This window comes from Phragmites australis, chromosome 10 (assembly GCF_958298935.1).
Source record: "Phragmites australis chromosome 10, lpPhrAust1.1, whole genome shotgun sequence".
NCBI lineage: Eukaryota > Viridiplantae > Streptophyta > Magnoliopsida > Poales > Poaceae > Phragmites > Phragmites australis.
Genome location: NC_084930.1, coordinates 26,549,041 through 26,621,129, shown reverse-complemented (window position 1 = coordinate 26,621,129; position 72,089 = coordinate 26,549,041). Strand labels below are relative to the sequence as shown.

The 72,089-nt window shown below is 41.5% G+C and overlaps 2 protein-coding genes across 4 annotated transcripts; one reads left to right on the top strand and one right to left on the bottom strand.

The window, feature by feature from the left end:
- Positions 1–26,884: 26,884 nt before the first annotated feature.
- Positions 26,885–39,519, top strand: LOC133930498 (uncharacterized). 2 transcript variants are annotated; one of them, XM_062377157.1, is made up of 42 exons: positions 26,885–27,090; positions 27,211–27,283; positions 27,478–27,555; positions 27,654–27,734; positions 28,060–28,142; positions 28,229–28,280; positions 28,397–28,445; positions 28,639–28,776; positions 28,871–28,952; positions 29,142–29,220; positions 29,392–29,435; positions 29,524–29,718; positions 30,250–30,325; positions 30,803–30,883; positions 30,999–31,079; positions 31,402–31,478; positions 31,559–31,613; positions 31,707–31,755; positions 31,887–32,024; positions 32,246–32,327; positions 32,413–32,491; positions 32,700–32,746; positions 32,885–33,099; positions 33,286–33,373; positions 33,456–33,575; positions 33,656–33,774; positions 33,858–33,930; positions 34,007–34,126; positions 34,446–34,514; positions 34,659–34,829; positions 34,910–34,957; positions 35,098–35,239; positions 36,431–36,528; positions 36,889–37,033; positions 37,124–37,209; positions 37,314–37,424; positions 37,722–37,796; positions 37,983–38,048; positions 38,184–38,372; positions 38,469–38,579; positions 38,802–38,882; positions 38,993–39,519. In XM_062377157.1, the coding sequence occupies exons 1-42, from the start codon at positions 26,980–26,982 to the stop codon at positions 39,170–39,172; spliced, it is 4,137 nt and encodes a 1,378-aa protein (XP_062233141.1). In that variant the 5' UTR covers positions 26,885–26,979; the 3' UTR covers positions 39,173–39,519. The 2 variants fall into 2 exon arrangements, with proteins under 2 accessions (XP_062233141.1, XP_062233140.1); XM_062377156.1 differs by having other exon boundaries at positions 27,654–27,746.
- A 436-nt stretch (positions 39,520–39,955) lies between these two features.
- Positions 39,956–47,711, bottom strand: LOC133930497 (1-phosphatidylinositol-3-phosphate 5-kinase FAB1B-like). Of its 2 annotated transcripts, none has more exons than XM_062377154.1 (11): positions 47,101–47,711; positions 46,266–47,027; positions 46,019–46,172; positions 45,588–45,926; positions 44,491–45,300; positions 44,074–44,405; positions 43,874–44,000; positions 43,606–43,764; positions 41,999–43,468; positions 41,639–41,905; positions 39,956–40,524 (listed from the first exon to the last, which is right to left on the bottom strand). In XM_062377154.1, exons 1-11 carry the CDS (start codon positions 47,358–47,360, stop codon positions 40,270–40,272), a joined length of 4,935 nt encoding a protein of 1,644 aa, XP_062233138.1. In that variant the 5' UTR covers positions 47,361–47,711; the 3' UTR covers positions 39,956–40,269. The 2 variants fall into 2 exon arrangements, with proteins under 2 accessions (XP_062233138.1, XP_062233139.1); XM_062377155.1 differs by having other exon boundaries at positions 46,266–47,018; positions 47,101–47,710.
- Positions 47,712–72,089: the final 24,378 nt, after the last annotated feature.

Sequence of the window (72,089 nt, the reverse complement as noted above, 5' to 3'; positions counted from 1 at the left end):
CAAAATTGGTCACGTTGGACTACATAATTTCTAAGTATTGTTATAATAATGGAATCCATATTAGAATGCTTCGACATGTAGGGCCCACATGTCGTTACACATACGCTATGGATTCGAGGTGTTAAAACAATATGCGAGAATTATACTGGATATCGCGTGCCAATATTCTTGGATGTCCTTTCACACCTTTTTCTAGCAAACCCCATATTTTCTTGTGCAACTGTCACGTCATCGCATGTATCCAGTCTTTTATTCCTTTTCCTGCCCATATCATGCCATCGCTATAGTTGGGGTTTTCCTTCGGCAAATAATGTCATAAATTCATTAAGGATATTCCCAGAGAATATTCTATCTCCTTTTTCCTTTTAACCCTAATTTAATCTTCTGAAAGCCTGTTCTCCTTCTTTTGAACTCTGAATTGAGCAGTTCTTGTGCCTAAATTCTTCTAAAATCATATCATATCCAACCATAGTGTTTTTATGATGTGTTGTCTCTTTTTGGTGTATTTTTTCTTAGTTGTTTTGTGCTTTCTCTTTTGTCAATAGATCTTGTGAGCAGAATACAACATGTCAAGAAGAATCGATGAGCTACAAGGTCGAGACTTCAAGATATGCCAGAACCGAGTTTATGAAGATAACTGAGCAGCAGCTAGGCAAGTATCCTTGTATATCTTGCACCTATTTTAGGAATTTATGTTAGTTGTTTATCCTTCATGCATGCTTGTCTAATTTAGAATCACATGATTAGTGTTCACTAGTATTTGTATTATTTTCCTTGTCGGCATTAATGAGTCTTGGGAATAAATGATAGATATGCTAGTCGCTGTCATGGTTGGGTTATGAGTTAAACTTGACTAATGTTATGCAACATGAATCGGGTACGGTAATCTTTTGTAGCAATATGATATAGGGATACTAACAGGATGGTTTGTTTGAGGATGGTGCAAGAAGGTGCATGTGTTGTGTTGCACGGTGGAAATGTGTATGTTCCTGTGTGGGATCCTAAGGACCGGTTCTTGAACATGTAAAAAGGCTAAACAACGCAACACGAGGCTTATATGGTATGGCCTAGCCAATTAATTAGCTACCCCTCCGGTTCTGTGGGCACTAGTGGATGGTTGCGTGGCACAAGAGTGGGCTTCTGCAGCGATGTAACCTCAGTGGGTGCTTACGGGCGGTGGGAGCTTTGTATCTGTCTTGTAGTGATCTCTTGGCGCACACCTTGGAAGTGTGTAAGCTACCGACGGGTACCGGCAAAAGAGTTGATCATGACTCATGGGTAAAGTGTGGAAACTCTGCAGAGCCTAAAACTGATCAATCAGCTGTGCTCACGGTCAAGAGCGGGCTTGGACTTCCTCTTGATTAGTTGGGATCATGGTTCTGGTATGGATGGTTGGGTAGCAAGGTAATGGGATTACCTGATGAGTTTTGGTAGCCGAATATGGGATATCTGGTGAGTTTGGTTGTCGGATGGAATACCTGGTGAGTTTTGGTAGCCGGATGTGGGATATCTGGTGACTCTAGCCCTCATGTCATACTTTCCTGCACTTACAGAGTACGATATATACTCACACTTGCTATTTATAATAATAAATAATGCTCAGTTGGAGAAGACTACAAGGAAATCAAGGAAGCCGAAGACCGTTGCTTGGAGATAGAGCGTCCTGAGTCGCGTTGCCCCTAGTCGATTGCCTGTGGTATGCCCAGAATATCCATAGGAGTCCTCTTGTGTTCTTCCGCTGCTGAGTAAACTCTGTTATTTATTTCAATAATATAGTTTTGTTCGATATAGAACTGTATATCACTTATATGTCACCGCATATATGATAAAACTGATCATGGTATACATGTGAATTGCACCTGATGATTCTTCTAAAAAATCGAGCGTGACAACTAGGTTGATTAATGAATAGAGGAAATGTACTAGATTATAATTTAAATTCAAGACTTTAAAAATATACGCAATCCACATACTAGAAAACTGGAACTACATTTTAAGGGCATTTGCAAATACCTCCTTGGTTTCTTATTTTTTGCAAGGAGTCACTCGAATGACAGTTCTAGTGATATTTTTGCAATTTTTTAATGATAATAACGGTTTAAATAGTGGCAAATTTTCAATTATCCCTAGATTTTAATGTACACACCCACATCTATTTATATGTGACTTTAATCTACTCCTTAAATCATCTACAATGACAAAATTGTGATATTTCTCTAAATTATATCGATATTGGAGTTCTTGCTCATTCCAAAATTCAGCACCAAGAAATAACCACCTAAATTCAAACCTAGAGCAATCTAGCAACTAAATTCAACTAAGAATAAAATGTAGATCATCTCTATACATCTAACAATGATAAAGTTGTAAATTTTTTTAAATTAGATCTCAATTGGATCTCAAAATCCATAACCAAAAAACAAGGATCAACCATCAATCCTAGAGCAATCTACCAAGTAAATCTATCTACACATGAAATATAGATCATCTCACTAACCTTAGAGCAGTTGACTCCTCTAAATCTTGAATCCTCCAGCCGCAAGATAGAAAAAAAATGACAGCCGATGTTATTTGCTTGGGCTCACGGCGGCTCTGTTTTGGTCGAGCTATGGGAGAAGTGGACTTTTATATTGTAGCAAGTATCAATGCCGGTTGTGAACTTTTATATTGTAGCAAGTATCAATACCGGTTGATACGTGAAACTGACACAGATAGTCACTATTAGTGTCGATTCGTGCCAGTTTCGACTCAGAACCGGTATTAATATTTACTATCAGTGTCGGTTCTTAGTTGAACCATGTGAGCACGTGAAAGGGAGTTTAAAAACTAATATTGATATGTCTTCAGAACAATTATTATTTAACTGACACTAATAAAATACTAAATATATATATAATATTACCATGATAGCTGCTAGCCATGTACACGCACTACATAAAAGGCAATCGTAAAGCCCAAGCATAAGGTGAGGGCCGGAAAGGCACGTCCTTGGATGCAGAATGTTCTGTTGTGCTGTCCCTCTCGTGACCTTGACCTGTGCTCGGTGGTCAGAATATTCTTGGCCAGAGGCTGACAAGCATGTGATGGATCGTGGATTGTAAGAGAAGTCCTGAGACCGTGTCAGTGTGACGAGTAGCTGTCCCAACTGATGGCAACGACGGTGTAGTGGAGGCAGCGCTGGTCCACCGGAGCGTGGATGTGAATGCTGGTGCTAGCGAGATGGACAGTCGCTTTTGCCGCCACGCGTAGACGTATCGCCTGCAACACCTGTTACGCTGTCCAGTTTGCAGTGCTCTGTTGAGGGCCAACAGCGCCGGCAAAACGAGTCGTATCACTGTTGAGCGCGTTTTGCCGCGGGCATGCAGCCGTATCTCGCTCCAATAAAATCGGCAAATATCAGCACAGTGATGTGGATGGATACCGATAGCAGCAAATTTACAGACAGATATGAGAGCCTCTATTACTACTATCACTATTCATAGCTATGTATATAGGTTTGAGAGGAGAAAAAGAGTAATAAAAGGGAGGAAATATAATAGCTATTGAAGATAGAAAAATAGAGAATATTATAATAGTATTAGAGAATTCTATAATAGTGCTGTAGGGAATAAAATTTTAAAGTATATATTAGAGATGATCTAAGGCTAGCCTGTTGGTCTATTTCAACGCAACATAGACGGTGAGGTGGATTTTTCTTATCCTGAGACGAAGGTCCAGTTCGCTCTCCGAGCATCTCTACTTGGATCATACTGCTAGTGACTCATTTTCCTGTTAAATTCTTGCACACTTGTCGTGAGAGTTTTTGTTCATTACAAAAATTGTGGCACGCCGCACTACCAAAATGTTTGGCAAACTGTGGGCATGATAAATGGACCCAGGAATGCAGCCCATGACCATAGCATAGAACAGAATGAACACAGCTGGCCCGAGTGGCCCGCCTAGTCACATACCAGGCGGAATGAATGGGCTAGCGGCATCAATTAAGCCCAACTATACTTGTCGCAGACCATCACTATAACTTAGCTGATGAACAATGTCGGATTTCCATTGTGCATCTATACCAATATATGGGTCAGTAGTTGATACATATATTTCTAACAGAATAGTATCACAGACATACTTTAATTATATTACGATACCATAACAAAGTATTACATAAGGATTATAACACTTAGTTTATTACAACAAAGGCCGGCAGGTCGAATAAAAGAACACAACAACAACAAAAAGATAGATAAGCCCAATGCAGGCAACTTGGGTGCGGATAAAGTCTTATTCTCCTACTCATCATTATCTCCATTAGCAAAGTCAAAATCTTGTTCTTCATCTGAATTCAGCAAGCAAGAGTGAGTGCATAAGGTTCTCCTACCTCAAGGGATATAAATCCTTAAGGGATGAGACAAGAATAATGTCGCATGGCTTAGTTTTAGCAAAAAGGTAGTTTTTATGCAAGGGTTGGTTTTGCAAAGGAGGTTTCAAAGCATTTCTTAAACCAAGTTTATTATCAGTATTTAGTGTTGTTGGCTCAGGAGGGGGAGGGGGATACATCCATCTCGCCAGTTCCTAACTTTTATAGCTGGCGGACACTAGGTCCTCTCCAACTCACGGCACATGCCAGAACTTACAAAATACGGGCACACTACCCACTAACGCATCAAGGAGGTACACAACATAAATCTAATCATTGTGTGGCTGAAGCTTCGCGTGTCCATGACCATGTACACGGCTATTCGGATAGGTTTATACTATGCAAATGATGTACACTTTACTCATAAGATATATTATAGCTCCTTCCACCATCATAGTTAGAGTAGACATAACGAGGTCCCATACCCATCAAACATCACCACGATATCCACCCACTGGGCCACATAGATTACCAAGGGATCATGACAAACATAGCTCAATGAATGTAGAGTCTCCAACTAGATAACGGGACTCCACATAGATTGCCCGTGTCTTCTCCTGGCTCCTATTGCCACTACCAACCTCTAGGTGGGTATCAAGCTAAGCTAACAGGGTGAGAGGCCAAGTCCTACACATATAGGTCATGTAGTTTCACAGGGGTTGCTTAGCATGACGACACAATGAACCAGTCCATATACAATCGATACAAGTGTCTCCTAGTAGGAATACCACAAAGGAAAACCCTACCCTAAGGCAATCCCACCTCCGTGGGTACCTTACTCATCCCTGCCAAATCAAGTCTCTAGGTTCATTATCATTTCCACTTTTTACTCACTCACACCACAAAGCACACACACCACACATTTTATACATTTCACGAAAGCATGATTATTAAGAGTGATTAACATGATTCAACAATTTAAATATTAATCCCTACGCATACTAGTAGTTCAAGTAATCATCTATAGTTGATATTGGAGACCTTCTTTATGGAATAAAGGCAATTCAATATCAAGGCATGGAATAATCAAGTTTATGTCATAACTAAGAAAGCATTTAAATTACTTAAAATTAAACATGCAATTATATATTTTTGAAACAAGCTCTAAGTGGGTTGTGGTTATAAAACATAGGGTAAGTATGATCAAAGGGCATAATACTTACCTTATTCAAGGTCTTCTTTTTGTCCTTCCTCATAATACGGGGCCTTGCCGTCTTTCTGGTATGATTCTTCTCCTAACATATGCAAATTAATGTCGACTAAGTAAACTATCGCAAAAACATCTCAAATTCCAATAAATTCAAACAAAAAATCAAATTAAATCCAATTTTTTTTAAATTTATATGGTTTCATAGATATTGAATTTAGATTATTTTTTGAAAGAATCATCAAAATCGGAGTTAAAACGGAGGAGGAATAGGCTTCGAAAGGTGAACATAAGGTTTAATTCCAAAAAAAAGATAAGGAGAGAATATTCCCCTGGAGTTTAGGAAATTGACTTTTGGATTTATTAATTAATTTGGAAATTTGGAAAAGGAAAGTTATGCTCATAGGTGGGCCTAGGTCTACGTCAATGTTGACTTAGTCAATGTTCAACTGGGTGGCTACTGTTATGTGGACTAGGTCCATAGGGTCTATGCACTGGGTCTACGAGAGTGATTTACGGGCTTATAGCCTTAGTCTATGGTCCATGGATCAGTGATGGACTAAAGAGGGGGTCTATGGTGGACCGGGCATTATGAACTCGATCGAGAAGAGCCCACTAGAGACGAAGAGGACAACGGCTCCCTCTTCCGTTTTAATCGACTTAATTGTCAATTTAGCCAGGTGTGATTTGGTTGGGTCTGACAGCGTAGTATCAGCGCCAAGGTTGATAGAGTTAACTATAGCTTAGTTGGTGGGTTAATTAAAATTTGATAACTTCACTAATCGGAGCTAAACTTGGAATTTATCATGGTTGTTCTATTTTATTCCTTCTCAATCCTAGATTTGTTCTCGCCTTATTGCTTCACCCTTAATATGGAAATGTCTTGATCTCTGACTCACCTTTTCTTTCATGGGCTAAGTATGGGTATATTCCTAAGGAGAACGGCTCCAGTATTAAGAAAATTAGGTCGATAAGGGGAACTAGTCGAATGTTTAAATCCTTTATATTATGCCCCTAAGTGTAACGTATTCGTAAACTTATTGATATGTAAGTGATGCGTAGTTTAGGGTCATGATCATCTTCATGTCTCATTGTGCATGCATGCATAACTGTCAAGTTGGAATGATTCTTCCACTTGCTGGTTGCTGGTTTTGTTTCTCCTTCTGTCTGGAATTCTTTATTTGTATTGACCCAGAGCATCCTTATCACCACTAACCTTGTATAAATGACAGGATGAGAACCCACAATAATTCTGGAAATGATGAACCAGAAGGCTCAGGTGAATGGAGCCCACCCCTACCGCCAACCATGGCGGAGGTGCTGATGAGAATTGAACAGAATCATCAAGATCAAACCCAGCTTCTCGAGGCTTTGGTTTGGAATACGGCTCCCCATGGCGGAGGAGGAGCCAATCTTCATGATGACTACTATGATTTTATTCACTCTCATCCGCCCACCTTCACTCGCGCCGAGGACCCCCTCAACACTAATGATTGGTTGCGGACCATCGAGCAAAAATTTGCTCTTATTCGGTGCGAGGACCATGAGAAGACCCTATATGCCACGCACCAACTTCAAGGAGCAGCCGGTGCATGGTGGACAAACTTCATTGCCATGCAACCAGCCGATCATCGTATATCTTGGGCAGAGTCCCGTGAAGCTTTCCATGCCTACCACATCCCCACCGGTCTGATGGATATCAAGAGGCGGGAATTCAGGGACCTCGAACAAGGGGGTAAGTCTGTGATGGACTACGGGCAGGATTTCAACTACTTGGCCCAATATGCCCCTGAGGAAGTCAACACAGATGCGAAGAAACAGAATCACTTCATAAATGGGCTATCCAGCAAGATGCAAGATAAACTTTCAACCCTTGAGTTCACCGACTTCAACTAGTTGGTAAACACGGTAATCACGGTGGAGTACAAAATGAAGAACCACCAAGAGGAGAAGAAGCGCAAGAGAGCTCTGCTTCCTCCAGCGGGCAGTAGCTCACAACGTCCACGCACGGGGTTTCCTCCTCCACCCAGTGCACCGTCTCAGGCTCCTCCGCAGCCTATGTGGATTGTTCGACACCCTCCTCCTCAACAAGGACAACTGCAAAGGCCCACCGAGAATTAAGTCAACACGGGCAATGACCCAAGGGACCTATGCTACAATTGTGGTCGTATCGGACACATTGCTCGAGAGTGTCCTTTCCCCAAGAAAGGCGGTATGGTGAATGCCCCAAGGTAGTCAACGCCACCTCCAGCACAGCCACCATGCCAAGCACCTGAGAACACTCAGGCCCCGAAGAGCGGTCGGGTTAATCACATCATCGCCGAAGAAGCTCAAGAGCATGGCAGCATTCTTGTGGGTACGTTGCTCGTGAACTCTCATCTCGCAACCGTACTTTTTGATTCGGATGCATGTCATTCTTTTACCAAGAAAGATTACGTCATGCATCGTAATCTTGCCACCTAAATACTACCCACACCTTTCCGCATAGAAGCACCAGGAGCCAAACTACATGCCTACCAATTTATTCCACTAGCAAAGATTTTGCTCGATGAGGTCACCGTTCTCGTGAGCTTAATCGTGATTGACACTAGAGGGATAGATATCATATTAGGGATGAATTGGATAACCAAAAATAGGGCCCTCATCGATTGTGCTCAAAGAGTTATCACGTTGAAGGATTTGTCCGGTGTTCGAATTTCCCTCAACCTTGATAAGGCGGTTCCCATATTTATGCCTTGGAGAACCCACAATTATAGAGATTGATGTAGTTCCCATGGTGTGTGAGTACCCAGATGTATTTTCAGAAGAATTACCAGGAATACCACCCGATTAGGAAGTTAAGTTCACTATTGATCTGGCGCCAGGGATGGCCTCGATATCTAAAAGATCCTATCAGATGCGTCCAAATGAATTGGTGGAACTGAAGAAGCAACTAAAGGAGTTACTTGAGAAAGGCTTTATTCATCTGAGCTCCTCACCCTGGGGATTTCCAGCTCTCTTCGTCAAGAAGAAGGACCAAAGTTTGCCGATGTGTGTCGATTATCATCCGTTGAATGAGGTTACTGTCAAGAACAAATACCCTCTTCCTTGAATTGATATCATGTTTGACAAACTCTCTAACACTCGTTTCTTTTCCAAGATGGATTTAAGCTTGGGCTATCATCAAATCAAAATCTGAACGGAGGATATTTCAAAGACAGCTTTCTCTACTCGTTATGGGCTTTACAAGTATACCGTCATATCCTTTGGCCTAACCAATGCACCGGCCTACTTCATGTGCCTATGAACATGGTGTTTATGGAGGATCTTGACACCTTTGTCATGATCTTTATTGATGATATCCTCATTTCCTCCAAGACCGAAGATGAACATGTCAGACATTTGTGGTTATTCTTAAGAGACTTCAGAAGCATTGTCTTTATGCCAAATTCAGCAAGTGTCAGTTGTGGATGAAGGAAGTTTGCTTTCTGGGTCATGCGCTTTCTGAAAATGGCGTCGCAGTTGACCCAAGTAAAGTGCAAGAGGTGCTGAATTGGGTGCAGCCTGAGGGTCTGTTTGTTTCCACTTAAGATTGTAATAAGCTAACTTATTTGTGCAAAGTGCAAACAAACAGCTAGATAATTTGTCCAGATTATTATAAGCTGTAGCCCAGATTATAACAATCCCATAAGCTGTGGAAGAGGAGCTTATTTTAGCTTATGGTTCCACCTTTTATTAGAGTACCCATCGAATGTTGTGTTTATTACCCGCAAATGCCACTCCCAACACCCCAAACCCTTAGCCTCCCTCCCATTCGCCTCCCTCGTTCTATCTGTTCGTCGTCCTCCCGTGCACTTCCCCACGACGGCGCCTCCCTCCTGTCTCTTGTCTGCCCCCCTCCCAAGTGCATCCCTCCCGTGCACCTCCCTCTCGTTCGTCTCCCTCTCTCTTTGTTCGCCTCCTTCCCGTTCGCCCCCCCCCCCCCCCTCCCGTTCGCCCCCAACCCTATTCTCCCCAATTCTGATGAGCTCAGTAGTGGTCCGGCCAAGATGGAGCCAATCGACATTGAAGATGTGGAGGAGTCCCTCGCCCTTGCTCTCACTTACCAGAATTCATTGGCCAATGACCGGATGGCAACCACGCTTGGCGGCGCCTCCTTACCCAACGCGCAAGGTCCCTCCAGTGTGGGCGGACTCCCTACGTGGGCCGTGCTTGCCGCGCCCGTGGTCTCATCGGAGGTCTCCTCGGTGGTGCTACGGCATGTGAGGCACGACGCGGTTGTACCTCTTGGCGCGGCTATGGGAGGTTCGCGCGGAATGATGGCCGCCCCGACTGGAACGGATGGCTCCCCAGTTGCGCGTCGAGGGAAACGTCCGTACAAGGTGCCGCGTCCATCCTCCATGACCGGTGGCCTTGATGCCAGCGTTACTGAGGGAGCGGCTGACGGTGAGGATGATGACGTGGCTACGCATGTGAGCACCGGCAACATGGTGAGCTTGCCCCGTCCATGTCCAGATCATGTCCATGCTCTTTGTTGCGTTTTGGTTGACCTCTCTCTTCACTTCAGCATCAAAATTTTCAGATGTGAGAAATTGTTCGAAGGTTAGTGATTATTATCCAAAGTAATTAAACCGATGATTCAGTTGTTTCAAGACAAAATGTTACTACCAGGATTGTGCAGATACGGTGATAGCGATGATGATTGTGATTTTACCTTTGTGTTTGCAGTATGCCAAACTGATTTTAGTAGCAGTATGTTTCTTGTGATAATTGATTGTGTCTGACAAGTTGCATCATTGACTCTTCCTTATGTGATTTTTAAGTTGCTTGTTTATGTTTCCCTTGTCTATTTGGTTAATTGGAGTACAATAGCTTACAAATTGAATCTATCACCTATGTATATAACATCAAGTTACCTCTATGTCTGTGTTGTACCGAACAGAAGGAGTTCGACAAAGCAGGTTGGTCTTCCTAGAACATTAGGACTTTTTGTGAAATATGTATTAAAGAAATACGTTCTGGGAATAGGCCTATTGGGGTTATGACTACCAGGGGCTATCAGAACATTGCTGTTAATTCATCTCTTCGTAATGTGATTGAATGCTCGTTTGGTCTTTTGAAGATGAAGTGGAGAATTTTGTTGGACTTACCAAGTTATCCTATGCGCAAGCAAACTAAAATAATACATGCATGCATGACTCTTCATAACTTCATTCGAGATATTGCTTTAGGTGATGAAGAGTTTGACCGATGTGATTGAGATGAACACTACATGCCGATGCCTTCATTTCAAGGGAGTGCAAGTCAATTGGGAGATGAAGAGGAGGCATGAATGCTTTTTGTGATAATATTACTAATGCTTTATTTGCTAGGAGAGAGTAATTTTTTGTGAGAGCATATTTATGTGGACAAAAATTCATGAATGCACGAATGATTTATCCTTCCTATAGAGGAAAACCAGGGCAAGGCAAGGCTCCACACTGCAAGTCGCAGCAGGCACATGCATTGATGCACACCCCTTCACCGGCTGATCGATGCAATCTACCATTGCACTTTTGCGATGAGACATCGATATCAAGGAATAGTTAACATCTACACTATGTATTCTTCATTCCTCACACTCTCCCTAGCGTATATCGGTCATATGCATATATATATCCTTTAGAGTATTATCATCACTAAATGAAACACGATTGTGACACGGTTCATTCGATATATCTGCAGATGGATGCATGAATGATTTATTTAATTTCATATTTTACAAATGTTCTGCAAGTTCGATTGAATGTTAAACGTGTCACAAAAGGATAAACAAGTCACCCAAACTACATGAGGGCATTGCAGACTTTAGCAATCTAAGAAACAACAATCTAGACTCCAATAATGTAGGTTGCCAAACAACTCACATCTTATTTCTCTCCAGCTAATCATAATCCAACTTATTATAATCCACCATCTATAAGCTGCTTATTATAATCCTGAGCTGAAACAAACAGGGCCTAAGAACATCATCGACATCCGGAGTTTGCTTGGACTTGCAGGTTATTACCGCTAGTTCATCGAAAACTTCTCCAAGATTGCAAAACCTATGACTGGATTATTGAAGAAGGGTGTGGTTTTCAAGTGGTTTGAGAATTGTGAGCAAGCTTTCCAAACCTTGAAGACTCTTCTCACCACCACACCTATATTTCAAATGGACATGCAGAAGAGTTTTGATGTCTATTGCGATGCTTCTGGAATTGGTCTTGGGTGTGTCATGATGCAAGAAGGTCTAGTTGTTGCCTATACCTCTGGCCAATTGAAACGTCATGAGGAACTACTCATAACTTAGAGCTTACGGTCATTGTGCACACCCTAAAGATTTGGTATCATTATCTTCTTGGGAATCATTGCAACATCTATACCGATCACAAAAGCCTCAAGGACATCTTCACTCAACCTGATCTCAACATGAGGCAACAAAGATGGCTTCAATTAATTAAGGAATATGAGTTGAAGGTTCACTATCATCCCAGCAAGGCTAATGTCGTTACCGATGTTTTGAGCCAAAAGTCCCGATGCAATTGCCTTATGGTCCAACCCGGAGTCGCCACCCTGTGCGACGAATTTCGAGGACTTGGTCTAGAAATAGTCAAAGAAGGATTCCTTGCCAACCTTGAGATAAAGTTCACCCTTCTAGATCAAATCAAAGAAGCCCAAAAGATTGGTAAGGGTATGAAATGGATTTGGGACAAAATGAAGGAGGACAATACTAGTTGCTTCTACGAAGATGATCACGGTGATCTATGGTTTGGAAAGCGGCTAGTGGTTCCTAAGGTCCATGAATCAAGAAAGAAGATCTTGGATGAAGCCCATAGTTCGTTGCTCTCCATTCACCCCGAAAGCACAAAAATGTATCAAGATCTCAAGAAAAGGTTTTGGTGGACTCGCATGAAGCGGGAGATTGCTCGGTATGTTGCTAAGTGTGACGTCTGCCAAAGAGTGAAATACAGTCATCTCAAACCAGCTGCTACCCTTAAACCATTGTCGATTCCCTCTTGGAAATGGAAAGAGATTGGCATAGACTTTATTGTCGGGTTACCAAAGACCTCTCATGGGTATGATTTTATTTGGGTCATCGTTGATTGATTCACCAAATCCATGCACTTTCTTCCCTGTCAAGACTCGCTATAGTGCAAAAGAATATGCGGATTTGATCTCACTCGGATTGTTTGCCTTCATGGTGTCCCTAAGAAGATCATCTTTGATCGAGGCTCACAGTTTACCTTTCAGATTTGGAGGAGTCTATATGAAGCCATGCGTACTGATCTTTTCCATAGCACCGCCTACCATCTCCAAACCGATGGCCAGACTGAGAGGGTAAATCAGATACTTGAAAATATGTTGTGAGGTTGTGCTCTCACATATGGAAACAAATGGGAGGTTTGCCTGCCCATTGTGGAGTTCTCGTACAATAATAGTTATCAAACAAGCATCAAGATGTCACCTTTTAAAGCACTTTATGGAAAGAGTTGTAGGACTCCCCTCAATTGGTATGAGTCTGGAGAAAGACCATTCCTTGGTCCGGACCTGGTCAGAGAAGTGGAAGAACAAGTCAAGACGATACACAAGCATTTTCTTATAGCGCAATCTTGTCAGAAGAGCTACGTCGATCGTCATCGATGTGAACTTTTTTCAATTTGGGAGACTATGTCTACCTCAAGGTTGCTCCTCGCAAAAGGACCCAACGTTTCCAAGTCAAGGGAAAATTGATACCTCAATATGTTGGTCCTTTCCAAGTCATTGCTAGGCATGGAGCAGTGGCCTATCAGTTGGAGTTACCTTCATCCCTCTTCGACGTTCACAATGTTTTCCACGTCTCTCAATTGAGGAAATGTCTTCAAGTTCCAACCAAAACCATGGAGCTGGATGGGCATGATCTTCAACCAGACCTTTCTTATCATGAGCATCCGGTTCGCATCCTTGACGAAGTTGAACGAAAAACAAGATGTCATTCGGTTAAGTTTCTCAAGATTCAATGGAACAATCATTCTGAAGATGAAGTCACGTGGGAACGTGAGGATCAGATTTGCACAAATTTTCCCAAGCTTTTCTCTGACATATGAGAAAAGCCCTAGTACTAGGAATGATATAAACTATTTGCATGTTGTCGGGATAGTTCGCCATTGAGCAATGGAATTTTTGTCCTTCCACCCCCACCACCCTTGTTTTAGTAGGAATCTTGTATTCCTACTTTTCTTATATATGTACATAATCACCATCAAGTAGTCAAGGAGACCACCCTCACCTTTTCTCTCATGAACTTGAGTAGAGTTTATTACTTTGACATGTTAGTGAATTGAGATGAGAAAGGATGATGACAGAATCATCGCTCACACAACCACCGCTTATTTCTCGTGGAATACTTGTTGAAGGATTATCTTGTCTAGGTGAATATGGCACTCAGAAACCTAGGAGTTTTCCAATGTCCGAGATATGTGCCCTTGCAACACTGTCGTTTCTCGCACTCTTCCCGGCCCTCACCAGAATCTCGGGACGAGATTCTTTTTAGGGGGGGGGGGAGTTTTGTGGTAGCGTAAAATTCTTAAACTATCATTAATCATAAATGAGCATAGCATCATAATTGAAGTTTCGAATAAGTATTTCAGTGCATTTAAATTTAAACATAAATTGTTAAATTTAATAATATGTGATGCATGGTGAAGGAACTCACAATTTTGCTATGCAACTTAAGGCTAGAAATAATTTTAGAAATTAGCCCATGTTATATGAAGAATATTCATCATTTTTTATTAATTTGTGGGAATTAAATTAAAGCCTTAAAAATTGAAGCATGTTTGAAAAGGTTGAAAATTTGGTGAATTTTCATTTAATTTTGGCTCATCCTTTTTGGGTCAAACAAATTAAAATGGGTTGCACATGATTTATAGTTTCACACAAAAATTGTTCCACAAAATTTTGACCTTAGGAAGGCCTGGTTTCGATCAGAACAGAGGAGGAAATTTTTTTCTTATACTGGTCACTATTCATCTGGCCCCACTCGTCATCCCCTCGCTCTCTCAGCATCTCTGCTCTCTGCCGCCACCGTTGTGGGCATTGGGGGCCATGCAATGCGCCACACCGTCGAGTCACACCATCGAGCAACTTCCAAGGACATCGGTTGCCACCATTATCCCCTCCCCCTCGGTCTCTATCTCACTCTCCCTCTCTCTCTCTCTCTCTCTCTCTCTCTCTCTCTTGACCGACCAGTGCATGTGCCACCGTTGACCAAATCCATCGTACCTCCGGAGAAACCGCTCGAGCTCGAGCCCCGTGGAGCAAGGAGGAAGGTCCAGCTGACCTCCCCAGCTAAATTGACGTGCTTCCCCATCGGTTTTGAGCTCACGCCGCCGTCCTCTTCATCTCTGGTGGCCACTTCTCTGCCCCTCACTGTTGAGCCACCTCATCGTCACCTCTCTGGCCCAACTGAGAGCTTGGTGAGTTTCCCTAGGACACCTTGAAGCTTTTGCACACGCCCGTTTTCTTTGAGCCTGACACTGGCACAGTCGTCAACTCACACCGGTCGCCACCACCACTCTGCAAACGTCGCCAGTCGGGCCACGGCTAGGCCTTCAGCCTGAGGACCCCCTGGCCAGTTTTCCCTTAGCACGCCTCATCTCACCACGCGCTCTTCCGGCCGAAGTCCGTGCTCCTCCGTCTTGTCCTCGTGCGAGCACTGCCGTCGTAGTACCACCACCGTTGTATGCCATTGTCGACCACTTTCCAGTCATCGCCATCACCCACATGTGCCTCAGGTAGGACCGTGTGCTTGTGCTGATGCCTCTGCTGCCCTTCTCGGCCTGTGCCATCATGCCGCTCGCCGTCGGTGAGTGCCAGCCAAGTTGGCCAGCCGCTGCAGAATAGTGCAACCATGGCTCAAGGTCCATAAGGACCAGGTCAATATGCTGGCCCCACAAATCCAAGTCTATGGCTAGATAGTCCCAGTGCAAAAAGATTGTGGGCATTTAGATATTTTGATTGTTTCAATTATTTTAGAAAAAAGCAAAATAGAGTTTTTGTTGCATTGTTGGTAAGGTGCATAGAAAAATAAATATTGCTCCAAAGATTATGAAACTAATTTTGTTAGCTTGGTATGATCATTGTCTTCATGTTAACAATGCTAGGAACCATGAAATATGTACTGAGATTCGTTAATTAATGAAATGTGTGTAAGCTTCATCAATTCATAATTAAATATTGGTACTCCAAAATCAATTTGTTACTCTTAGTGTATTATGCCCTATTCATTAAAAATACTCACACTCATATTAAGCATAGTTAACTTTCTAAATTGAATTGAGCTTGGTTTAATCTTAATTAATTCCATAACTTAATAAATATTTAACATAATCAAAATTAAGGAAATCCTTAATGATTTTAAACTCATATCATGAAGCATTGCATCTCCACTGTTGTCATACACTATGGAGCATCCTTCATTACATGTCATCATACTCATTGTGATGCACTGTCATCTTTATTTAGAAACTGATGCTTTGGAGTGTCACGTGGTTAAAACCACCAACGAACAAGCAGATTTCTATGAGTGTTGTGCAGAAGCATTAGGAAACCACCAGGCAAGCATCTATCATATATCTCCTATGTTTTGGTGAATAGTTGATCAACCTGTTAAATTTTGCTATATGTCATAGATGCATGTAATAAGGAGTCGATGTCAGGAATTGGGTAGAATCTATTTGTTGCATTGTACATGTCTTGATAAAATTGTTAATCATGATCCTTGTAGCCTGGGTATAACGTATCATAGTCCAACTTAAAAGTGATACGAAAATTGCTTAGCCTTTGCATAGGTCATCGGTAAAAGCCGAGAGATGGATTTCACCGTCGCTCATGAGCTACAGGAATTTCAACTACAGTTACAAAGAAATGATATGTTGGGATGATGAGTTGGAAAAATTGAGACAATATGTGAGAGGGTGCTAGGGGTAGTTCGGGAGAGAAGACCCATGTGTCACAGATCGCTTGCATCGTTTAAGCACTGTCCGTTAGTGCCGTTGGCTTAAGCACTTTCCGTACTTCCACATATCAATCTAATGGTAAGATAAGTCGATTATCATATGCCATACTGACGCTTGCCTTGCGTCCCTATGACGTGCAGAAAAATACAAGGAGATGCAAGGTGGTAGGGAGCCGGAGATGTCTAGGACACGCTCGTGGTACCTCCTCTGCTATAGGGGCAAGTGCAAGTTCTGGGTATGAGAAAGGTAGTCTCGAGGGCTAAGAGGATAGACCTGAGTCGTGTGGGTAAAGATGTACGCCTGCAAGGTGTAAGAACAATTCGAATTGTCACGCTCTCGGTCATGAGCATGCTTAAGTTTCATCCGCATCAATTGTAGAGTTTTCGATTCAGTTTGGGAAAAAGGAATATAAGGTATGTGGTATTCTGGAGAAGCACGTGTTGATACGTATTTGAGATAAGCAAATTTGCTTTATTAAAGAGGTTTATTGTCAGTCAATGCTAGTTGTCATGTCAGATTGCTGGTTAAAGTACTTTTCGTTGGTCAACTTAACTTTGTGGCTATTTTTTGCTATTCAACTCAATGCATTATCATTAGTATCAGGAATATATAAACTCATATTGTGTAAGTCTTACGAGTACCTTCATACTCAGGGTGCTGCCCTTAAGTTGATGCTGGTAATGAAAAACTGGTTTACGGTTACTTTTATCCCGCTGGTGCTGGAGATTGCCAGGAGTAGAGATCGAATCTCTGAGCTAGTCCCGGTGGCGCCTTCTGGACAATGACGTCACTGGTCTTTTGTTTTATTAGTATTATTCCGCTGCGTATGAAAACTCTGATTTAAGAAGAAACTGGAACATGAAGCAAGGTCTGTAATAAAAGTAAAACGTTTGTACTTTGTTCATATCTTGTGATAAAACTATATTGTAAATGGTACATGTTGTGCTCTTGAACTTTGTTGAGCATATATCGGGACTGCTGGAACTACTTCTATTTTAATTGACTTAATTGTTGATTAAGCCAGGTGTAATTTGGTCGAGTCTGACAAACTCCGGTCAATCTCACCCTCCTTTGGTTCTCAGACTGCGAGAAGGGATGATGGAGTGAGGGGAGAGCACCAGAAAACCAAAGAGGCGGAGAGACTCACCAGTAGCAATGAATCCCGATGACAGCCAGAGATGGGGAAAAATAGAGGAGCTTGGTGAAGGGGAAAATTGAGAGTGGAGGAGAGGAAAGGGAAGGCCATGGAGGTGTGGTGTGACAAGGAGAGGGGTTCGCGGCTATTTGTAGCCAGAGTAGGGCAATTGGGCTCGCCAAATAAGGATGGGACGGAGAAATATCTCACCAACATGATGCCTTCAATGGGGTGTGACGGCGGGTGTCAACGTGTGACAGATGGACCTCTGTGGCAGATCAACAACAGGCTACGCGCCGGAGGCGATGATGGCGGTCAATATGGCACACTCAATGTCAATAGCACAAAAAAGGAGATCGATGTGATGGGTCAAGGTAGTGCCATGGTGCGCGTGCCATGGTTGTGTGTGGGAGAGATGCCATGATGGTGTTGTAGCGAGACAGCTAGGCTTTAGAGGTGGGCTACCCAACGAGCATGCTGCTATGGCACTAGCACGGTTCAAAGAGGGAGAGAGGGATGGAGCTCAAGATGGAGAAGGGGACGGGTGTGTCACAACGCGAGGAAGACAATGCACCATCGTCATCACAGTCTGGCCGAGGTGGTAGGGCGGGAGCGCCCACGGAGAAAGAGAGGAGTGGTCATTGGGCTCTAGTTGGACTGAGGTGAGGTAGGGAAAACTCTTTTTCCCGAAAGAGCGAAAAAGAGGTGGGCTCTGCCAAGTTGGTGGAAATGGGCTTGGCCTGATAGGAAATAGAAAGAAAGGTAAAGGATGGAGGGAGGTATTGGTTTGGGCCAGACCGAAGGTTAAGAAGAGGAAATGGTCTTTGGCCCGATGATGGTTAGAGTTTAGAAATAGGTTTTATATTTTTTAAGGAAGAAGCAAAGTTCAAATTTGAAAGGAATTCAAATTTGAACTACCGAATAAAACTCCAAATAGAAATCCAAGAAAATCAAAAATGCATAATATGAACTTTGTGCGAGTTTTTGAATTCAAATTTTTAAATTTGGTGTGAACTCGAACTGCTTTGATTAGCTTCAATTGGAATTGTTGTAAAATTTTAAAAAGTTCAATATTTTATTGGTTTTTAAATGCGTCCAAAACACATGGTGTTACAAATAGCGAGCTCGACATTGCTTCCAATTAAGCAGATAAGCACAACGGTAGTAGCCAAAAATCCGTGTACAAGTAAAGACAGCATGCGAAAAGGTGAAATGAATGGTCCATCAGCAGGATGTGAATCTACATCACCTTCTGGAGTGTAAAGCAAATGGAGCAACCTACATACTCTGCCGCTTAGTCTATACGATGGATAGCTAGAGAGCATCTTATATTCCATCTCAGTCTGACAGGGGCGGTGACAAAGAGGGGCGGCCAGGAGCCAGCCCCATGCTTGATGCAATTTCACCTAATACATGTATGTAATGAGCATCAATGTTTTAAGTATTAATATTTTTTAACACATTTAAAGTATTAGATGTCGCCAAGTATATACTTTACTACATATGATTAAGTTTTTTCTTGCCAAACTTTACCAACTTTAAAACATTTATCTTTAATTATCATAATTCATATTTCATTGACCTAAGTTCTAGTTATTTTTAATTATTGAGATTTTTTAGCAACTTCTACGATAGACCCATATCGACATAGCAAAGGCAATATCAAAATGTTGAATGCATAAATCATCATATATTATATAAAATGTCATACATTTACTATTATGGGCAAAATTGGTATAAATAAGAAAAAGATGGTTTAAGTTAGATTGTGAAATATGAATTTATCGTAACACATGTATTTTGTTCTTCTAAAGAATTAAAAATAGATTAATCAATATTAAGAGAGCATTATGCTTTTTTATAGGTATAATTCAATAACTTCTAAAACCAATTCAAATTTGTCTCTTCTCGCCCCTATATCATCTAATCCTACCTGGGTCTCATATCTCGGTACAACGGGAGAGGGACACGACCCCACAACAAATATTGTTTTGGGTGCACTCGGCAAATAAGCATGTATCGGACGAGCCTTTTAGGTACACGGAACGTATAAATGTTCGATCCTGAGGATGTTACCGTGAATGTTGGCCATCTCTATAGCTTGTGCGGCCTCAGGACGAAGCTGGCTTTGTGGACGATTGATTGCTGCTGAATGCTGGTGTTCTGTAGCGCCTGTCTTTTTAACGGCGGATTACTGAACATTAGACAAAGCTAGTAGAAGTTGGGTTGATTAGATTCATGCTATTATAAATTTTCTAGTTTTAAAATATGCCATGCAAAGATTAAAATTAGAAACATGTTATTTATTCGGCGTCTAGGTAAAACATACTATTTTATAAAAATTTGGACGTCTTCTCCTCAACCCACCCATTTTCTTAGTCCCTTCCCCATCCGCCATGGACGCCACCGGCCGAGTCCACCTCCGATGACCAGTCACTTTCTCTAGAGGACCAGGATCGGGGAGGTCCAGATCTGAGCGGCATGACCGGCAGTCAAGGCAGAGGCGGACACAAGCGTCGCTGGCATCATTGGTGTTCTGGATGACCTCGTGCAGCATAGTGGTGCCCTCCTGGTAGTTGGTGACCACCTCGCGGATGCACCGAGTTAGGTCCACGTGTTGCCCGAAGTCCTCAAGGAGCATCCCTCCCCCCGCCGATGCTGCCTAAAGTTCTCATGGCATTGAGGTGCCGATCAAAGCTACAAGGTCATTTAAGAAGCTAGGCCCTGGCATCTCTCCCTCACTTTCTCTCTCGCAAGCCTTCTACTTCATCTCTCCTTCCCAGCAGAACAGCATAGCTATACGACCACTTTCTTCTTCAACTCCGGTAGCTTCACTTCAGCCATGTCGACGAACCGCTACTGCGAAGCTTTCCCTGGCCAACCCAGTGCATGGTGAGTTTCTCACGCCCTTCTCTTCCTTGTGCACGCGGCAGTTTGGCTCCAGCCCAACACCGACACGTCCATCCGTGTGAACCACCCATCGTTGTCGCCGCCTCTGTTCTTGCCACCAGCTATCTTTCGGTCGAGCCTATCGGCCACGAAGTACACCGTCGAGTTTGTATGCCCGCGTAGATGTTTTAGGTGCCCTTGGCCAGGCCTATTGAGCAGTCGTTCATCACTGATGTGCTGGACCGAGCCACCGCGGTACAACCTAGCGGATGTGGACGGCGGTGACTGCAAGTCTACCGGCGCGGCTAGCTTCGTGGTGCTGCAGCATGCTTTCTCGGCTTCCCGCAGCTTAGTGAAGGGAGTTGAGGTCGACGGAGAGCGTCGAAGACGAGGACAACGATGAGGTCGTCCGTGATGCGGACGACAGCGGCTAGGAGAGGGAAGATCGTGTCGAACGAGGAGAGGAGTAGCAGGGAGATGGGGATAGGGAGCCAGATGCGGACTTTGGCCAATGACAGATGGATGGATTGGTTCGGCTAGGAGGAAGAAAAGGTAAGAGAGATGGTAGGTTAAAGATAAAGGTATTTTATGTCTAATATGTGTAAAACACATATAAAATACATATATCAATGACATATTTCAAATTAAAGAGAAATTATAATGGTGCTGATCCAATTTTGACCTTTATAGTAGTATATTTCAAAACAGATAAATTTATAATCATACGGATGTCGGCCATCGTTCGGCTGTTCTTGTGTGTGATCACAGGGAGATTCGGTTGTCTCAGGAGCTTCCGCATGAGTTTGACTCAACTGCAGGGCGTCCTGTACATAGCTACGTGCAGGTCTAATCACCCCTGCCACGTGTGATGCCAATTAAAAGTTAGAGTAAATCGGAGCAATTGCCGCTAGAGTTAACTGATAGAAGAGAAGAAACACTAATCTTATACGGCTATCCGGAAATGTAACTTCCTATCTTAGATATCTATTTTTTAATCTGATCTTTATATATTTATTGATTTTCTTATATATCCTATAATTTTTTTACTTATTCCACCTATACTAGAGTTGAGATAGGCAATATAACTCTTCGTACTTTTGTGCATATACCGTCTTTCTCGACCATCTATTTATTTTATCTAATACTTATCTTTTTATTGATTCTCTCTTATATTTTATAATTTTTTTATTTTATATCCTCTGATACTAGAGCTGAGGTAGGAAGAGAGCTGAGAGGGAGAGTGAGAGCTTTTGGGAAGAATGGCTGCATTCCGTATCAATTAACGAATCACCATACAGCGACCTCAATCTTTGCCGTTTCATCATCTCTAACAAGATCCGTAAAGTACGAATGCATCACCATACATATCTCGTGCACTGACAAATCAAATATATATTAAATCACTAAACTTTATATACCGTAAGGCAGTGGTGAAGATAGGACCAAAATGAGGGTGCTGCGCTGCTTTATTGTAATCGGGATATATGTTTTGGTTACTACTAAAGTTTTGCGCCACCGTGGTGCCTATGCGCCGCCATACGACACCATACCATACCTTTAGTCCTTTAGCTTTGTGGGGCTATTTTTTGGAAAAATTTTGCTACAGGACATTCAATTTGTGTGGCTTTTGTCATAGACACTATTTTTTTCATCGCTGCCACAGATCATTGTGAAATAGTTACGCTCCTAAGCGCATGAATAATGTTATGTGATTATAACTAGGTGTTTTAAAAAAGAAAATACTAAACACTTACATAATAATTAGAGTAAATTTTATAAAACTACAATTTTTACACCTAACTATCATAAAACTATAATTTTTAGAACGAGTTTCATAAAACTACAAGCATTTGTGCCACTAGTAACATAAAACTACATTTTTTTATATAAAACTATAACTATTTTGCGTAAAATAATTGTAGTTTTATGATATGCAAAACATATAGTTTTATGTATAAAATATAGTTTTGTGTTATTAGGGGTATACTTGTAGTTTTATGAAAATCGTTTCAAAAGTTTTAGTTTTATGATAGTTATGTGTAAATAGTTATAATTTTATGAAATTTACTCTAACAATTATAGTTTTCAATACTAACAAAGACTACATATGCTTAAATATAGTTAACTGTTTTATTAGCACTAATATAAACAGTGATGTTTAAGTAAACACCTTATCCTCTGTCTAAGCACCTATGCTACTGCAATCGGAAAAAAATGGAACACCTCCTCTAAGTACCCCATTGTATAAACTTTGACACTGCCTTCATTAAAATATAGTATTTTGCTGATTAGGATAAACAAAGAATTTGAAATATCCTTAATACCCTTATGACTCACTGGGCCCACACGTCAGTCCCTCTATCTCTTGATTTCTTTTTGAAATAATATTATTTAATTAGAAAATTGCAAAAAATTATTCAAAATGGAAAATTTGTAGAATAGGTGTCAACTGGTACTCTAATTACCAACTAGCCACCTATCTACAATCAAAGCATCGACATCTCATTTAGCACTCCAATTATGCACAAAAAATTTCAATTATTGTGGCTCATTTGTCTTGTCGATGATTGTATGTGCATATTTCAATTTATTGCAATGCCTAGTGTAGGTTTTTATATGGTAGATTGCTTATGTTTATCTCTTTCTTATGAATAACATATATGATTTATTAGTTGTAGGTTCCTTTCATGACACTAGTTTTACTATTGGTATCTTTCATGTATTATGATCTAATCTATAGGATAAATCTTTATTGTTATCAAAAATAAGTATATATCTCTCATAAATATTCAACATTGTATGTATATATTTAGAGGGAGTATATCCTACAGATTGTGATTTTGAGACTAATATGTGTTGCAAATGATATTTTTTAGTCTTATAGAGTAATCTACAAGTCCCTGCAGGTATGTAATGCTTAAAGACTTTAATTGATATCATTGTCAATTCATTTCTATATTTAAGCTACATCTATACATGATATGACTTAAACTTTCTACCTCTACTTATTGTCTAGATGTGCATATATTGCTATATTTCTACAAGTGGGTCTCATTATATATGCACAAATATATGGAGAGTTAATATTTTATCATGTGCGTTTCATGAATTATGATCCTTGTTTGTCTTTTTCAATTAACATCAATGCATTCTATCCTTACAATTGGTATATCTTTTCAATTTGTATTATTTCATTGGATCATGATTTATGAAGCCCTCTCCCATGTGCTCTAACGCTCTTCCTCGAGCTCAACATGTGTTTGTAGCTTTTTTTGAGATTATTGACAAACAGAGAGAAGTTTAATAACCAAAGCAAGAGGTATGCCTAGTGGAGAACAAGCAAGATGCTAAGGTTGACAAAGGAGGACTCATCTATGTTTGGTATCAAAAACATGCAATGAAGACGTTCTTATATGGGTCGATCAAGAGAGATAGTGACAATGAAGAAAAATGGAGCCACAATAAAAAGGGACTAAGTGGTAAGAAAATACATCCAAGCAATGTGATAAGATTTTGTGCTCTTTACAATTAGTATTATTTATTATTTGCCACTTGCTTTGCTTGTATTATCATCAATCACCGAAAAGGGGGAGATTGTAGCAAAAATGACCCTATCAGGTCATTATTGTGATTTTAGTGATTAATGATAATATAATCATTGGGACTAACATGTTCGTCAAGTATATGAGTTATTAGGTCTCATGGATACAATATATGAAGAAGTCACCATAGCTAGAACAAAGTTTGGTTGAATTAGAGAAATCCCAAGAAAAATATACTCATTGGATGGTCCGGTACTCGGGAATGTAGATGTTGGAGCAATTCTGATAGAAAATGAGGAATGCCTTCACCGGATGATCCGGTGTTCAATGGGCAGTTTACACCGGAACATTTTGCTTCTAGGCAGAGGAAATTCAAGGCACTAGAAGGTCCGGCGATCAGTGAGGATGTATGACGGACTATTTTTTCCAGAGAAGAATCCAAGCACAGAAGAATAAATATCAACACACCAGAAGGTTCGACGCCTATGTTATGGCTCAAATATACTAACCGGATAGTCCGGTGATGAAGATGAAATATACACCAGAGTGTCCGATGTTCACAAAGACTTTGAGTGGGGGTTCCAGCGACTAGTTTTTTAAGGTATACTCACCGGATGATTCGATGAGAATAGAAGTACTAACACCAGTACTAGCAGCTTTTCTGAGCTATTGAGAATATAGTAGGCATATTTGATGCTATAAATACCCCTCCACTCAGTCATTTGAATGGCTGGAGTCTAGAGAAACACAAAGACACTTGAGAAGACATCCAAGCCACCAAAGTGATTAATGTGATCATCCAAGGCAATTAAGTACAAGATTAGTGAGTGATTAATGCTTATAGGTCTAGAGAGAGTGTTGCTAGATGATTGCTGGCTAGAGAGTGGATTAAAGAGTGATCCTAACTTGTACCAGATGGTACATAGGCGCCTTGGAGTCTTGGTGACTCACCGTCACCTTGAGCCAGAGTTGCTCAAGCTTGTTGACCCTCTGACTTGGTGTGGAGCGACGGTAAGACATATGTACGGGGGACATGGAGACCATTGCCTTGGTGGTTCAAGCTCCGAAGTGAAGACGTCGATAAGTGATTGGGAGAGAAGCTAGTGGTAAGACCTTACCTTTGTGGCTTGGTGGCTCATCTAGGTTGAGATCTTGTCTTTTTGACTTGGTGACTCAAGAGTCGTGTCCGAAAGAGTCTTGACGACCAGGAGCATATCATTGGTGGAGCTTCAACGTGGATTAGGAGTGACATTTATGCTATCGATACCACGGGATAAAAACCCTTCGTGTCAAGTTTGTTTTCTCTACCATCTTTACGCTTCTGCATTTACTTTCTTGTAATATATATTTGTGCAATTACTTTTCTAAGTAGTTTGTTAGGATTGACTATAGATTGTAAACCTTTTGAGCAGTAGAATAGACACATTAGATAAATCTATAGCACATTAAATAGAAATTGATATAGGTTTATCTTGTGAAGTTTTTGGGGCAAATTAAGTTAGTTTTTAAGTGTCTTAATTCATCCTCTTAGGATATCATTGATCTTTTTATAGTAACTTCATGTTGCATATTCTTCAAAGTGATATTGGGAGAACGGCCGCATATAACAAGGATGCATTACAAAATAGCAACACATCTTCTTGCTCCATTATCATGGAGTCAAGCGCCATCATACCGATTTGCATTGTTACCCTAGTATCTTATTTTCTGTAATTTTTTATGAACCATATAAAAAAACCAAAAACATCGTTTGATAGTTTAGATTTAGACTTAGATTTAGATTTACCTTTAATTAAGTTTGTTAAAAAAGAAAATATCCAAATTAGCTAAGATGAGAGACGCTAATCCTAAACTTACCTCTTTCGCTAGTCTACCAAATACCACACAAAAGTCGTTAACAACTCATCCGACGATCACCGCTTCACTCCTACCTAGATCTAACAGTCATCTTTTTTTTTTTTTACTGACATGGCTCATTCTCAAAGTGAGAAACCAAGGTGGTTTAGACTGTAAAGATACTCCTTTTGGTCGCAAGTCGGTGGGAAGGACAAAGAGACATTGGGCAGCATCGATTTCCTGTATAAATAGAGGCGCCTATCAAAGGGTTATTCCGAAGGATTCAGGATCAAGCTCCCTTTATACTGCTTTCTTTTTTGTTTTTATCCCGAGTGACCTACATGCAGGCCCTACCTTTCGGTGGTGGATATGGCAATATGAAACCCCCAAGCCACGTCCTCATATGCTGTAGATCAAACCAAGAGCTCTGTCCTAGCCATCTGATGCCTCCGTAGGCTTCAGAGCTTCCAGTGACATCGGATCTTGAGCGTTCATCAAAAGCTAACGGCTCAGATTTTATCAACTGCACAATCTCCAGTGGTGGAGCGTCAGAGAAATTGACATCACAGAATCAAATAGGCGGGACTCATTCGGTGGCCCACTTGCAGAGGCCGCCATGTGAGCTCTCCATCACCTCACGCTAAAAAAGGGCTTCCGTGATCCGCTCCAAAATCCAAGCAAGTTTGAGGACATCGCAAGAGCGCTGAGTTCGAGCGCTAATCTCGATTTCGTATCTCATTAGATTTTTCCTAGTAGTTAAGAGTACTTATGTGTATGTTTGGTGGGAACCGGACGTGTATGATGTAAGTGGATTATGGGCTTCCGATATTTACCCTTCCCAAAAAAGACCAAGCACGTTCCTGCCATCCAGAGGGGCCCCACTTGCCAGTGAGACGAAGCGCACGCGTACAAGTCTGCGACAGTGGCATCCTCGTGCCCAGCCCCCACTTCGCTTGCTCACTCGATCCGCTTCTCTGCTCTGCTTCGGGTCGTCGTTGGCGAGAGCAGAGCACCCGCGCGGCGCGATGTCTTCGGGAGCCGCCGCCGTGGCCTTCGTCGGCGCCGACGAGCTGAGCCTCGAGCTCGCCGCCTCCTTCCTCCGCTCCGGCGCCCGCGTCCGCTGCTTCGCCCCTGAGGTGCGTCTCACCTCAGTTCCCACCCCGATCGCCCTTCCGCTCTTCCTTCCCCACCATGTCGCTTCGTTTCGCACGGAAATTCTCCGAGATGATCGCGGGTGAGTCGTGACTCGTGCGCAGGCGGATGGATCGGCGGCGGCGCTAGCGGAGCAGGGCGGCGTCCGGTGCGCAAGCCCGGCGGAAGCCGCGCGAGGTGAGCCTGCACTCTCGAGCTCCAGTACTGCCCTGATTTGATTCGAGATATAGGCGAACGCGTGGTTTGCGTGACGGGTGCATACCTGGGCTGCCAGGCGTGGAGTCTGCTGTTATGCGTGCGTGGGAGGCGTTTGTTGGAATGCAGAGGAGACCGTGCTCAACTGATCGATTGCAATATATTGGTAACTGCAGACGCTGCGCTAATCATTGTGCTGAGCGACACGGATGGGGTTGACGAGTTGTTCTTTGGAGTAGAGGGTATAACGGAAGGTACGTACTTGTGTTGTGTTATTCTGTTGACTGTTGCCTGCCACCCTTGTGTTGCGGGCAAGTTATAGTTGATATGATAATTTGCTTGAGCATGTTAGGATTGTGCACGGGTGCCGTTGTATTGATTCGGTCAACGCTCCTGCCCAGTCAGCTGGAGAAGCTGGAGCAGAAGCTTGCAGGTAAAATACTTTGTATGTTAACTCGCCTAGCTATTCGCTTCCCTGTTAACTCGCCTAGCTATTCGCTTCCCAGGGTGCAAGAGTCACCGTGCTAAGAGCTATAGGTGCACTTTAAAGTTTTAGACATAGCAAAGCTGCACATTTAAACAGTCGATTGTTCATATTTAATTATTTCGAGTTTATATTTGGCTTGATTCTTCAAGAGAGTATATTTGATAGTTTGAATGCTGCGCCCACAGGACGCTTGTATACCAAATGAGATCCTCATAGAGGATCTTATCTTGGAGATGAATGACTGGTAATTTCTAACGTACTTACTGTGCAGGTGCAAATGAAAAGAAGGATGTCTTCCTTCTTGATGGATACATTTTCAATGGTTTATCTGATGAATTGAAGCAACAGATTGTTGTAAGCAGTGCACCAAATTAAGAATCTGAATTGTATGCATGCTTATTTTCAGTTTCTGTTATCAATATTTACTCTTTGAACGTCAGGTTGTTGCATCCGGGAGGAACATAGCCGAAAGAGCTAGACAGTTTTTCCACGGTAATTCCAAAGAAGAGTACCTTTGTTCGCTAATATTTCCATCTTCTTTTGTATCTAATGATGTGTTGAAGGTGAAATAATGCTGAAATTTTAACCTATCCCGTGACATTTTTCAGGTCTAGACAAAACTATTTACTTTGCTGAGGGTGAATTTGGCACTAGCAGGTTGCTCTCTCTTTCTGACACTAGCAGATACCTTTTTCTGTTTCAAGAATACGTAGCAAATATCATTTCATTAAAGAAGGACAAGCAGTCCAATACAACCCTATATTCGAACATCATCTGCAAAAGTTGTGTTCATACCAGTTATTGCAACTATTGTTCATTAATTATAACTGTATGTCATATATGTCTGCAGCAAAATTAGGCTGGTGAATGGTTTGCTGGAGAGCATTCATTTTGTTGCATCTATTGAAGCAATGTATCTTGGCGTTCGAGCCGGGATTCATCCATCAATTATATATGACATAATATCAAATGCTGCTGGAAGCTCAAGGTTACAGGAGTTTTGGGGTTCTTATTGTTCTATCTAAATCAGTAATACTTTTGACATTCTTTCCTAGAAAAATCTTACTGTACTATGTTTACAGGATATTTGTGGAGTTAGTTCCAAAACTTCTGAGTGGGGATCCTTTGCTTATTAACCTTCTAAACTCATCAAAGAAAAATGCAGTAAGTTCCTATTCTTTTTTCTGATGAGGGTTGTAGGGGATTCCATGCTTACTTTCACATTCCTGATCTCCTCAATTCTTTATATGTGTCATCCTGATATTGCTAACAGAAAAGAACTATCGCTACTGCATAGCTGAATGCTTCTGGTTCTGAATTTCTAACTACATGTTTCACCTTTACAAAACATAGACCCACGTGATGGATATGGCAAAAGCAGTAACATTTCCACTGCCACTCCTGACTGTTGCCTATCAACAATTAATACATGGTATGCTTAAATCTTCTTTACATGTCAGCCAAAAGTCATTAATGTTTGGAACCAAAGGCATGAGATAATCCATCCATGTTTACTATCCTTCTTTCTTTCATAGAGAACTACAAGTTCTGTATGCTTGCTTATGTTTTTTGGTTCATGCATGCTTCTCTGTACTCATTTCAGGTTCCTCAGCAGTAATTGGAGATGGATCTGCCTCACCACTGAAGGTGTGGAATAGCTGTTTGCGCTCAAGTTGCCTGTAGCTGCTTTAATTTTTTTAGAATCTGTCTTACAGTTTGGGACTTCATTTTTTAGGTTTGGGAAGAAACATTTGGAGTAAACATTATAGATGCTGCCAGTCAACAAATCTATGATGCAAGCAAATTAGGTGACCAGCTTGTTATGGAATCTAAAACAGCAAAGTGGATTGGCTTTATTGGTCTTGGAGCTATGGGCTTTGGAATGGCATCTCATTTGCTGAAATCAGGGTTCTCTGTTGTTGCTTATGATGTGAGAACTCTTCCGACTTTCTTATCTTCCCCAACTGCATAATTGTCCCTTTGTATTGTTGCAGTAGGGGGAAAGTATATGGACGATTTTTTTTCTTTCCAACTGCGTGTATTGCTTTAACATTTTTCGCATTCCAGAAATCTGAACAATCTCACAATGTTTGCTGGACTCAATCACTTGATTATATCACTATCAACTAATTTGTTCCGACCTAGGATAATAAGCTCATGAGCTTGGTCTGAACTTTTGCTTGCATTGTATTATTTGGTCTACGAGGTTTTTGGCTGTTACCAGTGTTACACGTAACAGTGAATGCATTAAAGCAATAAAAGGTCCACAGATATCCTGAACTCTAGCCAGTTTTTCTATAGACAGTTGATGGTAATCTGAACTTTACATAAATTTGTCTATGATCCTAGATCTGAGACATAGGACATTCTGCTCTTCTTTTCACTATTACATGCCCTTTTTTTTGGGTGGGAAGGGGGGGGGGTGCCATCAATGAATAGCTTTTCTACATTTCCCATTTAGGTCTACAAGCCAACAATGGACAGGTTTGCTGATTTAGGTGGATCGACAAAAGGTTCTCCTGAGGAAGTAGCAAAAGGTGACTTACAAGTTTTTGCTATATGTTCTACAATTCTGCATCCAATAAAGTTCTCTGGATCATAAGTTCATATTTTTTTGCATGTAAAATGATTTTGACTGGACCTAATTGGCTAAGGCCTGTTCTCATGTAAAAATGTAATACTATTTTCTTTAATCTTTCACGATAGATCTGTATCTAATTAGTTATTACTGCATCCATTGAACAATGTAAGTTCTCCTTTTTTAGGGGGAATAGTCAGTCCACAATGTAAGATTGTTGAAATAACTGAGGGTGTTGTTACTGTGCCTTTTCCATGTTTGCCTAGGGAGGAAGTCTGTTCATCGTTATTAATTTTTCTCTTGACTTTGCATATTATTGGCTTGTATGCTCCTAGAAGAGTGGGTTAACACCAATGCCTTGCACAAAGTATGAGCTAACTAGTTATTACATGTCAGCAACACCATTTATGATGTACTAATCACAAACTGTTGGCAGATGTGGATATACTTATTATCATGGTTGCAAATGAGTTTCAAGCTGATAGTGTTCTATATGGAAATGCTGGTGCTGTACCAGGTAATCTCTAGAAGCTTGCCCCTTTTGTTTTGACTTTGCAAAGTAAATGCATTTACCAGGTTGGTTTACTGTTTTGTGAGCTTTGATATAATGCTGTGAATGCCCTTGTTTTCAGTGCTGCCAGCTGGAACATCTGTCATTCTATCTTCTACAGTTTCTCCTGGATTTGTGACCCGCCTCAACAGAAGATTAGAAGGTAACATTCTTAGCAAGTTTCGATCACCCAAAATAAATTTATAGAGTATTTTCTATGTTTATTTATGTTGCTGATTCTATCTTCTAGGAGCACCAATGTTTATTTTGGTCGATGTAAAAGAAACAAATTAAACAATGTTTTAGAGAAAAGAATGCAATGATTTGGTATTGTTTTATTGAAATCAACTGTTATAGTCTTGGAAGGTATAGCTTTAAGAATTGTTGACGATGTTGCCAACTGTTTCTGTGATCCAAAACTTTATCATGTTATGTACTCCTTTCTGTGATCGAAAAGTTTAGTATCATTTATTACTTCCATACAGCTGAATGCCGAGAGATAAAGTTGGTTGATGCTCCGGTATCTGGTGGTGTCAAAAGGGCAGCAGAGGGGACACTAACTGTACGATTACTAATACATCAATTTGATGGAAACATGATGATGTAACCCTAATTGAAATAACGGTGTGCACATTTTAACAGATAATGACTTCAGGGACAGATGAAGCTCTGCATTGTGTTGGTGCTGTTCTATCAGGTAATAAAGAAGACTACCTGAACACCATCATATGTTAGTTTGTAGACAAACTTCTGAATATTGGCCAGTGGCTTATTCCTTTTACATAAACAGCACTAAGTGAGAAGCTTTATATCATCAAAGGAGGATGTGGAGCTGCAAGGTGATATATGCATCTTATAGTTATGTTCTTTGCTTGTTCTTGGCTTGCAGTTTTTTCATCAGCACTGAGTGGTTGCTTACATGATATACATTAGAAATAAATGGGTATTTCTTTTCTGCCATCCTTTCCAGTTCTGTTAAGATGGTCAACCAACTTCTTGCTGGGGTTCATATAGCCTCAGCAGCTGAAGCCATGGCATTTGCTGCTCGACTAAATTTGAGAACAAGAAGAGTTTTCGAAATTATGCAACATGCAAGAGGTTATTCGTGGTATGTTTCTTTGATTTTTCCCTTTCTCACTTTGATCACAGTCACTTCTCTATGTTGGTTGAGTAGCAAACTGATAAGCAATGAAATGGAAACGTTTAATTCCACTAGTTTTTGCTAACTAACAGCTGATGTGGATTCCATACCTTATATAATGCTTGTACGCTTTATAATGTGTTAAGGTGGCTATGTGATAATTGAAACAATCGTTGTTCATCCTGCAGGATGTTTGGAAATCGTGTGCCGCACATGCTCGATAATGATTATACACCTTATTCTGCAGTGGATATATTTGTCAAGGATCTTGTATAAATAACCGACCTTTTACTTACTTATTGACGTTGTTAGCTACTAACAATATATTATAATGCTTGTATCTCATCCTTTCCAGGGTATAGTATCTTGTGAAAGTACCAATTCGAGAATCCCACTGCATGTTTCTAGTATTGCTCATCAACTGTTTATTTCAGGTTGTTTTTTCTGTTTTGATTCTATGTGTTCATTCCAAATGGTGATTAATTCAATGTCATATTCTTGCCTTTACATGAAAAACATCCCGAGTAACAGATGTTGCATGGCATTCTAGAAATTTACCATCAAGCACTAGATGTTTTCTTTGGATAACTAAGTGATAAAGTATGATGCTACCATTTAATTTTTGTGATGCGTTTATAACAGGATCTGCTTCTGGGTGGGGTCGATACGACGATGCTGCTGTTGTAAAGGTGAGAATTATGTTTTTTAGGAAGTGGTAGAATATGACCATGCTGAAATATGATAACCCTAATTTGATTACCCATTCGGCCTTTCCTAATCTAATGTATAAATTTTAGATCGGTCTGACAAGAGGGTTGTGGCTGCAGGTCTATGAGACATTAACTGGAGTCAAAGTAGAAGGGAAGCCTCCCATGCTTAGTAAAGAAGATGTCCTTCATTCTCTTCCCGCTGAATGGCCAGAAGATCCAATGGATGATCTTGTTTCTATTGCATCTCGTAGTAGCAAAAAGATTCTTGTAGTTTTAGATGATGATCCAACTGGGACTCAAACAGTTCATGATATAGAAGTTTTAACTGAATGGTAAAACTAAGAATTATATATATATATATATATATATATATATATATATATATATATATATATATATATATATATATATATATATATATTCCACTAGCATAAATTTGATATACAAGCTTCATTTTCTTTGTTCACATTCTTTAAATACATGGTTTCTTAAGCCTAGCATGGAATTTTGAAATGCAGGCCTGTTGAAGCCCTTGTCGAACAGTTTCTGAAGCTACCAACTTGCTTTTTCATTTTGACAAACTCTCGTTCAATGACTGCTGATAAGGTAAGAGAATGCAGCTCTAAGCAGTTATTAGTTATATTTTTTAGCCCCTTAAATATCTGTTTAACTGTTTTCACTGTAATAGGCCATGTTGCTAGTACAAACTATCTGCAGAAATCTCGAAGCTGCAGCAAAGAATGTCCCTGGTGTTAGTTATACAGTGGTCTTGAGAGGTGATTCAACTCTACGCGGTCATTTCCCAGAGGTTAACGTCTAAAGTCATTCCTGTTTTGTTTTTTCTTTTCTCTTTCATTTTCCATAGTCATCTTGTGTTCTACTTTCTAGGAAGCTGATGCTGCTGTCTCAGTATTAGGCGAGATGGATGCATGGATAATCTGTCCATTCTTCTTTCAAGGTGGACGCTACACTATTAATGACATCCACTATGTTGCAGACTCTGACAGGTAATCTATGCATTCTTCTCTATGCAAGCTATTTAAATACAAAAAATATCACATACGGTTGATGGTCCAATATTATCAACCAGATTAATTCCTGCCGGTGAAACTGACTTCGCCAAGGATGCATCTTTTGGCTATAAATCTTCCAATCTCAGACAGGTATCATTCTGTAGGTATTGTTTTGGTAAATTGAAGAGCAATACCTGAAAACTTTGTTCTGTGGTTGAATGTGTAGTGGGTTGAAGAGAAGACTAGAGGACGGATTTCTGAGAACCAAGTTTCAACGATTTCCATAAATCTCCTGCGTAAAGAAGGACCAAATGCAGTCTGTCAGCATCTCTGTAGCTTGGAGAAGGTATTTCATACAAAAATATTTCATGTGGAAGTTAATTTCGTATTGCATTTTTTTCAGAAAGTAGTCATCTAAATTTAATGGGCCTTTTGTATAATCCATTGTGAATGCACCCGTACTGGCTAGTCAAACAAGAAGGAACGAAGTGGCTAATAAACTACTATGTTATTTTTTAGAAAAATTGCACTTCACGTTTTAAAAAACCCTTGAACTTTTCTATCACCTTCGACCAGAATATTACCAAAACCCCAATTTTCTTGTTCTGCCTTCTGTTCTTGGTTCACCTTGAAATTTTTCTGACAAGGAGTTTGTGTGTTTGTAGGGCTCTGTGTGTATCATCAATGCTGCTAGTGAGAGGGACATGGCCGTCTTTGCTTCTGGAATGATCCAGGCATGTTATGTCGCTCCATTTTTACAAGAAGCATTTGCTCATAGTATCAAATTCCTATCAAGTAATATGATAATGTCTTAATCTAGCATGAATGCTCTATTTTGATCTGCTATTGTTATTTTCTTACTATGTTAATTTTTACAGGCTGAATTGAAAGGAAAACGGTTTCTCTGCCGCACGGCTGCAAGTTTTGTGAGTGCAAGGATTGGCATGAAGCCAAAGCCACCTATCTGTCCAAATGACCTTGGCTTAAAAAGAGTTTTAACTGGAGGCCTCATAGTTGTTGGTTCCTATGTGCCAAAAACTACAAAGCAGGTCAGACTTGTAGCGATTTAAGTTTTTCTCAGTTTTTCTTTTTCAGACTGTATCTTCTCACGTATTTTTGCATTTATTAGGTCAACGAACTGCGGTCACAGTGCGGGCAATCCCTTCGAGTGATAGAGGTAAGTCATATTTTTGCCGTCATGCCTAAACATGAGATGTTGGCATCTCCCTGGATAAAATCTGAATATGCTGATTTTATATTTGGACTATGTTATTTTAGATCATCTGTATCCAATGTGCTCTTCTTTTCTCTTTGTAGGTATCTGTTGAGATGGTTTCAATGAAGTCAACTGAGGACAGAGACCAAGAAATCAGACAAGCCGTTGAACTAGGAAATGCTTATATACAATCCAGAAAAGACACTCTAGTTGTCACCAGCCGCCAGCTCATTACTGGAAAAAGTTAGCATCTTTCTGATTATTCTACAGCAATTTCTATTGTTCTTTTATTAGCATTACGGTGATGAAATTCCAAGTCAATCTTGATATAATAATATATAGCTTCTGAATGCCCAAAATTCCTCAGGCCACATCCCACTAGTCAAGTTAGTGAGCAAGTTGCGCAGTGTAGCAGATCAGTTATAGCATGATAAGCATCATGATGAAGAGTATGCATTAAGTGCTTTTATCTTCTGTTTAAAAAAGGTGCTTTTATCTGTTATAAAATAAAATATATCCAACGTGCACAATTATAGCATGATATCATGTTTTCTTAGCATTTTATTTGCACATTGGAGATACTTTACCCAAGTTTATGGCATGAATTGAGACACTATGAGAAGATGAACCAAAAATTTTCATGGATAAGTTGGAAGTGCCTCCAGAGTCACCTGTGCATAGCGGGATACTGAGGCGTGCTGATAATGTGAAGAGAGACAGGGGTCGACCAAATCTAACATAAGAGGAGTCTGTAAAGAGAGACTTGAAGGAATAGAATATCCCTAAAGAACTATCTACAGATAGAAGCACGTGAAAGTTAGCAATCCACGTGCAAAAACCATAACTTATACTTCAGTCTCCTTATACTGTTATTACTTTATTTTTTACTATTACTAGTATTTTTATTATCATTATTATTTTTTATCATCTTTTTAGTTGAATTTTGTGGGTTTCATCTCTAGCCTACCCCAACTTGCTTGGGACAAAGGCTTTGTTGTTGTTGTTGTTGTTATTGTATAAGTTGAAAGTGCCGATTATGTCCAAGTCAATCACTTAGATGCACCGGTCACTGCTAGAGCCATGGAACTCTGCATTTACAGACACCTCCAATGCAAATGGATTATTCCAATCATTTAAATAGAGAATCTCAAGTTTGCATCATAACCTTTTGTAACAATCGAAGATTAACTGAATCAACTGTATTTCACTGAAAATTCTATGCTCCAGTCTAAAAAATTAAGTTTTTGAAAATACAATATATAACGACTGAAGTTATGTCCTTGAGCTAGTAAGCATTAGGAGCACACGACTAATTACTGGGAACTGACATCTGTTTTGATGCCAAACAAAAGAAAATGTTCTCTTCCTTTGATGTTTGTCTTGAAGTAGTTTGATCTCCTAAGAGCTAAGAAGATTGTACCTGTTGTGTTGCAGCTCCTGAAGAAAGCTTAGAAATTAATTATAAAGTGAGTTCAGCACTGGTGGAGATTGTGAGAAGAATTGATAGTCGACCTCGTTACATCATTGCGAAGGTAACAATTGAACGGCTGATTTGTTCCTTCTAACCATATTGACTTGTTAGTTGTTACTCAGTTCATCATATATCGGACTTGATATGCATATAGACAGTTTGTTACAGCACTTGAAGAATTGTCCATTTCTGGAATGATTGATATTAAATCAAAGTGTTCGTTCTGTTTTCTTTTTACTTTTACCATTAAATACTTTATGAAATTTTGAGATAGAATTACACCTGCGTGTTTCCTTCAGAGGAAAAAAACAATGTATACAAGTTCTGCTGTGCCAGTTGGCAAACAAAATGATCGAACCCATACGTTGTGCATGAAATTGACTTGTGAAATCACTATTTATAATGTCATTCATTCACATAGGGAGGAATAACTTCATCTGATATTGCTACAAAAGCTTTGGAAGCTCGGCATGCCAAAGTAATGGGACAGGCTTTAGCTGGTGTACCATTGTGGCAGCTTGGTCCTGAGTGTAGACTTCCCGGTGTTCCTTACATCGTTTTTCCTGGTGATAAACATTTTCGATCATATTCCATACCTACAATTAAAGATAATTTACCCCTTTGACTCATGGTACTATATTGCCCCTCAAAAACAGGTAATGTTGGCGATAACAGTGCTCTTGCAAAAGTGGTAAAAAATTGGGCTTCCCCTTCTAGAAGTTCTACCAAAGAACTTCTCCTTGTAAGATTCTCTCCTTCATTTCAACATCTTATCGAGGCTAATTTCTGGATCATTGTTTCCACTTTCCGGATCTAAATTCTCTGTTGACTTTTCTTATTGTGAAGAGTGCGGAGAAGGGTGGTTATGCAGTTGGTGCTTTCAATGTGTATAACCTTGAGGGAATTGAAGCTGTCGTTGCAGCAGCAGAGGCTGAAAAAAGTCCTGCTATCCTGCAGGTTCGGAACGCTTTAATATGCTGATTTGTCTGAAATCGGATGATGCTGAAAACATAATTAAATATGTTAGGTGCCCATGCTTTTTTCCCCTGCAATATTCATGACGGAACTAGGTGTAGTTCATAATTACAAGATGGATAGAAGGAGTGCCACAGCTCCTGACAAGGATTTGTTACTGATGCTTCTTTCTTGTAAAGAACTATCTTGATTGTGGGCACAATTGCGGACTATGAAAATTTAGTAGAAGGTATATATTTTTCTCAATTTTTTATCATGGTTATTGTGGTTGTCATTTAGGTTCATCCCAGTGCCCTGAAGCAAGGTGGAGGCCCATTGGTAGCGTGCTGCCTGGCTGCTGCAGAACAGTCCAGTGTAAGAGAAACTTGAGAATCTACAATCTTTAAAGTATATCTGCATACATTCAACTGTTCATACTCCTGAATAAACCAGATGTTTGAAAAATGTTCAGATGACTTGGATAGTTCCATGCTAGGATATAATCATTCTTCTTGTTTTATGTTCTCTAGAGGTAAACATTATGCGATTCTCTTATTGCAGGCGCCTATCACTGTTCATTATGATCATGGAACTTCCAAGTCAGACTTGCTTGAATCTCTTGAGATGGTATGCGAAGAAGATGCATCATTTCCTCAAACATGCATTACCAAAATGACATGTACATGCGTTCCCTAACCATGAAGCCTTTATCTTAATCTTGAGTTTTGTCCTGGTCAATTTCTGTGACCATTAAATTTACAGGGATTTGATTCAGTCATGGTGGATGGTTCCCATCTACCTTTAGGGGAGAACATCTTATACACAAAGAGCATATCTTCCTTGGCTCATGCACAAGGCATACTTGTGGAAGCTGAATTGGGTAGACTCTCAGGCTCTGAAGATGGCTTGACAGTTGAAGAATATGAAGCAAGATTTACCGATGTTGCTCAGGTGCATTTCTTCTTCGGTAACAAATGTGAACTCAATGGCCTTCTATTGTTATACTTGTGGTTACTATTTAGAAATGTTTGTGGTATACATTTTCAGGCTGAGGGATTTATTGATGAGACAAGTATTGATGCTCTAGCAGTATGCATTGGAAATGTTCATGGAAAATATCCACCTAGTGGACCAAACCTCAGATTTGATTTGCTAAAGGTCAGACAAATGCAATAACACTTTGCAAAGGCTTAGTGTTGGTCTTTGTCTCAGCATGGAATATTTATTGATGAAACTGTTGTGCCTATAGTAAATACCCTCTTGGACTAGAATCCAGTACATCTCATGAAAATTCTTTTCAGAGAAAATTACATTGTTCTTATGCCTGCCTTTAGTTGAGTAATTCGTTACAGAATCAGTATGTTCTTTAAATGACGACAGGACCTTCGTGCATTAACCTTGAAGAAAGGAGTTAGCTTGGTTCTCCATGGAGCGTCTGGCCTAACTCATGAGCTCGTAAAGGTTCGGTAAATTGTTTCAGTTTTGATTTATTAGGTTAATGAAACGGTAGCTTCTAGCTATTGTTGTTAGAGTTTCCTGCACCAATATTTATGTATTGATTTTTGAAGCAGGAGTGCATAGATTTGGGTGTGAGGAAATTCAACGTGAACACAGAGGTTCGAAACAGCTACCTGGAATCCCTTAAAAAGCCAGAGAAGGACTTGATTCAGGTCATGGCTTCTGCTAAAGAAGCAATGAAAGCTGTTGTAGCAGAGAAAATGCGCCTCTTTGGATCTGCTGGGAAAGCCTGAGCGGCAGCCCCCACGCGAAGAACCGGCACCGGCAACACGCAACCCTAGGGGTATGACTCTTTCATCGGATTGGTAAAGTGTTGTTAAGCCGCAGTACCTTCCAGCGCATTGCAGTTTGGAGACAATAATCTGAAGGGCTCATTAGTCATGACGATTTCACGACCTAGACTGAAGTGCTTTAGAGCGAATAATGTCACTCTATAATTCGGCCATTGTCCGTAGCTCTTGAAAGTGTGCAACATGACGACAGATAATACAGTCAACGGCCATTGATAATAAAGTTTGCTACATTGCTGTATATACTCTATTGTTAATGAATTCTGGCGTGTTTATCGCCGTTCGTCATATTTTGCGGTGTCTTGTTTACTCTCTCTTTCACTGATTCCACTAAGATTTTGCTGAAATAGCTCCATAGAGTAGATCATTTCATCTAATTGCTACATCAAAATTAAAATATCTGAATGCTTTGAAAAGCCGCCTCGATGCCAAAGAACAAACGAATGACTTACAAATTTAACAAACTAAATATAGGATGTGTGCTTGAGAAACATAGCTATATCTGCTCCTAATTTGCACAAAAAAAAAGGGAACACATTTCCATATCCGAACCATCAAATGGAATACTTCTCCATTTCTAAACCTTGGAAGAGGTACATTTCACAAAGGACCAAAGGAATACGATAACTCATGGCAATTGAACTACGCAAACTGGTGTTGGAAAGCTATAGCAGCTTCAGATCTCAAAGAAACAATGCACACAGCATCAGTCTAGAAGCCCAAATCTAGCATTGGTAAGGAACTCGTGTTATCGCGTATTTCATTTCTTTTGCATTTCATGTTACAATGTAGTGTATGTACACGTATTGATCCCTAGACTCTGCCTGGATGGACATCCATCGCTACTGTCCTCTCCAGGGAGCTCGATCCTGCCTGTTGTGAACAATAATAACATACAAGAGGCACAAATGGATCAACTATTCTAACAAATGCAGAAACAAAAAAAAAAGAAGAGAAAACAACATGTTGCTTCCCATCATTCCATTTTGCAATCGAATCACCCGAATGCATCTGATGCCAGGGTGAATGGCATCAAGAGATCAAGGTGACCATTGGTCAGGGAGAGTGAAGAAGTACTTCGACATAGCCTTCCGAAACCTCTTCTTGTACTGATCCGGGGATATGATTGTCGGCAGAACATCTTTGGAGCCACCCAGGAATCTTGACGCCTTCACCCAAGTCTCTAGTTGTTTGTCCCATGTGTATTGCCGAAGGTAGTCGATGATCCCCATCACAAGCTCTTTACTTTCTTCATCAATGCCAACTAGAAGAGAGTAGTCCATCACATCCACCGACTGAAAAAGGGGGAATGCATAACGCCATGAGTTCGATCATGCTTAAGAGTGAGGAGAGCTATATCTTCATGTGGCTACATCTTCATGTCCCTTGGTATTCTCAATGAAGATACTGGTTAGTTGATCTGAACAGTTGGCAAAAATACACCAAAAGTATTGTAATATATAGCCCATTTTTATAGTTGCTAAACTATAATGCCATTGCTCGGTTGACCAGTGACTTTCTAACTTATCACCCAGATACAAGTTATCAGCTGCTAAACTCTAATGCCATTGCAAAGATAACAAGTGACTTTCCAGCTTATCGCCCAGATATTAGTTATCAGCTAAAATGACCATTACACAAGAAGTTAGCCATCAAATTAGTGTAGCTTAGCTGACTATTTTGGTTAATACCATGTTCAAGTGGCTGAAATGATTAATATCTTAACTGTCAGCAGCTGCTATGTAGACTAACCATTTAATCTAGCTATGGTGGCACCAACAATAAAACTTTCAAATGTCAGCATAATCCCAGCTACATTAACCCTTTATCTGTTTATCTTTATCTTGGTGCCACCCTAACTCTCTTTATTTTATTTGTTTCATGCTCTCAACTGAAACAAAGTAGTCAATGACCTACTCACACAAATTCATAGGCTATTTGGCTTCACTCAGCACATAGGACCCAGGAAACACACCTCAAAGGGAAAATTGCGATTTGCCAATACAAAGAATGCCACTTCAGGATTTGCTATTTTCTCAATCGCAATTTATATGAAACAACCAACATTTGACCCTCTTCATATATTATGTTCTTTTTCACTTTTTTGGGCCAAAATAGTGCACGTAGCCCCTCTTCTTCCTCACCCACTCCCTCTTCTTTCCTTACTTCTTCTCTTCTTTCTCCAGAGGTGCTATTTTCTTCTTTTATAGTACTCATTGTGAAAAGCAGAAACAGGTGCATGGTCTTTAATCTTTATTCTGCCTAAATTGACACCTTGAGTTGGTTGGGGGGCACAATGCAAAATCACTAGCCAACTGAAGTCAGTGGGCCTTGAAAATGCTAGGAGTATGATATATAACCTTCATAAATGAAATAATGATTTCACAATGGCAAAGGTAAGTTACTTACAGCCAGAAAAGAAGTGTCATTCCACACAGCTCGCTCCAGCCTTCTTTTTGCTTTGCTTCCAAGAAAAATGGGCTTTGTGTGAAGTGTCTCTAATAAATTCAGATCCAAGAGAACCTTGTTGTTCCCTGAGGTATCAGGGTTGTAGCGGGAACGCAACGAGCCTTTTAGGTCATATATTCTTGATACCTTCCTCTTGAAAAAAAGATTTTCCATGACCATTACATCCATCTTCAGCTCCTTTCCATCTCTCAAATTCTTGGCAACAACCTAGTGCATAAATGCGCAGTTAAGTTCACATTGCAACCTAATATTCACAAGACCTAACAACACAGGAAAGATAACAGGTATAGCAATACAAACCTGGTAAAGACCAAGGACTTTAGCGAGGCAGGTTGGGCTTCCAGAAGATACTGATTCTGTTAAATATTTGAAGTACTCTGCAGCATAGTCCTCAAATGAATCCAACTCTGTCCGGGTCACTTGCTTTATAACAAATCTGTCATCTAGTGTTTTGGCAAAGTAGACATTACTCTTACCACCTTGGGCACCCCATCTCTTGCAGCGACTCAGAGAACGGATATAGTCCAGCTCATCTGGACAACACTTTCTTCTGATTGCATCAAACTGCTTTGCAAAATAACACGTCACAGAAAATTTTGCTTTTTCCACAGAATATGAATCTTCATCCTCAAACAAAACTGTCAGATGGGTGTCCTTAGAATCATTTCCAATTACAGGTTGAGGCTGGTCAGAACCATAGCTCCGCATTGATCCATCTGAGTAGTTCCTAGAAGTAGAATCCTGATCCAGATAATTCAATACACTGGATCTTTCCAATTCATTATGCTCATCAATCAGTGGCAACAAGAAGTTATGATATTCTGGAACGGTCATGGCATGTGCTATCATGCTAGATGGCTCATCATCATAAACTGGAACAACCACATCTGAGGCATTTTGAGGTAGAAGCAATCGACCCTCACCATCCATCATACCAAAAAGTGACAGCCTATTCATGAATGTTGGAGACAGGCCCCCACCAGTTCTCTCAATAGCCTTTGGAGGCCTTTGAGAATAAGATCTTCTTATGCTTGCATTTGAATCGTCAACAGGCAATAACCTATTTCTGGAAGTGACAGCAGAATCGAATGATTTGATTCTAACTGGCACTATAACCTTCTGGGATGAGGGATCATCTTTCAGAGCAGCAGGTATGACTGGAAGTGCCTCCATGCTACATTTTGATGGATCATTAACAAACTCACTAGAGCCAGTCCAAGCTAGGTCAATTCTGTCAGAAAGATTGGAGGCAGAAGATTCTGACTTCTGCAAAGTCTTTTCAGTCTTAAGTTCATCAGCCAGCACTCCTTCACTCTGTATTTCACATGGGCCCAAGGCATAACCGCAACCAGCTGATCTAGCATAGCCTTCAATAGACTGCAGAGATACCTCACCTAAAATGTTGGTTGTAAACCCCAAATGTGATGCACTCATGTTCTGTTCCCTTGTGAGCAATGGTTTCCCTGATTCTGCGGCCACTGCCAATATACCTGACTGAGTATGTTCCAGTGAATTCTCGGTATTCCCATGTTTACTGGATATCACAGCATTTGAGTCTTCTAACAAATTGTCGGTAGGCTTCTCAGGAGATTGTGCATCAGATGGCACAGTACAGCAGTTTTCCTTTGTGAGGGAGTGCATCATGTACAGTCTTCGATCCCATATGTGAGCATCAATTACAAGCTCTCGTCTCAGGCGATTGAGCTCTAGAACATCCATTGTTGGTTTATATGTCTGCAAGTTATTTATGCTAGCAAACCCCAACAAAACCTGAAAAAGTAACAACCACCTATCATAAACCAATCGATATCATCCAATACAATTTACCAACTAAATACAGCATGGTATGTAGAAACCTATTGTACAGTTTGACAATAATTTATAAAACAAGTAGCAGTTGAACTTACGTCGTACTTCTTCCACTCGACTTTAATCAAATCCTTAAGATCGGTAACATGTTTATACAAGCCTGACTTCATTCTCACGTTTTGGGCATTTACTATCTCTTCGATGCAGCCAAGTTTGTCAACAATCTCCCTGTAAAACTGTTCTGTCCTCCTTGCTACCTGCAAGTAAAGTCAGAACAATTAACCAGAAATACCTCCCCCAATAATGATGTTGAAGGGGTACTTTTAGCATCAATCTCTAAGGAAATTAAAATTAGCATCAACATACACAAGCAGCCTCTTTGATGACCCAATCTTGAGCTATTGGATATGTAAAGTCCAATACTGAGGGCGGCAAGTTGACAGACAGAATGTGTACTGGAGAATAACGGAAGACAGCGACCATGCTGCCAAACCTGTTGATGGAGAATGTAAACAGTTACATTGGCCATGAAACTGCAGAGTTTACAATAAAAAGCAATTGCATACCCATAAAAACGAAGACAGTCCCTCTGGAGGGAGTGTCCACAGCGGGCAATTCGATTGGCTGTCGTGTGATTCGAAAAGCTAAGTTCCAAAAACTTCCCGAAAGATAGTCCACGTGCGGCATCTGACATGACAACCCTTTGTGTGGCTGGAGGGATTCCATCTTTTGGTTTGCACCTTAGGCACCTATGCCACATCCATATCTTCCCATCATGCTCCCCAGGTAACTTGACAGATGCAAGAGTTCGAACGCTGATTGTGAGACTGCCTTGTTGATGAGTGTAACATCGTACGTGAGATTCTGCAGGCTCCTTGCAAGATTCGCAGCATGATGTCTGAAAATATAGACAGGATATATTAATAAGGTACTGTAAAGCCTGTAATTGTAAACTAACAGGATATGGATGTCAGCGCAACTACCTGAACAAATAAATCTTCACGGAAGTATCTTCCAAGTGGTTTATCAAAGGTACCATAGAACTTTATGCGAAAGAGCTGAGATTGCTTGCATACAATTCCTCTCAGAGGGCATGCAATTGACAGGGAAACCAAAATGCTCTGTGGATTTTCAGATGTTGGGAAATATTCATTGTGATTCTCATTATGATCATGTATTGCTACTACACGGTCTTCATCTGACATTTGATGCCAACCATTGTCCAAGTCACTTTCGACCCTCAAAATTCCACCAACCATTTCATCTCTGTGAACATTATGAGAACAATATAAACCTGGTGGTGTCCCTTTTCTGACACTGGTGGATAAACTTTTGGATGCCTGAACAGCTACGCCTAGAGTTGGTAGGCAGCCATTATACATAGAAGCTTGTGTGGCAAAAGGGTACATGTCAATAGTTCCTTCAGTGTATTCTTCCTGACTTAAGTCAGTTCTTGAATGAGATTGTACATATCCCTCATGACTTAAATTAGCTCTTGTCTGAGATTGATTTGCAGAAAGAAATTTTAAAGAACCATCAATGCAAGGCATAATGCCACCATTTCTGAAAGTTCTATTGTCAATGGTTTGAAATTTCTTATAATTCTGCTGACAACAGCTTGAGGATAAATTCTGCTTCTCGAGTTGAAGGCTTGAAGGGATCTTTGGTAACGTTGCACCTTCATCGGCAAGATATGAGGTCTCGAGTGATAAGTGGTATGCCGCAAATAAAGCAAACTGTACAGCAAGTTTGACCTTCTTTAACTCTTCGTAGGATTTGCCCCTAAGAAGGACCTAGGAAAGAACATGCTAATTTCATCAGGTATGTCACATCAACAATATAAAGAACTGCATCCTAAAATTAAGTTCATAGTATGACAGATTAAGAGACCATCAACCCAAAGTAATTGCCATCCACCAAATAACATCCACTGCAGTGCAAAGAACATGATATGCAGGATAAAGGGTAAAATAATGAGCAAACAAGAAGATAGCAGTAGTTGTCATAATTCCGGGCCCTTAATTGATGGTAAAACAGAATCAATGGTGTTCGTAAGGCGATGGATAGTTTTGTGCCTTACCGTGCACCCCAAGCGTCTTGGACAACCATCAAAAAACATCAGTGTCTTGACAGATTTTTTGTTCGAGGTCTTTGGTGACGAACATTCTGTAACTCTCTCGATCCAGAATGTTTGGCATTGTCCGAGCCTTGCTGAAGTGATATTTTCAATGGATGATGCAATTTGAGCACCTGTGCAGTGTGATATCCTTTCCAGAAGTGATCTCTTGACATTCAACACTAAAGAGATATCTTTTGCAAGAATCTGTTGAGCATACAATGGCACACTTTTTTCAACCAGCAAGACATGAGGTCGTTGGGCCTCTATCTTTGCAACAGCATTCTTAAGATATTCCTTTTCCTGTACACATCACGTTTTAAAATCGATATTAAGAGCATATTGAGAGAAATTAGAATAAAAATGTTGTGACTGGAAAATGATAGAGGCATGACCTGTTCAAGAATGCTGTTTATTGACGCTAGTTTGTTCGTGACTTTTTGGAGTTCCAGTGCTCCACCCAAAAGAAGTAATCTAGGATTCTCATGTTTTGATACCATGCGTTTATGTTTTACATTCTTAGAACAAACAACACCTTTAATGAAAGTACTGCAAAGATATGAACAATCATTTAGCTCCAAAAATACCATGGCAAGAGATGTCTCATAATTCTTCGATACTGGTTATCATTAAAGGGCATACCTATCATTTGGATTTCCTGATGCTACACATTTGACTTTGACATAGTCGGTGGGATCCATGCTACCACCTGTGCTCGTGTCTGGCCTAACAAAGGTAGCTGCTTGCCATGCTAATGAGGACACTATGTCTGACCAGCCATCCACAGGATCAATTCCATGTCCTTGGAGTAATTGGGACACTAGAGCCCTGAAATGCCCATGTAAAGAATTCCTCAAGAACTCTTTATGAGCTATATTATGTTTTCCTTTGATCCCCAGTAAATCATCATCATCACCATAACCATGGTTAACATGTTCAAAGACCTTCTCATCACAAATATCATTGTAATCATCCTCGTCATATTCAAAAAAACCATTTTCAAGATCATCGCCCTCATCCTGAGGTGGTGGTGGATACCAAATGTGCTGATTACTCTCAAAATCAATTGGTTGTACAACATCTTTATTCTGTTCATCATCACGAGGTGGCGAATTCATAAAGCTAGAATCGACATCATCTGATCCCCGCCCAAAATTCCAAGGATAGCTAGGAGAATATTGGCCAGAATGGCCACTCCTCCTGGAGGGAGGACTTGTGTCTCCTACTCCTGATTGTTTCAGAGGACTATCTCCTGGGCTCGAAGTACCCAACCTGAAGGTGTACATCCTACTGATACTTGTGCTCATCGAATCCGTATCGGATGTGTCTTGAGAAAACTCACTCTGCGGGGAGAAATACCGCTCCGAGTCCTCACCATCTTCGTACCCTACGCTCCTACATCCACTAATATCATTCAGTGAAAACACTATTAACAAGTTATTCCCTTCAGGTGTACGCAAGAAAGTCAATTGCTCACCTCGGTGTTGTACATCGGAGAGGACCAGGTGACGAGAAGCGCCTCCACCCGGCCAGCCTCGATGCAGGCGGCGTACAAACACGCTCAGACGGGGACACTGGAGACCTATCTGTGCCAGACTCAGGCTGCTCTACGGCACCACCTCGGCCTCCGTTAATAGGCCGGCCACCGAGGCCGCCGCTCTCACCGCCGTCGCAGCAGTCCGTCATCGCAAGCTCCGCAATCCAAGAATCGGACTTCTGCGCGACGGGCACTCCCATAAAAGCACCAAAACCGCTAACAAGAACTACTGCAAACCAAAACAGGCAGTTCTTGATTTCTCGGTAGACTCTAAACCAGGACTCCCACAAATCACAGGACACAGCCACACCAAACCCAAACCTACGAATCGTTAAAGGGGAACTAAAAGGGACCCTGGGAGGCGCCTAATCCTAGCGTTTCTTGGCTCCTGTACTGACGAGGAATTCCGCCGAGCACGTGGCGCGCAAGAAGGCAGCATGGCTCAAACTCTCCAATCCAGCAGCAGCGGAGGCGGCGGCTGAGGAGGCGGTGGAGGAAGGCGAGTAGGTGTTGCAGTGGAGGGAGGGGGAGGGGGAGGGGGAGGGGGCGGTGTCCATGTGGGGAGGAGGAGCTTTTGCTGGTGCGGGAATGGAGGTACATATAGAGTAGGGGAAAAGGTGAGCGGGTAGAAGGAAAATAAAATAAAATAATACTCGGTAGGTGTTGAGGATTTTCTTATCTTTTTTTCATTCCTTTTATAATTTTTTTCTCTTTTCTCTTTTCTTTTCCCTTTTACTTCTTTTATTGGTCAAAGCCAATGGGCAATCAACTTGTGTTTCTTAAGAGGAAAAAATCTGAGAAAGTATTATCCCTCCTCCTTTTTTTTCCTTCCTGAATTATATTAGGTGGTGAATCAATCCGAATTATCTTGTGGATATTAGTATTTTTGCTTTGAAATTAATTTGGTCATTGGATATATTGTTTTTCATGTTTGCTACTCCTTTCGGTCATAAATATTTATCACTTTTAACTTTTTACGGTCTTCGATATACAACTTTGATTATGATTTTCTATTAGAATATAGTTATAATAGCTGATAAAAATATAATATTATAAAAGTAATTTTCAAGATAAATCTATATATGTGATTTTTATGGTTGCAAACTAAATAGTTTGGAAGTTATTGACGCCCAACGATTTCCCTTCGGGGACGAAATCCCGTCGTGAAGGGATTTTCGTTCCCTTCAACGCTCTAACAGTTTCCCTTCATAGTTCCTTTTACGATAGGATTCCCAGGGTCATTTCCTTTAGGACGGGATTCTCTCTCCTTTCCCTTTGCGATTCCCCTCGAAGGGAAGCTATTGGAGATGAGAGAAAATAAAGAGAATGGGAACGGGAAAAGGAATCGGGAAGGGAACAAAATGAAGGGAATATGGTTGAAGATAGTCTTATGACCGGAAGGAGTACTAAAATTTTCTCAAATGTGTTTGCTCCCCTGTTTCTGCTAAATTATATGTTCTTTTAGAGCAATTCTAATCCAATCCTTATTTCTAGTCCCTATTCCCCTAAACAGAGAATTCACTATCTAGTTTCCTTCCCTACTTTTCAACATGTTCCAACCGATTTTCTAAATTTGCCTCACTATAATTCACTCACCTCTATTTTATTAATATATTGTAAATAACAAATAACCGTTTCATATTTAAATGGTGTTATTTTCGACGGGTATATTTCCAACTGCTCTTATAACGGGTGTGCTTATGCGGTAATTGCTCTTATAACTCGTGTGCTTATGTATTAATTGCTCTTACAACGTGTGTGCTTGTGTGGTAACTACTTTTACAACACGTATGCTTGTGTGGCAACTGCTTTTATAAATTTTTACAATGTGTGTGCTTGTGTGGTAACTGTTCTTACAACGTGTGTATTTATGTGGTAACTGCTCTTATAACGTGTGTACTTATATGGTAATTAATCTTACAATTCTTACAACGCGTGTGTTTATGAGGTAACTGCTTTTACAACGTGTGTGCTTGTGTGATAACTACTCTTACAACGTGTGTTCACCTGTCAGTCCTCACATGCTCTCTCTCTCTCTCTCCCCCTCTCTCATCTCCTCACCTGCGCAAGAGCAGCAACATGTAGATAGGGAACCCCTCTTATTTGCTAGATGTGGGGAGCAAGAGAGGGTATATAGGGAGCCCAAAAATAAGGAGTTGGATAGGAAACCGGTTGGAGAGGGTTTTTTTTGTTGTTTTTGCTAAAATTTAGGATATGGATAGGAGTAGGAAGCTAATCGGAGTTGCCGAGTTGCTCTTATACTCTCAAAGCATGTATTTCCTTTCAATTAGCAAATCTTCTACTTCATAGTAGTATCTTTAGGATTTAGCTGATAGGATATCACGACATCAAACACGAAATGACCATGAATAACCACTATATGAAACATAGAACTTAAGACTCAAATCTAGGCTCAGAGCCTAGGGGTGGACGCATGCTAGTGACTGGACCTTTACAACTTAAAAAAAATACTAAATCCATTAAAGTCTACTAAGAAACAAGAATTCGAGTCGGGACATGTGCCCTCGTTGGGCCTATCTGGGTCCGCCCATGCCAGAGCACGTGGCATATAACTCATGCGTGCCACTTCCCTACCGATTTGAATAGCCACTGGTTGACTATAGTGATTTTGGTTTCTATTAATGGACCCCCAATTCCATCTTACCAATTTATTTTTCGGTTATAATGGGAAAATAATGAGTAAATTGTATAATGGGAAACTAGCGAGTAAATGGTATGGTATTATTTGTTTGCCATCATAATGAAACAATAGGTGATTCCAATCCATTCAATTCTCAATTAGCCAGCAGAACTTCCATTATCTAAAGGAGCTAACTAAAAGCTAAATTAAACAACCATACAGATTAAAAGTTGATTATCTCCATGCACTATGTGAAAAAAAAAATATTAGTGATGGATGATAACCGTCATTAGTGACGGATCACGTAACCATCATTATTATCACTAATGAAGTCATTAGTGATGGGTCACAGTTATGATTATCACTATTAACTGAACATTAGTGACGGTTTGTAATTTTGACACGTCATTAATGACCAATGAACATTTTTGGTATTTTTTTGACACAAAAAAGTTTAAAAAATATTTTTTCACATTTTTTTTCAAGTTTACGTTCCATGGAAATCAAACCCGCAACTTACTCCTTGCGCGTGTAGTCACCTTACTACCTCTGCTATCACGTAGTTGTGATAGAAACTAGATATTTTATACTTTTAACTTTATTTGCCAAAGGTCATTAGTGACGCTTCATAACCATGACCCGTCACTATTGACTAATTTTGTCAAATTTCATCGAGGGTTATAATTTGATAGGTGACCCGGAGTACATTCGGTAAAACGGACATAACTTTTGCATACAGACTCTGATTTCGATGTTTTTTAAGTCTATGGACATCTATAAAAAAAGTAACATCTGTTTCTCCCCTACTTTGTTGGATTTGAAGAATTTTTTTAGCCAAAAATGGCATGGAAGATTGAGTTCTCGTCCCCAGAAGTTTTTGCACCATTTTTGGAACATGCATTTGTGTTCATAGCTGCCACACCTTACATCAAACTTGAGCAGAAATGAACAATGATTCCTATTTTAGTGCTGCTTAGGTGAGAAAAAAATAAGAGAAAAATAAAAAATAAATAAAAATGTATAATGGTCATTAATGACTGGCATAGGATAATCTGTTACTGATGACGGGTCACAACTTGACCTATCACTAATGACTGGCCTAGGACGACCCGTCATTAATGACCTTATCATTAGTGATGAGTCACAACTTGACCTGTCACTAATGACTAGCCTAAAACGACCTGTCACTGATGACTAGTCATTAGTGACGGGTCACAACTTAACAGGTCACTAATGACTGGTTAAGATGACCCGTTATTGATGATCTTATCATTAGTGACGGATCACAACTTGACCCGTCACTAATGACTGGTCTAGGACGATTTGTCACTGATGACCTAGTCATTAATAACATGTCACAATTTGACACATCACTAATGACTGACCTAGGACGACCCATCACTGATGATCTAGTCATTAGTGACGGATCATAACTTAACCTGTCATTATTATCATCAGTGACGGGTCATATTATGACTTGTCACTAATGACCACTCATTAGTTACGGGTTTATATATGGTCCTGATTAGAAGTCATATTAGTGACGTGTCCTTATTGGACCCTTTCACTAATAGATCATTACTGACGGGTGTTGAGCAGCCATCACTAATGTGGTGTCTCCTTTGCTGATTTCTTACGTAGTGATGCTCCTTACAATGTCATGAGTTTTCACTAATTTTAGTCAAATTCAGTAGAGTTACCCGCAAAGAAAACCCAATTTAGATAAAATAGTACAGTACTTGGTAAAAAAAAATCAAATAGTAGTCAACAGTGTGACATACAGTTTTACGATGAGAAGTTTTTTTTAAAAAAAATAAGGAATAAATGTTATCCCAGCCTCTGCATCTGGAGATGCACACAACTGTTCATTATTACTTAATATGTTTCAAAACCTAACAGGCCGAGTAAATAAAGTAAAGTTCTCAAATGCATAATCATGTCTAACATAGCTGAAGCACAAATTCTATTACTAAACCGTCACCCATGACTTGCGAAGATCCATCACTGTGGTCTCCAAATGAGAAGGTAAACTCTCATTGTTAAGGGTTGATTCTTGACAATGATTTCAGGGTGCACCGGTCGATGGACGCATGAACAACGCTTGCAGTGTGCGTGTGTTTGTGATGAACTATAGAACACGGGGATTATCTAGGTTCAAGCTTCCCAAAGGATAACAGCCCTACATCCTGTGTATTTTGTTATCATTGTTTGTGAATTGGTTATTTATTCCCCTCCTTGCAAAACAAGTCCTCCTCTCTTTATATACTAGAGAGAAGGAGACCTTATAAGTGGGCCCTTTTCTGCTGACCCATACCTTAGCCAAACATCCCACCCCTAGGCTATTTAAAATGGGCGGCGCACGTGCCCCTTTTTGTTCTGATGAAGCAGCTGAGCCCATCCCATCCGTTGGACACCTCCACGCCTATGTCACCCCAGTCAGCCGGTGCGCCCCATCCCATCACCCACCTCGCACACGCGCCTGTGAAGCAGTATGACATGCCTGCTTGCCTGTCCCGTAACGTTTAATGCTACGAGACGATGCATGGCATCACTACGTCGGCCAGAACCTGTCCGCTAGGGAAGAGTATCTAGGGAAGAAAAACACTTGAGTAGAATCCTTTTGCCATCCCCCACCGCCTCCAAGCCCTTGCACTCAGAGCCCATCATCTCCATCTCCACTCGTGTTTCCGCAACCACCACTGTTGCTCTCAATGGTGCCGCGTATCGGTAAAGAGCCAGACCTTCCCAAGTCCAAGTGCACTACGGCGAAGCTAAAGCAAATGTACAATAACCGTCTGCTCCCTCGCCGCCTTTCTTCGAGGTACCGCCTGGGGGCAGACGTGCCTGCTCTTCACAAGGGGGAGATCGTGTTGTTTGCCTCTTTCTCTTTGGTCGGCCTTGTGCTGTCCTTTTCTGAATTCTTCACCACCGTCATCTCCTTCTATGATATCTACCACCTCCACCTTGATCCCAATTCCATCATCATGCTAAGTATCTTTGCTCATATGTGCGAGAACTTCATTAGGGTCAAGCCATGTCTCGATCTCTTCAGGTATTTTTACTCGGCCAGGTTGCAGATCGGGCTGGCAATAGAGAGCTACGGGTTCTGCTTTCACGATGGCATCGCGGGCTCCTATGAGATGGACCTTAAGTTATCGTGATCGGGCTAGAGGGAAGAATGGTTCTATCTTGAGACAGAGGATTTCTTGGACAACATCTGCATGCCAAACAGATCCGCACAGGTCTCCAAGAGCTAGGGGGACTCCCATGTGACCACTCCAGAGTTGTTGAGCCTCGCAGTCCGGGTCAAAAACCTCATAAACACTGGGCTGATGGGATCAGATGTTGCACGTGACTTCATCAAGTGTTGGTTGTTCCCTTTGCAGAAAAAAGCACATCCGGCATATATGTATCCCAGGAGTGATCACGTCACCAGGGAGAGCTCTCTAGGTAACATAGTAACCGCTTACATGACGCTCTTTTGTTTATTTGTGCGGTGTCTTAAGTGTTCCTCTTATGCATATCTCTCTGATGAGTTTGTTGAGTCACAGGTCAAATTCCTCATGGCGGTAGCCCCGATGAAGCATGGCCCGCCGCGAGGCGCTTCTCCATTGGACAACCTCTCTCTGTCGAACGGGGCTCGGCTTAGATTGGTATGTTTAGCCTTTTCTCGAAACTCCTATCTTCAAGTCTTATCCTGGGTTAGGGTTTCATAGTTTACGTCACTGCAAGGCTTTCACGAGGTCGATGTCTTGTGTCCGATAATCGATGAGATCATAGAGACTGCCCGGGAAGTTGATCTTGCTACTAGCATGCCTTCTCCGCCGCCTAGCATTGCTCTGGGCAGCCACCCATCTGGTCGTGATGTCAGCCCAGCTGGTCGAGAAGGCAACCAGACTTCTCAGAGTCGAGTAGCGGCTGCAGGCGGTGCTTCTGTGAGTGGTGTCAGTCTGTAGAGGGTCGACTAGCATCACCCTGACCAGACTCGCCCTGACCAGTCACACTCCGACCAGTCTCGCTCTGACCAGACCGGGAGCGGTCAAGTCATCGTTGGCCCAACGCCGATGCAAGGGTGGAAGAGATTGGTGGAGGGCCCATCTACCGCGGAGGCATCCAAATATGCTCGCGAGACGTTGAGCTCTGGTGGCTCGACTGCTAGACTGTCCTCCCCGACCAGGTGACCTAGCAGATTTACGAGATCCACGCTTGTGCTCAGCACTCCGCCACCATGGTAAGGTTTCTGGTTAGGCATAGATACCTTGAATTTTTCTTTTTTTTTCCCGATTTTGTAAATCTGTTGTCGCCACAGGTCCTCGACCCTGCCCACGACCCCGGTTGTAACTCCTTCACTAGTACCTTAGCAACATGTTTCGGCCCCTAGCCTGCAACAGCTCTAATCTCAGGAGCATTGATCGTGGCTCCCATGCCTGCTGAGCCGGTCGTGGAGCCCGTTTCGACCTCCGACCTGCTCTCCCTGGCCACCCATTTCCCGATCTCTATCCGCAAGTTGATCGATGATAAGGAAGTGGCGACCAGTAGGTGTGCTGAACTAGAGAGGTAGCTAGCTGAAGAAAAGGAGGCGACTCGTGCTCCAGCATAAGTGTAGTGAGCTCCAACGACAAAAAGTCACTCTCGCCGCTGAACACACCTAGCTTAGGGAGGACGAGAGCACCACTAGTAGCATTCTCTAAGATGCTTTTAAGGCATTCAAGGAGCCTCTTAGGAGCATCGAGTCAAAGGACCCGCACACAGCCCAGGCTTGGGCCTATACCATCAAGGTTTTCTCGAAAAAAAATTCCGATCTCCTGGGCATTCTGGCGGCGAGGGGTGCCAAAGATGTGGCACAGGCGGTGAGGGATGCAGCATGGTACATCCTCCGGTGCTATCGCAGCCATGATCCCAACTTTAACCTCAACCTCATTCGGAAGGAGGTTGCAGTAGCCAGGTCCATAGCCGAGGAGAGACTGCAGGAGGAGTACCAAAGGCCGGTGGACTATGTGGGATCGATCTTCCGGGTGGAGGCCATCGAGGAGTAAATATCAAACTATAATTTAGGTTCTGTATTATGTTTGGATGAAACTTTTTTATTTCTCTGATGAGTTTTGTTGTTGCTACCCTGGTCATAGAAGCCCTAAAATGACTGAAAATCCCTCCTGCTCCGAGCCCCCGATCGCACATACCGACAACGCCCACGACCAGTGCCGGCTGGAAGAGGCGCGTCCAGAACTAGCTGACCCACCTGCTTGCCCCGAACCCCTGAGAATGCTTATTCAAGATCCCGTTGATCGGCGTATCCAGAAAGCGGTGACCAAGTGTGAGCTAGGATTTACGGTTGAGCGAGAGAACCTACAAGGTGATCTTCGAGGTGCGTCGGTCCTACCACCATTTAGCCACACATTAGTCCTAGGCTAGCCGAGTGAGACCCAATCGGCTGGCTCCTCTGGATATGCGACCTGTTTCATTGATCAGCTTACCGGGAGGAGCTGCTGGCAATGTGGAGAGACCTAGAGTGGATGGCCAGAGAGAGCGACCGACGGAGAGAATATATCTATGATCGCCTCAAACGAGCTTTTACACCTTTTGACTCGTTGCTACGGTCTGCCGTGTTCAGGTTTGCCCAACGCCTGGAGCACCATGACTGGTCACGTCGACTGGCTTTTGGCGGCCTCCAAGGAGGTGAGTGGCCTCGAGGACAGGCTACGCGTGATGGTGGGCGACCATTTGCTGGATGTTGGAGCCACCGGTGCCTGTCTCACCATAGCCTGTGCCTACGAGCACCTTCCTGATACAGACCTCATCCTGGCAGTCTCCGAAGGCTTTGCACGCCACGAAGATCACCAAGGAGCTCCATGAACTCACAAACTCATATCTGCCTGCTGCTCACTCTCTTCTTTGGTATGTCCAGTTCAATCCACTGCCATATATTTTCGGCTCTCGTGTGTACTAAGTAGACTATTTAGATCCAGCCCCCGAGAATTGCCTGGGTGATCACTTTGTAATGAAAGGATCAGTCTTCATGTAAACTTTTCCTATGTTCGAGTGGCAAGTAGGTTCAAGGTGCTCACTAGTAAGATTCTTGGTGCTTAGGATGACCCTTAGCTCGACGAGCCCTTCGGAGGCGACCAACGCTCAACCCGATTTAGGACTCGTGGCCTTGTGGTCGTCATCTCCCGGACACCCATACCTTCGATACTACGAGCGTAGCAATTTTGAGTCCCACCCTAACAATATGATTAATCGGGTAGAACCAAACCTGTACATTGCACAAAAATAAATTACATATCCTAAAAGCTTTAGCCCCCGACCGTCTGGTTGGCCAAAAAACTGTCAACCAGACGATCAAGCCTATGAATCGAAAAAACTTACAAGTCATGTTCCACACTCATCGGGAAGATCCTACAAAATAGAAAAACAGGCTCGTCTTCAAGCAGCCTTACACATAGAAACTGTGTTCCATGAGTTTGTGTAATTTGTGACCAGCCTCTGGCCACGTCAACAATGCCAGGTTAGGAAAAGCAGACCACTTTGTAGGACCCCTCTCCCTTAGGGAAGAGCTTGTCACAACCTACCCTATTCCTGGACTCGTCTGAAGTCGAGGTCGCCTACGACCAGTGTCTGCTTCCGCACCCTGCAGTCTCGATAGATCCTGAGGCTCTGTTGGTAGCGGGCTGCCCGACTTTTGAGCATGTTCGCAGGACTCTTCGCTCAAGTTTGTATCATCCTCTCATCTCACCACCTGGTCATCGTCCGAGTAATTGGCCACTCTGGGCGATTGAAATGTGATGTCGAAGGGAAGCATTGCCTTTACGCCAAAAATAAGGAAGAAAGGGGTTTCGACCGTAGCCCTACTGGAGGTCATTCGAAGTGACCAGAGTACTGTGGGTAATTCGTCCACCCAACGTCTTGAATAGCTTTTAAGCTGATGAAAGACCAGGGTTTTGATCCCTTACAGTATCATCCCATTAGCCCTTTTGACCTATCCATTGTTCTATGGGAGTGCCACCGACGCATAGCAAACTTTGGTACCGATCTCTTTGTAGTAGTTCTGGAAAGCACTATTGGTGAACTGAGTACCGTTGTTTGTGATTATACAATTTGGACCGTCAAACCGCACTACCAGCCCCTGTATGAACTTAATCGTTGCGGCAGCGGTGAACTTCCTGATGGGTTCGGCCTCTATCCACTTGGTGAATTTGTTGATTGCCACGACCAAGAATTCAAAACCATCCAGAGCTTTTAGGGAATAGTCCCATGATAACGAGCCCTCAGACAGTGAAAGAACAAAAGAGTGGTACGGTTTACTGTGCTTAGGCTGGTAGTTTGGCATATCAGCCATGGTTCTGACATGACCTACACCGTTTCACCGGCTCGTAAACATCCCGAAGGGTCGTGGACCAATAGAATTCTTACTGGAATGCTTTTCCGACCAGAGTTTGAAGTGGGCCACCACATATGCCTCCGAGGATGTCAGGGAACATTGTGCTCTCACCTTCCTGAGTGATGTATTTTAGTAAAAAGTTATTGCTCCTTTGGCAGTAGAGGTGTCCCCCTACACAGGAGTATTTGTGGTCTTACCACGTGACCCTTTCTGTTAACTCATCATTGTCAGGGGTTGCTTGATTCTAAAGCTAGTCCAAGATCTGATCCATCTAAGCCATACCCGAATCGAGTAGGGCGACCACGTGATGGCCACCCTATGTCGACAGCATCGAAGGAGGCGTTACCTCCAAAGGTGTTACCTCTGGTGCTCCGTTTCCAAGTGGAGCATCCCTTCCACGTTGTCCTGAGATCGCGGTGGGTGGTCGTGTGAATCTTTTTTCAAAGACACCAACCGGGACAGGTGCGCAAGAAGAGGCTAGACGAACCAGCCCATCAATTAGGAAATTGTCCTTGCGAGGAACATGCTAGACTTCAAAACCGAAGGAGCATCGCTCTAGCTTTTTCACTTCGGAGAGGTATGTCGTCATTGTCTGGTTTGAGCATAGGAAACCCTCCGCACCCGGTTTACGGCTAGTAGCGAGTCCGTCATCACTAGTGGGCATCTTACCCCTCGTGCGGATGTTGCTCGTGTAATAGATAAGAGGCCCTCATACTCCACAACAATGTTTGGTGGCCTAAAAATTTAATTGAAATATGTACCTAAAGGTGTCGCAGATGTGTGAGGTCGAGATCACTCTAGCTTCCAGTCCAATCAACATGCATGACATATCGACATGTGTGGTCATATGCCTGTTCATCTCTGGTCGCAGAAAACCCTCACTGCTCAACGACCAGTACCGCTCCCGTGACCTATTGGGATCCTGGAAATAGGGCAATGACTCCTCGTCTGGTCGAGGAGTGGTCAATACAGGAGGAGAAAAAAGAGGTCACCTGTTGGGATCCTGGAATGCTGTCCTTATTCCTAATATCTGTCAGAAGTGGTCTTTCTTTCTATTAGAAACTTGGAGAGCGGAAGACTATTTTTCTATCCTCGAGATGACCCTGCCCAAAAGGCCACACACCCGATTAGTTTCAGGGTACTCTCTTACCTACTTGGGGATTTTATCTGGCCGATGGCTCCAGATCATGCTGTAGAGGTCATGTTGGCATAGGGATTCAGAGGGTTGGTTGTCCCGATACGGTGAGGGTCCCTGAATGCTCCCTGTTACCGAGGGAGGACGGGATCTTTCTTGTCGTGGAGCCTGCGATGGTTCTTGGCGATCGTGACCATCACTAGTCCTACCGACAGACATGGTGCTTGCTGCCACAGTTTGGTGTCATGTCATGAAGGGGAGCCTTTGGCATTCGTGCAGCGTAACTGCCCTAGCAATGACGCTGCCAAAGACTGCGTCCTCTATGACAGTTCCTCCGAGCGATGCTATGGTGGTTGGGGCTGTGTCAGAGCATCCTCATGTCCGGCGTCGGTCTAGTTCCCCTCTAGGCGCGTGGCTTGGGGATCATCACCAGCACCGAGAACATAGGAGACTCCGCTGCCCCCAGTTGTATGAACTATCATACAAACTTCCTGTTGACCCTTGGAGCCTTCGAACTTCGATTCGGTGTCCCATCCCTGGGGCATACGGGGCTTATTTGGGTCGTACCCCATGACGAACATCTCACGGTGACTGGGTCCTTAGAACAGGATTCAACGGTTGTCACGGATCCGGCCATAGGTAGCCCAATCTAATCTCCAATACTTACCGAAACACAGAAACACGATTCCTACCCGGCACACCAACTGCCGATGGTTGATTCCTGACAATAATTCTGGGGTGTACCGGTTGATGGGCGCGTGAACGACGCTTGCGGTGTGCGTGTGTTTGTAATGAACTAAAGAACAAGGGGTTATCCAAGTTCAGATCTCTCAAAGAATAACAACTCTACATCTTATGTATTGTGTTATCAGTGTTTGTGAACTAGTTATCAATTTCTCTCCTTACAAACCAAATCCTCCTCTCTTTATACTCCATAGATAAGTATACCTTACAAGTGGGCTCTTTTCTCCTGACCTATACTTAGCTAAACATCTCACCCTTAGGCTATTTAAAATGGGCGGTGCACATGTCCCATTTTGTTCTGATGAAATAGCTAAGCCAATCCTATCCGCTGGATACCTTCACGCCTATGTCACCCCGGTCAGCCGGTGCACCCCGTCCCATCAACGGTCTCGCACGCGCGCCTATGAAGCAGTCTGACACGCCTGTGAGCCCATCCCATAACGTTTAATGCTATGAGATGGGGCATGGTACCACTGCGTCGACCACGACGTGTCCGCTGGGGAGGAGTGCATAGGGAAGGAAAGCACTTGAGTGAAATGCATTTAATAAGAATAGCATGGTTTGATATGTAGTTGTCCCGTGACCAGCAAAAACTGGTCGCAAGAATCCCTTATGTGGTAAGGATCGTAGTTATGAAGATGCAGACTAGTCACACGGTGAGACTCCGGTCCGGAAAAGAATCTTCTAACAACTTATATGAGCCGGTGTGAACCCTCATAACAAATGATCCCTATTCTATATACCGACACTTATCAATTACTTGAGAGGTGTTTGAATGGGATTATTGCTCCCTGAATTTCAACTAGATCGTACAGATTTTGGGATTCAAGTCCTGCATTTAAATATGTCCCCTTTTTGCGAGGACAGTTTAAATAGGTCCTTAATGAGTAGGATTTTGAGATTTGCCGGAATCAGATCTTGTAGCCTCTTATATAGCTGTAAAATTTAATGATAATGTCGATAAGTAATTTCTTCTAGTGTTTTTTTTAGACCAAAATTTTACTGAAGATGGAAACCCTTTCCTGCTGTTAAATCAACCAGAAATCAGTTCTAAAGTGTGCCTCTCAATTTATTCTACCTCTGTATAACATTCCAAGTTCAGTTTCAATCCATATATGCTGAGTTGTATATTGCGGAAAACGTATACGTAAATCACATGTACCCTTACATCGTTGTTGCTCATGTACAACATTACAGTTTGTCATGAGAATTCCACAGAAATTTATGTAAATTAATTATATTTTTGTAGGAATAAAAACATTTTCAAATTCCAAACATGATGTTAATGTTTTTCTTTTCTCAAATCACATTCGGATTTCAGCAAAAACACAAGATTCTTCTTACTTGCAACTTCTCTTCACAACTGACAAAACACGTCGTACTACAAGGTACACGCGACGCCGTGATGTTCCCTTATCATCTAGTATTTCCGGGCATAGCAGCAGCAGCAAAAAGGAGTATAGGAATACGATAACTCTTAAACGTCGCCTTTGAGCCACATGACACACGACCGAAATTTATACCCATCCGAAAGCAACGTGTTTGATTGGCGTCGGATCATACTTAATTTTGGTTAAGGCCGTGCTCTCAAACCCAATGATTAATTTGGTAACCTTAGCACCGCAGCTGAGGTATGAATGGCTGCAGTGCACCTGCTGAGGTTTTGTTTAATACACAGGTCCCTTTCCGGATGTTGGAAGGCAGGAATTCAAAACACGAAAATCGGAATAGAATAAGTAGAGAAATGGTGCATGTACGTAGGACTATAGAACATAAGAAATTATTGAAATTACAAGTATTGATTGCACATCATGTTGATGAATATATGGACAAAATAGAACATAAGAAATTATTGAAATTACAAGTATTGATTGCACATCATGTTGATGAATATATGGACAAACTCAATCTCGTCAGCCAGTCCAGTATGGATGTCCCAAAGTCGAATGTGAGAGTTAATCGTCCCACTTCCATTTTACTAAATTAGATTAGGCTTAAGTTAGTCGAGGTACCATGGAGGAATTCCCAACCCCGACTTTGCCGCCCATATTGGATACATGACATCAAATTGGACAACAAAACAAGCATATTGCTTCAAAGCAAGGGCGTTCAGATCATTTCAGGAAAAAACCTGAAGTGCTAAACGATGAGTTGCAAATGATGGTGACTGGCGATGTGGAGTGGAAGATTTCGAATCCCCATTGTCATGCGGTGCAGAAACGCGAAACTATATCCATTATCTAAAAAAATCGATGGTATAAAGTTGATTTTCTCGGAGCACCACATCTCTACTCATATACAAGATTTTAAGAAAACTCAATCTCGTTTGTGAGATACAGAAAAGACAAGTGTGACGTGTGATAGTGCTCAAAGTTCTGAGTAGTAAATTGACGCTGTTACATGTCATATTTGTCTTTTAATTATCTCGCAAACAAGATTCTATTTGTCTTCAAATTTTACAAGGCTGTAGACACAGTCCCACCTGAACCTGACAATTTCTTCTAGTTTTTTTTCCGTAACTTGTAGACCTGATTTTAATCGAATTTGCACCATTGTCACGAAAATATCAATTTTAACCTGAAATGCCTTCAACCGAACACGTACTTACAGCTAAAGATAGAGACCCATATGGTAGTGGACAGACACAGTGTTTTAGTTTGGATGTTATTTAGATGAGGTGGCCTTAGACAGAAACGGGACAGCGACAAAAGGTGATTAATTGGTGGATGAGCACTGCACAAATCGAGAGAGATCAAGGAGCTGGAGATTACGGGTTGAGATGATTTGTCCAATTCGAGCTGATCACCTATTATCCTTTGACAGGCACAGATCAGTGGAACCTCGAAATGGTTGGTAGGCACGAGTATGCAGCATCAGCCACCTTTTTCTGCAAAAGAAGTAACATTTTTCTGCAAAATAAAAAGCGGAAGTTAGAGATTATTTTTGTTGCAATGCTGCGTATCTTTGCATTAACAGCCCCCTTTTTCTGCAAAAGAAGTAACCTTTTTTTGGTTAAATTTGAATCAAATAAAATATTTCTACGGAGTTTATCTGGATCAAAAAAAATTCTGTACGTAACTTTCTTGCACCACGCTACTCGTCCAACACACCGTTGTTGTTTGTCTGTCTCATATATCAGTCTGGATGTCGTGTATCCTTTCAAGACTCTTATTTTTTTTTATATCTAAATAAATCTCTGGGATATTTCCATCGCTTTTAGCTCCTATTTACATTTTTTGTTAATACTTCATTCGATTGCAAATGTAAGTCGTTTTAAAATTGTGCATAAAGATAAGAAAGTAGATCAAATGATCTTGTTGCCCTTTATTTATTCTGTATTGGAAAAGATAACTCATTTATTTGTGAGAGTGTTAGCATTTATTAAATAAGAGCAAGACGGAAATAAAAGAGAAAAAAATGCATAGAAGTTCGAGAATGACTTATATTTAGAGAATAGTTAGAGAAGCTAAAACGACCTATATTTACAACCAGAGTGAGTATATACGTTCAAGACTACTCCATCCACTCCCAAATAGTTGACGTTTATGACATTTCTGCAGTCTTCAAGATGCCTTTTCTCCGATTTGATGACAAATCTACAAGCATAATTTCTGTTTGAAAACTAAGTACTTTAGTTTATACAAATTTTTTAAAGTTAATTTAACAACATGCATTTTAAAGTGACATCTATTTAGCCAAAGTGGACCAGCAAAAAAGTGGCGTGTGCCGTTAAGAATGGTGATGGATGGCTAATGCTGACGCTCGGAATGAAGATGTCTGGGAACATAGTGTGTTATTTAAATCCTTTTTGACGGTACATTAACCTGAGATGTATTCTTTGGGTGGTATACATCAATTTCTTGAAAAGAAGATGTTTTGGAAAACTTAAGACATTGTAAATCTCCATCCGCAAATATAAACTCTACTAGACGACTATGCAAACCAATTTGTGCTCTCCAGAACCGTATACCAATGTGCAGTTATATGTATAAGCCTACGCTCTATGTACGTTCGGTGCATCAATATATTATTTTTGCGTCTCAATTGCTCCCAATATGCTCTAAACCTACAAACCTTTGTTGGCCGGACCATGTTTATCAATGGTTACAGTACACTGATTGCTCTAGAAAAAGTTAGCAAGCAACAGCTAGCTCAAGACCGGTCCATTTTCAATGCCAGTAGACTTGTTCTGTTACTTAATTAAAACGATACGGTTTATGTAGCAAAATATAACACTGTTTACATTTTAAACAACTTTTCTCTCCAAATAAAAATATACCACTGGTTTCCTCTTCTGTTCTTATTCCTTGCATCTGAGTTTTGACCATCTAATAGAAAATAGAAAATGGGTAAAGGAAATCAGATCATCTATGTGCGCTTAAAGGAAAAATCTATGTGCTTGTACAAACTATTGTTGGTATAGCCATTATACAATGCCTTGACAATTATTAGTATAGCGGGAAAAGGCCACAATAATGTATACCTAATTGTACATTTATTTGATTAGGCTGTCCAATAGCAAATTGAATTTCTCGTTGAAAAGAGCAATGAATCAAACAAGACGTCAATTGCGTCATTTTCGCTTTTGGTCCCCAACAGTAGAAAAAAAAATCATTAATAAAAATCAGTTTACCATCATAGAGAAATCAGGATATCATCGGTTGCCCAAAGGAAAAAAATGTCTCATTTATTGAAGGAACGAGATTGGTGATCAGAGAGAGGTGTGAATAGATGACTCAATAAATTTTTTGTGAAATCGGTGATCTTCTTCTATTTGGATCACCCAACGTATATCAAAACTCAAGCAGAAGCAAAAATAAAGAAGTTTTAACAAAAGAAAATCGAGACAATACGACTCCACTGATATTATATGAATCATATATTCCATTTAAGATAAATTTATGTGTCTTAGCACTCGAAAGATCATAACTTATAAAGAAACAAGAAAAGATGAACACCAAACAACAAAACTCTCCAAGTGGATTATCTAGAGGCAAGTAAATTCAAGACCCTCATCATTTAAACGTGTATGCGAATTTTATGCCTCTAGCAATAAAAAGAATGACATTACAAGATACTGAAATTTCAGCCTAAAAATCAAAACAAAAATCAAATCCGAAAACCGAAAAACTTATAAACTTGCAAGGGAACCAATAAAGGAAAACTAGAAGGAATTGAACACAATAACATAAAGAAAAATAAACTTTATTGCAGTAGAGGTTAGCCCTTTTTAGGCATATTGCAAAGATTTTTCTTCACAAAACTCTCACATAGTATATAGGCTAAGCACTTATGTTCCTTTGCTCTAAAATCCTAGCACAATGCTCTCATATGGATGACGCAAGAGGCTCAAAATGACTGATCCATCTCCTTCCATAGCCCTACCCCTCTATTTATAAGTCTAGAAAACTTGACCCCTAAGTTTGCTAACTTTTTTCCAAAATACCTCTCACTTGTAGTACACTCATACCTACCAGCGAGAGTATTTTGATCCATTTTCTTCTCGATTCATCATACGGTTGTGGCGCCTTCATGACTTAGCCTCACCTCGACTTAAATTTCACCATGGTGCCACATACTCCTCCAGTCCTCCCATGGTTTTGAGGCCAAACTGCGAAACCCTAACACGCTTCTCAAAACATAACTCCCCACTTGCTTACACCTTAAACAAGCGCTCCGATATCAACGCGTGTACTTCATCTTACGATCCTGACTGCTGAAAAGTCTCTCCCGCTCTCAATCCCTCGGACCCTTTTGTCACTTGCACCGATATCCCTTTCACTTGACTTTGTCAACACGCCATCTTCATCCGTTTTACATCCTTTGCTTGACATCCACGTGTTCAACTAGGATCACCTTTGAATTCGTCTGGCCTCCTTGATCGTTCAGCATTAAGCACTCTGCTTGGCCTTAATCATCCTGTCGTCAACCGCCAAGTTGCATCCATCACATGCACACCATAAGATAAGCAAACACATATATCTAACTCCAATTCCAATTAGTACATAATCAATATGCTCAAATAAATCCCTAATCAATTCAAATCACATCAAAGCTCATGCAAAAATGAACATCATCAAAAACTAAATAAATACCAAATGTTAATCACTCATCACAAGTAAACCAAGACACATTTCATATTGGTTTCTCAATCTTCCACTTGATGAGTGCATTGACAACCCTAAAAGCACAAAGATTTTGGTTTAAAGAAATTAAAACAAGATAAGTTCATCCAAGTGAGGAGCGGCAACCATCTTGCCATACCAGCAAGAAGCACAAATAAGGTTCTTCTCAAACTTGAGCTTGAGCAATCCTCGTATCAAACTTAGGGCACTCAAACGAGTAAGCAAATCAAAACTCATGTGTCCTAGTCTCTTATGCCACATCCAAAGCTCAGAAGAAGGTTGTGCAATCAAACAACGAGAAGAACCAAGAGAATCAGAAAAACCAGCTCCAAAAACTCTCCTAACTCTGAAAATTCGGCAAATCAAATCGCTAGAAGAATCAAGAACTCGAGAAGTATCACGTTTGAAATGCACTTCTAAGTTCTCATATAGCAACTAAGATACAGAGAGAGGATTGTATCTCAGATGCTCCATCAAAACCACATCTTTGATAGTGAAACTCTCATTCACCCTTATCATATCTTTGGTCTTCACTCTTCCTTTTCGATCATCCTCAAAAGTGATGTACTCGTTCCGCTTCATTGAGGTGACAATGGAGAATCATGATCATCTCCGGTCATATGGCGTGAACAACTAGAGTCGATGAGCCATTTATTCTTCAGGCCTCGACCTGCCACCTACATATGAGAAGAATAGTATGTGGATGACTCAGTACTGGGGTTAGACAAAAATCCCTTAGGAATCCAGTACTAGGTCATCCACCCTGAAGCAGTAAAAGTAGGTGAATCACTCACACCTCTCATCTCTCATATGACGAAAGTAAAACCCAATAAGGTGACCCTCTCTCTGGCAATAGGTGCAGTGATAGCGTCTCGTGAGAACTCAACTGTCAGTTACTCTAGGCTCTCTCACAGGTGCCCTCATCTTAAGCTGTGAAGCTCTCTTAGATGTAGGTTTCTTCTTTGTAGGCTGAGGTGTAGGCTTGTTCTTTTCTAGTATGAATTATTGAGGTGTAGGCTGGTGAGGCATTGATCTTGGCTTTATCTAATTCTAGGATAGTGGGTGGGGTGAATACAATCTTATCAAAACTGGTGTAAGCAACTCTCTCAAAGTTCAAACCCAAAGCTAACTCAGCCTTATTAATACACATCTTGGTCTTGGCCAAGATCAAATCTATTTTGCCATTGCCTTCTCAGCACTTCTCTACGAGAGAAAGGAGGTACTCATTGTCAGCCTTGAGCTTTTGAACTTTCCCTCTAACCAACCCAGCTGAGCTTGTCCTTAAGATCATGCAGGTGGGACACTTAGGTTGCACATTTGTAGAACTCTCAGCACTCTCCAATCTAGACTCTAGCTCTTTTATGCATTTGTCTTTCATTTCAGCATCCTTTGAAAGCAAAGGACAATTCTTGTAAGCGTCTAAGAGAGTAGGTCTAGATTCCTCCTCAAGGAGCTTCTTCTCGGTAGTCTCAAGCCGACTGACGATTTGAGCAAGCATAGTTTGAAGCTCGGCAAGCTCACTCATGACAACTAAGAAACTCTCACAATCCTCATCCTTAACATTGGTCCTAGACCTAAGCAACTCAATCTAAGAAGAAACGGAATCATACTTAGGCCTAAACTCCTTCAACTCACGCATAACTTTCTTAAGTAGTATATTTTGACTAACGAGAATATCATTCAAGATATTGACTTGGATGAAAAGCTGGTCGTAGGAAGGTAATACCTCAGAGGGATCAAGCTCGGGGTCACTGTCATTGTTGTCGTCCGCCATGAAGGAGAGGTTGGTGAAGTCCTTGGCCTTTTTCTTGTTCTTCACTTGCGATTACTCCTCCTCCGAGCTCTCCTCCTCACTTAATGAGGTGTCAATGTTGCTAAGAGCTGCCACCAATACACTAGAAGCCATCTTGGTCGTCTTCTTTACCATCTTATTGTGATTCTTCTTGAAGAAGGGTTTCTTATTCTTCTTCTTCTTATGCTTGTTATAGCCGTGGTCACTGTCCTCCCTCTTCTTGAGTTTGGAGTAGTCCATCTTAAAGCAAGTGGTATCACCACACTCAAAACAAGTATGGAGCCCCCTCTCCTTTGGTCTCTCCTGTTGTTATAGAAGCGGATGAACTTCTTAATGATGAGAGCAAGATCATCATCATCCAGTGCATCCATCTGCTCCTCTGTGATAGAAACCAAGGAAGAAAAAGCAAAACCAATTGGTGAGGTGTTAGCATAAGAAAATCTAGCTCCAGTCTGATTGCCACCGTTTGGTCCAGAAACCAACACCATGTTCTGAGACAGGAGGTTTCTAAGCCCAATCCGAACCGCCTTGGCTATCTCGGTAGACATGAGATTGCTGAAGAGTTCATCACAAGTTAACGTATCGTAACTTGATGACTCTCCAATGCTCGAGATCTTCACTTCTCATATGTTACAATCAAGAGTATAGAGATGCTTAATCGCCCTCTCATGATTAGAGTAGGGCAAAACACTAGTAGATCTAAGGTTGCTCACAATTTCATCAAAACGAGCAAATATAGCACCCAAAGATTCAACGGGCCTTGCACAAACATTTGGTATTCTTGATTGTAAGTACTTTGGTGTATGGCCTTAATCTGATTAGTACCCTCATGAAAGACACTAAAAGTTGACCAGATCTCGCGAGCAGTATGCAGGTGCTGAACTCTGTCAAACTCATTACGACTCAGACTAGTGAACAATATATTACGAGTCTTATTGTTGGCCTCATATTGTTCAATCTGGGTCGGAGAAGAACGAGCAACAGGAATCACATAGTTAGAGTTCATAATCTCCCACATTGCACTTCCTTGGTTTAGGATATAAGCCTTTATGCGCACCTTTTAGTACAAAAAATCTCGACCATCGAAGAACGGAAATTTTTCACTTCTCTCCATTATCGTCTACGGATCACAAAGCCGGTTAAGGTCAACAAGTGATTAAACTGGCTCTGATACCAATTATAGGAACGAGATTGACGACTAAAGGGGGTTGAATAGGCGCCTCAACAAATTTATTACGAAATCGATGGTCTTCTATTTGGATCACCCAAAGCACCTCAAAACTCAAGCAGAAGCAAAAATAGAGAGAAGTTTTAACAAGAAAAAATCGAGGCAACACAACTCCACGGATGGTATATGAAACATATGTTCAATTTAATATTAATCTATGTGTCTTAGCACTCGAAAGATCACAACTTGCAAAGAAAAAAGAAAAGATGAGCATCGAGCAATGAATCTCTTCAAGTTGATTATCTAAAGGAAAGAGAATTCAAGACTCCATTACATAAACATGTGTATACGAATTTTATGCCTCTAGCAACAAGAAGAATGACCTCATAATGTCCTAAAATTTCAGCCCAAAAATCAAATCTGGAAACCGAAAACTTGCAAACTTGCAAGGGAACTAATAGAGGAAAACCAAAGGAGGTGAGCACAATAATATAAAGAAAAATAAACTTTATTGCAGCAGAAGTCAGCCCTATTTTAGCCAGATTACAAAGTTTTTTTCCTCACAAAGCTCTCACATAATATATAGGCTAAGCAATCATCTTCCTCTGCTCTAAAACTCTAGCGCAAGGCTCTCATATAGATGGAACAAGGGGCATAAAATAGCTGGTTCATCTCGTCTTATAACCCTACATCTCTATTTGTAAGCATAGGAAACTTGAACTCTAACTTTCCTAACTTGTTACTAAAATACCCCTATCTCATAGCCCTATCATCGAGGGTATTTTGGTCTATTTTTTCTCAATTTATCGGATGGTCGTGACGGCTTCACGAATTAGCTTCCCTTCGACGTAAGCTTCGCGATGGTGCTATGTACTCATCTAGTCCTCCCACGATTTTAAGATCAAACCACGAAACCCTAGCACGCTTCTCAAAGCGTAACTCCCCACTTACTTACACCTTAAGTAAGCTCTCTGATGTCGACGCGCGTACTCCGTCTTGCGATCCTAACCACCGATAAGTCTCTTCCGCTCCTAATCACTCGGACCGCCTTGTCACTTGCACCGGCATCCCCTTTACTTGACTTTATCAATACGCCATCTTCATCCATCTTACATAATTTGCTTAACCTTCATGTGTTCAGATAGGATTACTCTTGACTCCATCCGGTCTCTTTGATCATCTGGCACCAAGCGCTCTGCTTGGCTCCGATCATCCCGTCATCAATCGTCAAGTTGTATCTATCATCTGCATACTATAAGACAAGCAAACATATATCTCCAACTCTAATTCCAGTTAGTCTATAATCAATATGCTCAAATAAAATCCTAAATCAATTCAAATCACATCAAAAGCTCATGCAAAACCGAAGATCATCAAACCAAATAAATATCAATATCAATCACTCATCATAAGTAAATCAAGTCATATTTCAACTTAGTTTCTTATTTACCATAATAGATTTTAGATCCCAAATTTGCTATTGCAATTAGGGATGAAAACGGAACGGGAAAATCCCGTACCGTCCAGGTGCCGTATCCCGATTTTTCCCGATCGTTTTCGTTTTTTCGGGTCTTATTCGGAAACGGGATGAAAACGGTATAGCTCGAGCGAAAACGGTACCGGAAACGGTTTTATATTTTTTCGTCCGTTTTGTAATTTTCCCGTTTTTATTCGGGATATTTCCGTTTTAGTCCCGTTTTTCCTTCGCGGGATAAGGCCTGAATACATGAACCCTAGCCCACGAAGGCCCATCTGTAGTTTGCCGGCCTGCTAGCATTTTCCATCTGTCAGACTGTCACCATTCCGGTCATGTGTCATCCTCATCCACTCGACTCGAGCCATCCCAGCCCTCCCAGCCGCCAGCCGTCGCCCGACAGCTCCACAGCCTCCACTGCTCCAGCGCACGCCCGCCCGGCCGGCCGCTAGCCAGCGCGCTCGGCGCTCCTGCCGCTCGCCCGCTCCGCAGCTCCAGCCTCCAGCGCACGCACGCGGCACGCCCGCCCGGCCGCCCGCTAGGCTGCTAGCCAGCGCGCTCGGCGCTCCTGCCGGCTGCCGCTCCGCAGGCCGCAGCTCCGCAGGCCGCAGCTCCCGCTAGCCAGTAGGCAGTAGCCGCCCGCTCCGGCGACCGGCGCTCCCGCAGTCCTGCTCCAGCACGCTGCGCACGCACGCCCGCGGCCCGCCAGCCAGCTGCCAGCGCGCTCCAGTCAAGCCGAAGCAGCAGGAAGGCCACGCGCCATTCCGCCCGACGGCGCTCGACGGCGTCCACGCCAGCAGTCGGCCCGCCGCACGCCAGGACCGCTGGTTTCCAAGGGATTTTGAGAAAATTGCAGTGGTATTTCTATTTTTCATCTATATGCTCAAATTATTATGTTGTGAACATAATAACAGGGGATTTTGCAGCATGGTTTGCCCTAAAATTCAATTATGTTGTGAACATAATAACCGGGGATTTTGCAGCATGGTTTGCCCTCAAACTCCGAAAAGTTACTTGCACTGAAGCATAAGGTACAATGAACAATTTATCTAAACAAGTTTTCAGCCATTTGGTCTGAACAAGGCCTAACATGCACATGCTTTTCTGTAGGCAACAATCAATATTTCAGGGCAAAAGTTCAATACTTTGGTGATTGAAAATTTTATCTTGAGGCAACCATCCAGCGTGAAAGACGTGAGTTTGTGCAATTGTGCTATACTGAGCTTTGTGCAATTGTGATGTACGCCTGTATTGATGTGTGCGCTTTGTGCTGCTGTGTGCAGTGTGCTTTGTCCACAGCAACTAGCAAGTGAGCTTTGTGAAGTGAGGGGCAGCGCGATGCTACCAACTGGAGAAGCCCCTTCTAGCTCGAGGCCACCAGAGAAGTATCTTGGTTTAGGTCGCTTGCTCCTAGAGGCGCCGCCGCCACCTACAGTCGATGCTAAGACCGACAGCTCTACTGCAGGTAAATCTGTGATGACTATCAATCATAGCAATATATCTCTTCATTGTGATGAAAATGAAATGTTGCGATATTGACTGTCATTGTGAAGAAAATAAAATATTAGGAAGTGTTCTAGTCACTGTGATGAAAATAAAATGATGATTTTAGAAAGTGTTCATTCGAATTTCCCATGACAATGATATAATGGCATGTGTTCATTTATTTGTGTTTTTATTCAAGAATCTGTTGTAATATCTAGCACGGGAATAAGACATTGCTCATTATTGGTTCTTGTCATATTGATTCTTGTCAGGACCAAAGAGAAAGGCAAACGAAGTTCAAAGTGTTAGCTCGAGTGTACATCTTGGTGTGTCAGCATCATCTACAACACCTGCAGTAGAGGGGGTTTCTATTGGCACCGATGGCAGTGGCACACATAGACAGGAGCAGGGTGATGATGTAGCTCCAAATCCTAATGTTGTTATTGTTGATGATAGAGCAGAATCTCAGACAACTACAAAGCGGCAGAAGAAGTGCACATCTGATGTCTGGCAGTACTTTACCAAGAAAACAGATATAGTAGAGGTGAATGGGAAGAAGTATGAGCAGTGCTGGGGATATTGCAATTTTCCAAATTGCAAGTCCAAATATAGGGCTGAGAGCCATCATGGAACATCCGGATTTCGGAACCATTTGAAGTCAGCTCATAGTATAGTAAAAGGGCAGCAACAACTCAAAGTGGAAAAGGATCATGAAAAAGACATTACTTTTGTTGAGCCTTACAGGTATGATCAGGAAGCTAGTCTCAAGAAATTGTATTTGGCAATAATCATGCATGAGTATCCTTTCAATATAGTTGAGCATGATTACTTTGTTGAGTTTATTAAATCATTGCGCCCTAACTTTCCAATCAAGTCTCGTGTTACTGCTAGAAAGGAAATTATGGACATATATTTGGAAGAAAAGGATAAATTGTATGCACAATTTAAAAATGTTCATTGCCGCTTTAGTGCAACCATGGATATGTG

What these genes read in the sequence shown, in the direction of transcription:
- LOC133930497 (XM_062377154.1), bottom strand. Translation starts at nt 47,360, where the DNA reads ATGGGAGTGCCCGTCGCGCAGAAGTCCGATTCTTGGATTGCGGAGCTT. An exon ending in GACTGTCTTCGTTTTTATGG is followed by an intron (nt 44,001 to 44,073) that starts GTATGCAATTGC and finishes CTCCATCAACAG; the next exon opens with GTTTGGCAGCATGGTCGCTG. An exon ending in ATGACACTTCTTTTCTGGCT is followed by an intron (nt 40,525 to 41,638) that starts GTAAGTAACTTA and finishes CCCCTTTTTCAG; the next exon opens with TCGGTGGATGTGATGGACTA.
- LOC133930498 (XM_062377156.1), top strand. Translation starts at nt 26,980, where the DNA reads ATGTCTTCGGGAGCCGCCGCCGTGGCCTTCGTCGGCGCCGACGAGCTG. An exon ending in TCCGCTGCTTCGCCCCTGAG is followed by an intron (nt 27,091 to 27,210) that starts GTGCGTCTCACC and finishes ACTCGTGCGCAG; the next exon opens with GCGGATGGATCGGCGGCGGC. An exon ending in AATTGAAGCAACAGATTGTT is followed by an intron (nt 28,143 to 28,228) that starts GTAAGCAGTGCA and finishes TTTGAACGTCAG; the next exon opens with GTTGTTGCATCCGGGAGGAA.